Here is a 72089-nt window from a genome sequence, read left to right as displayed (position 1 = left end):
CCCTATGGCAACAGTGCGGGGTCGCATATAAGTTCACCACCCCGTATCATCCCCAGGGAAATGGACTAGTGGAACGCTTTAACAGGACACTGAAGGGAATGATCAAGGGCCTAGAAGAGCCCCTCCGGCGCAAATGGGATGTCCTGCTGCCCTGCCTCCTGTTCGCCTACCGAGAGGTACCCCAGAAATCCCTGGGGTTCAGCCCGTTCGAACTCTTGTACGGACACCCGGTTCGAGGTCCCCTTAGCCTGGTCAAGGAAGGCTGGGAGACAGCAGTTCGAGATGCCCCACCGGATGTCTACCGGTACCTCCTGACACTCCGCAACCAGACTCGGAAGTTCAGGGAACTTGCCGAGGCCAACCTGGAGGCCAGTCAGGAGGAAATGAAACGCTGGTATGACCAGAACGCCTCGTCCATCGAGTTCGAGCCGGGCCAGCAAGTCTGGGTCATGTCCCCGGTTGAACCGTGTGCCCTCCAGGACAAATGGACGGGGCCCTTCAAGGTGGTGGAGCGCAAGAGCCCCGTCACCTACCTGGTAGACATGGAGTCCCCCAGGAACCCCCTCCGGGTTCTACACGCTAACCGGCTCAAGCCGCACTTTGCACGCACTGAACTGAGTCTGCTGCTGGCGACCGATGACGGAGCTGAAGACGACTCCGAGCCACTACCAGATCTCCTCAGCACCACCGAGAAAGACGGCTCCTTCGAAGGGGTCCGGCTCTCCTCTACCCTGACCCCAGAGCAGCAACAAGACTGCCGGAAGCTGCTGGGGCAGTTTGCGGATCTGTTTTCCCTCACGCCGGGGGTCACCCGGTGGTGTGTCCACGATGTGGACACCGGAGACAGCCCCCCTGTGAAACAACGAGCTTTTCGAGTGCCCGACCGGGTTCGGGCCTGCATCCAATCCGAGGTGGCCAAGATGTTGGCCCTGGGGGTAGTCGAACCCTCCAACAGTCCCTGGGCCAGTCCCGTTGTTCTGGTCCCGAAAGCCGCTTCCCCCGGAACAGCGCCCGAGCTCCGGTTCTGTGTTGACTACCGAGGACTGAATGCAGTCACCAGGACCGACGCACATCCCATCCCCAGGGCGGATGAACTGATCGATCGCCTAGGGGCCGCCAGATACCTCAGCACCTTCGATCTCACGGCGGGGTATTGGCAGATCGGCCTTACCCCTGGCGCACAAGAGCGATCGGCCTTCTCGACGCCAGATGGCCACTATCACTTCAAAGTGATGCCCTTCGGCATGAAAAATGCGCCGGCCACCTTCCAGAGACTAGTGAACCAGGTGCTGGCCGGACTAGAGGAATACAGCGCCGCCTACCTAGATGACATTGCGGTGTATAGCCTTCACTGGGATGAGCACCTGTCCCACCTCTGGGAAGTCCTGACGGCCCTCCGGCGGGCCGGACTGACAATCAAAGCCAGCAAATGCCAGATAGGCCAAGGGTCCGTGACCTATCTAGGACACCAAGTGGGGAGCGGTCAAGTAGCTCCCCTCCAACCAAAGGTAGACGCCATCCGGGCCTGGGAGCCCCCGGTCACCCAGACCGCCGTCCGAGCCTTCCTGGGGCTCACCGGATACTATCGGCGATTTATAAAAGACTACGGGAGCATTGTGGGGCCCCTCACCGAACTGACCTCAAAGAGATTACCCCAGAAGGTGCACTGGACCCCTGCGTGCCAGACAGCATTTGAGACTTTAAAGACTGCCATGTGCACCGCCCCTGTGCTCCAGGCCCCCGACTACAGCAGAGAGTTCGTAGTCCAAACCGACGCCTCGGAGCACGGCATCGGGGCGGTCCTGTCACAAGTTAACCCCGAAGGAATCGACCGGCCTGTGGCCTTCATCAGCCGACGCCTCCTGGCAAGAGAACAGCGGTGGAGCACCATCGAGAGGGAAGCCTTTGCCGTGGTGTGGGCACTCAAGAAGCTCCGGCCTTACCTCTTCGGCACCCACTTCCGAGTCCAGACCGACCACCAGCCCCTGCGTTGGTTGATGCAGATGCGGGGAGAAAACCCGAAACTGCTGCGCTGGTCCATGTCTCTGCAGGGGATGGATTTCACTGTGGAGCATCGCCCCGGCAACGACCACGCCAATGCCGACGGCCTGTCCAGATTCTTCCACCTCGGCGAGGAGAATCCCCAAGAAAATGGGTGACTCTCCCCTGCCTTCAGCTGGGGGGGACGCGTGTTGGACCCGGCCTCATGGCGTGGTCCTACCCCTCCCGCATGGCGGGCCCAGGACAACATCAGCCCTCCTCCGGACCTCGGGCGGCCCCTTCGGCCCGACCCTGCACGCCCCAACACCACAGATCCGGCTACCATCCCGGATCCCCATCATCGGCCTGACCCCAGCGTAGGCCCATCACGACCGAAGCACGAGGCCGTGCCCGACTCCATCTTGGGCCCACCACGTCACGACCACGTGGCCTCGGCCCAAGCCTCGGCCCCAGCGAAGCCCAGACATCGAGGCACCAAGATCCACCCAGGTGGTCGAGTGGCCACTCGACAGATCCCGGAGGGAGAGGAGTTTCGATGGCCCTCCAGCCGTCCCCGGACGTCTGGTATCGATCGCCCTCCGGCCTCCCTGGGCGCTGGCTCCACCCCCCTGCTGGGTGTCTGGACACCATCATCCCGGCCCCTCTGGCCCCCAGGCGCGAGGGTCCGGACATCAAAGGACCTCCGTCCTATATCTGGGCCAACCCCGGAGTAGGACGCCAGTTGTATCCTGGACTGGAAGCCCTGCTGACGCTGTCACGGCCGACACCAGACGAACTCATCCTTCCTGTAACCTGAACCATCTGAGAGCCTGCTGGCGCTGCCGCGGCCTACCTTGCTGAACCACCTGAGAGCCTGCTGGCGCTGCCGCGGCCTACCTTGCTGAACCATCTGAGAGCCTGCTGGCGCTGCCGCGGCCTACCTTGCTGAACCACCTGAGAGCCTGCTGGCGCTGCCGCGGCCCATCTTGCTGAACCATCTGAGAGCCTGCTGGCGCTGCCGCGGCCTACCTTGCTGAACCATCCTGTTAGCCTGCTGGCGCCGCCGCGGCTCGAACCTCTCGGAACCCCCCAGCTCGAGGATTGAAAGCTGTGCGTAGGGTATCCCTTCCTCCGCCCAGAGTAAGACTGTCCCGCTACCTTACCCTCCTTGTCCGAGACTTTACGGATCCCTCGATCCAGCTGTATATACTGCCAAGAACCCTCAACCGTTATTACTTATAAAAGCTTGAGAACTTGACCTCCTGTGTGGTGTCCGTTTGTAGTGTTGTGATTACTCTGCTGTACGATCCTAGGAGGGGCCCTCATTCAGGAGGCCTCTCGGCAACGCTCGGCTACTTCTCGACAGAGAGGTTGACCTAGGGGTGGTCAGTCAGACATCTTCTGCTTCCCCCGGGTCGCCTTTCTAACATTGCTGCCGCCACTGGGGATGGGGGAGGGAGGGGGAGGGGGTAGGGGGGTGATTAAGGAAGTTTTCTCTGTTAGTTATGGCATCCCACCTAGTGCTCCATCACAGTATGATTTCTCAAGCCAAATGCTCTCAGCAGGGTCTACTAGCGCTCTTGCGAGCGATTCGTGACAGTTTGGTGAGGGATTGACTGAGATACCGCATTCGTGTGTTCCAGTGCACCCGTGACTTTTCAGCGTCCTCAACCTTAGTGGCCTACTGGCTACTGACCCGTAAACTGGCAAAGTGGCACCACCCTGGGCGCTGGGCGAGTACAGAGACTTGAGCATGACGGCCTGCCCCGACTCTATTGTGTCGCCCTTGGGCGCTTGTTCTAGATAACCCTTGCGTGGGCTGAAGTGCGGGATTGTCGCCTGTTTATTTCTTCTGACTTTTCTTTTCTCTTCTACTGAATGATCAATAAAAATACTTTTGACAAAAGATGTTTTGCCGTTGCAAAGGATAAGTCTCGATTTTTCACTGCTCTGATGTGTTCTAAGACACGTTTTTTATCATGCAGGTAGTGCTTCCTGAGATCTCTGTACTTTCCTCATCAGATAGCTCATTTGCAAAATCATAAAGATTTTTTAGATGTGGGATTTCCTGGATTGTTAATGATCTGGCTTCCACAGATGTTGAGTTTGATACATTTTGTTCAGTATTTGATATTTCAAATACTGAACAAAATGTATCAAACTCAACATCTGATGAAGAAAGTACAGAGATCTCAGTACTTCAAAACCTGGAGATTCAAACTAAGCAACATACAAAGAGTGGACTAAAGAAAAAATCGAAATACTGCCCACAACTATCACCAGGTAACAAAATTGACTCATTCTCAGAAGCAATCATGAATGAAATTGAAAAAATAGAGAAATTAAGAAATACCAAAACAAGAGAGAATTTGTCATCGAGCGAACATAAGGCAATCGAGTCACTAGCAAACAACGCGAAAATAGTGATAAAACCCGCAGACAAGGGCGGCAACATCGTTATTCAAAACGTAAATGACTATAAAAAAGAGGCATATCGTCAACTTCTTGATTGCAATAAATACATGAAACTAACATCAAATCCAATTCACAAAATGATCAATGAGATTCAGAAAAACTTGGATGAGTGGTATGATCACAAACTCCTAACAATAGAGGAACGTCAATTTTTATTCAAGGAACATCCAACCATTCCAACTATTTATTTCTTGGCTAAAGTGCACAAAACAATGATAAACCCTCCTGGACGTCCAATTGTGTCCTCTTGTGACTCAGCCTATGAGAATATCTCATCTTACATGGATCACTATTTAGCACCAATGGTAAGAAATTTAAGTTCATTTATTCAAGACACAGGGGACTTCCTTCGCGTGCTATCAAATACTTCATGAAATCCATCCTATCTACTAGTCACAATAGACGTCATTTCCCTATATACGTCCATCGAACATTCAATGGGCCTCAATGCGTGTGCCTACTTTTTGAAGCAAAGAAACATCACAGAACTAGAACACTCTGCCATGCTTCTCACTATGATTCAGATGTGGCTTAGCAACAACATCTTCTTTTTCAATCATGAAATCTTTCACCAACTCTGTGGCTGTGCAATGGGCATGTCATTCTCTCCCAACTATGCCAACTTAACCATGGGTTGGTGGGAGAAGGAGGTGGCATGGAGTCCGGAATATGGCGATGTTTTGGATAAAATCATACTATGGACTAGATACATAGATGATTTGTTTTTAATCTGGGATGGAAGTAAGGAGGAATTCATCCAATACTTTGACTCACTGAACCAGAATGAAATCGGATTATCCTTTACATATAACATCAACCGCCACAAAATTGACTTCCTAGACATTTGTATTTATATCGATCAAGGACAAATACAAACTACACTTTTTAGGAAAAAAACAGCCACGAACAGCATCCTTCATGCTGACAGCTTTCATCCGCACACACTAATTAGAAGCATCCCCTATGGGGAGTTCATTAGGATAAAGCGCAATTGCTCACAAGAAGAGAATGCCAGGAAAGAAATCGAAAAGTGCACCAACAGGCTAAGGAATAGAGGATATCGGGAAAGAGACCTACAAATCTGTAGAAGCAAAGTAGAGAAGAAAACTCGAACTGAAATTTTGATTCAAAAACCGAAATCACCAGCCATATCTGAAGAGGACAATAGCCAACAAAAACCAAGACTGATCATTTCATATAGCAAAGAAAGTCACAAAATACGTCAAAGTGTCCAAAAGTACTGGCAATTACTAATCCAAGATCAAGATATGAAAAAACTAGTAGGTGCATCTCCACTCATTACTTTCAGAAAAGCACCTTCAATTAGAGACATACTTGTTCAAAGTCACTTTGACCAGAAAACAACAACATCAAACTGGTTGGAGAAACAACAAAAAGGTTTTGTAAAATGTTACACCTGTAAAGCTTGCAAAATTGGCATGAACAAAAAAAGTCTTAGCGATCTAGAAGGACGTCTCATAGAAATCAACAAATGAATCACGTGCTCTGCCAAATTTGCCGTATATGCCATTCAATGTAATTGTGGGATATTATACATAGGAAGCACTACCTGCATGATAAAAAAACGTGTCTTAGAACACATTAGAGCAGTGAAAAATCGAGACTTATCCTATGCAACGGCAAAACATCTTTTAACATGCCAAGGTGGTGACTGGCGCAACATGAGCTACTTTGCAATAGACACGGTGGAATCACATGAAAGAATGGGTGACCAAAAAAAGAGACTGCGACAGTTGGTATCTAAGTACATCATACGGTTATGAACAAAAAGCCCTAGAGGCATGAACTCCGACGAAGAACTATATGCTCACTTAGGATAACACGTCACTCCCAATTTTTGAAAACTGTAAAACGAGAAACTGCATACGGTGAACCTATACAAATACATCCAAATGGATAAAGACTGTTTGGGTTGGGTACTATCCCAGAACTGCCCCATATGATCAGATAATTGAGAAATAACAATTTGTGTACTATACTCAAAATGTATGAAATTGTTCAGTTGCATTAGAAAAATAAGTTTGGTCTTTTTATTTATCCATTGCCAAAAAGCAACAATTGCTTTGATAAACTGTGAAACTGTTTTTGAAAATTACATCATCTTAAAACCTTGAAAAATGTATATTTGTCTGACAAAGGTCTACTGTTATAATGAACTACATGTCCCAGAATTCATGGGCATGTTAGAAACAGGAAACTGTATATAATTGTGCAGGAAAGTAGCGCCACCTACCGTGAGCAAGGCCGTAAGGCTGAAACGCGTTGGTGTGACAGACTGGGCACTAATTAAACTTTGAAAATTCAAGTTGCTGAGTGCGGCGTCTTTTGTGCAAAAATTAATTTTGGCCTCTGGTCTGGCCCAACGCCTGCACCCGCTGTTGTGCAATCCTGCCTGTTGACCTCATTGCAGTAAAAAAAAAAAATATATATATATATATATATACATATACACACACACACACTGAAAAAAACAAAGGTGAAAATGTAAGCCCCGCCATACACAGTGTTGTCATTAATGATGACATTTCAAATATTGCAGTGATGTTATCAATGTAATCGAACATGTCATGAGTGGTGTAATATGTGAGGTAAGTAGAAGTGCATGGTGTGGTAATGAGTTATAGTTACCTGAGTTAACTATAACTAATACATTTCAGTGGATTTTATACTTTAAATAGGAATGTTTTAAATGACATCTTCACCTACCTGTAACGACCATTTAACCTTTGTTTTATCCGTGAAATTCGATTTTTTTTTTTAATGTAAAGTAAGATCTATTACAATGCCCAACTATAACATTACGTTAGCCTTTGTTTTTCCCAGTGAATTTAGATGTTTTTGAACATAAAGGAAGATGTCTATCACCATGCATGGCATAGGTTAGCGTGCCTACCACGCAGCCTTTGCCCATGAACGGCATGTGGTTGGGTACAGGGCCTGTCCTGTGACCAAGCGTTGTATCCAACCACGCCACTTTCACCCAACTCGCTGCCACACATGGCCTTTGGCAATAGGTAGTGTGGGGTTGGGCTCATGGCCTGGCCTGTGGACAGCTAACCACTGCCGCACAGCCGGGCACCTAACCCCCGTTGCACATGGCTTTCAGCCGCGCTTGACATGGGGTTGGGCACAGCACCTGGCAGCACAGCCAACTGCCATGTAACAATAGAAACGGTGTAATTTTCAATAACACAAACCTACATGCTTTGTCTAAGAGCCATAACCCTCAAATATAAAAAGCGGGTCTATTGGCTTTATCAAATGGTCAGTATGTCAACATTGTAAAGCAGACCTATTGGTTTTTATCAAAAAGTCACCAATAATAATGATGAAACATATGTTTCATATATTTGCACATTGACATTTTAATGGTGATTACCCTTACATGTAGCCACAGAATCAATCATAAGAAATCCCTGCAATCCAGCTGAAGAGCATACATCTACACTTAGGAGTAGTTTAAAAAACATATGGTAAACTCTCCTGGGGTCTTGGATTCAATGACCCAGGAGACTTACTGGCTTTCCAAACAAAAAATTGTTAAGGGAGCTGCTTTGCTCCCTGAAGACCCCCACAACAATAACAAAAGCTTGGTGGTGTCTCTACCTCCTCTAGGTGCACTGTCAGCATCAGAAAATATTTAAATAAATAACCCTTGTATAGCATTATGGGGCACTCGGCAGCAGGAAGAGTGATTGTGAAATGAGGGGCTACTCCGCTCATTTCACATTTACTCTCTAGTTTTTTTCCCATTTAGGCATCAGGAGCATGCACCCCACCCTCCCCAAACCATTTTATTGCCCCATGGACCTCATCCCCTGGGGCAATACTTTTTTTTCACTGCGGAAGGGACGTACGGCTCACCTACCCAATCCTCCTGAACCCCATTAGAAGGGCCCCAGGGACTCCATACCCTGGGGCTTATTAATGTTTTCATTAGGAAGAGGGAGTGCCACCTCCCCTACCCCAAGCCTCTAAAGGGCCCAGAGAGCACTTCCCTGCCTCCTCCATCCCCCAGCCTCTAAAGGCCCCCAGAGACCCCTTCCCGGGGCTGATTTGTATTTTGGGGAGGGTGCATGGGCCCAACTTCTGTGAGCCTCTGAAGGCAGGATTCGTTTTTGGTGGGAAGAGGGTTTGTACCCACCTTTCCTGAGCCACCCAGGGGCCCTGGGAATCCCATCCCTGTTCTCAACTATGCCCATGCTCTTCCAGACAGGGAACACGGGTTTGCTATCAGCTGGAGCAAGGAAAAGTGGCTCTCGCTGGGCAGGAGTTACCACTTTAGGTGGCTCCACGACTCCGCAATAGGTGCAGGCAGAGGAGATGGAAGGGGTTGTGGAGTGTCCAGGGGCTCCCCCCTCGGCCCCATGGGCAGTAATTAGCTGTGGGTGCCCTGCGTAGGCCCCAGAGCACCCACAGCATTTCTAAATGTATTGTGGCTCTGGGGATGAGATCCCTGGAGCCTCGTACACTCCTAGAAGGGGAGCCTCACAACCGTTCTCCTTTTATAAGAATATCAGCCCCATGGGATGGGTCCTTCTGAAAGCTTGGGGGGGTGTACGTCCTCCTCTCAATATACAATCACACCAGCCCCAGGGGATGGTGTCCCCAGGGGTTGGGGTTCCCAGGGCCTAAAAATGACTTGTGGATGTGCGGCTGTGCGCCTCATCCACAAAAATCCAGTGGCACTGAACCCCGGGGCACTTGCCAACTCTGAAAGTCTTACTTTAAACAAGCATTGGAAATGCAATAGGTCTCGCACCATTAGAGTTAGTGCTTTTAGAATTGTTTATGGTTTTTTTTTGTAAATGTTTAGCATTTTTGTTTCCTGTAGCCAATGCTAAAGAATTACAAATAAAAAAAGCCATAAACATTTCTTAAAGCTCTAACTGAAATGGTCTGAGACCTATTGCACTGTGTGAGGGTGAGGGGTTGAGGATGAGTGAGGGTGAGGGTGAGAGTGGGTGAGGGTGGGTGAGGGGTTGAGGGTGAGTGAGGGTGAGGGGTTGAGGGTGAGTGAGAGTGAGGGTGAGTGAGGGTGAGTGAGGGTGAGTGAGGGTGAGGGGTTGAGGGTGAGTGAGAGTGAGGGTGAGTGAGGGTGAGGGGTTGAGGTTGAGGGTGAGGTGTTGAGGGTGAGTGAGGGTGAGGGTGAGTGAGGGTGAGGGTGAGTGAGGTGTTGAGGGTGAGTGAGGGTGAGGGTGAGTTAGGGTGAGGGGTTGAGGGTGAGTGAGAGTAGTTGAGGCTGAGTGAGGGTGAGTGAGAGTGAGGGTGAGTGAGGGGTTGAGGGTGAAGGTTTGAGGGTGAGGGTGAGTCATAGACGCCACTGCTACCAGTCAGTTCCCCTCCACAGGTCCCGCTTCATGAGGCCGGTGTACTGTTGTGGTATAACTTGGCTGTGGAAGTAGGCTTTTCTGGAAGGGCGGATTGATGCGTTAGGGTTTTAAGCACTACATTGCAGAGTGAATGACAATGTTGTGGTGGTGGTGGTGGTGGGGGTGGGGGTGGTGGGGGGTGGAATAGTCTAAGGTAAAGAAAGTGCGCTTGCACTAAATGTCCTCGCCAGTGTTACTGAGATGGGTGTTCTGGTGGTACACGTCATATACTCCATTCCTCGTATTTTATTTATCCCAAATAGTTGTAGGGAGCAATCTTTTATTGACCTACTTTAATTCATACATCAGCTGGCCTTGCACACATCTTTTTAAATGGTGGCAGGATGCAAGTGCAGCGATCTGTAGGCCCTCAGTTTGAATCCGGCAAGACTGATTCGGAGGTGGCTAAACTCGGTAGCATTAAAGTTCGTATTAGTAGCGCCCGTCACTTAATGTGCCGAAAACTGCAGAAGGGCGGTATTAGGCGCTGTATAAAAAATACATAAATCTCCAATAATTGTGTAAATGCTGGCCGCGTTTTTTCTTCTAGAAAGGAGTTAAATCCTACGTTTGAAATAATCTAAACAATTAAACCTGTAGTGAAGTTGGTGGTTTAAACAAAGATCCGTTTGACCTCTCTCCCTCTTACCAACAGAGCTACAAACGCTACGACAGGCAATCATGAATTTCACGTGTCGTCTGGTCTGAATTGCATAGCAGGAGCGCGCCTTTGCATCCCCTGTAGTGGAAAGTTAGATATTCAAGGGGTCTCTTCAACGTGATGGCATAGTAATAATAATAATGCACGACTGAAAGGGAATCTGCGGTAATGCCTTAAGAGCATAGCCGATCTGGACTGGCAGTGCGCAGCATATAATTCAGCCTGTTATGCAGTGGCATTAAATATACATATTGTCGTGGAAGCGGATGCTTTCAGACATGTAAAATGGGGGTTTCTCGGTGGGGTGCTGCTCTCGCTGAGGCCCATCATACGCACTGAATAGGTGATATCTACAATGAAGTAGCTTCATGCAGACGCACTCGGGGCTGGGAGGGCAGCGAGAAACCTTGAACTGCAGGGGCAGCGCTTGTTTAGCAGCGGAGTGCTGGATGCTGCCAAGGTGAAACTGCAAGACTCAAACACACGATTAGAAGCAATTTAATCTTATTAGCAGAGAGAGAGAGTGGGGAGGAGAGTAGGAGGAGGAGGGGGAGGAGAGGAGGAGGGGGGAGGAGAGTAGGGTAGGCACGGCGAAGGCAGAGAAGGGGAAGGGGAGGGGGAGGAGAAATGCGACACGGTGGGCAGGGGGGGGGGGGAGCGGGGGTGTGGGAGGAGTGCGCCTTGAGGGAAAATACGGCTGGGGGCAAAGCGGATGCTTTCAGACATGTAAAATGGGGGTTTCTCGGTGGGGTGCTGCTCTCGCTGAGGCCCATCATACGCACTGAATAGGTGATATCTACAATGAAGTAGCTTCATGCAGACGCACTCGGGGCTGGGAGGGCAGCGAGAAACCTTGAACTGCAGGGGCAGCGCTTGTTTAGCAGCGGAGTGCTGGATGCTGCCAAGGTGAAACTGCAAGACTCAAACGCACGATTAGAAGCAATTTAATCTTATTAGCAGAGAGAGAGAGTGGGGAGGAGAGTAGGAGGAGGAGGGGGGAGGAGAGGAGGAGGGGGGAGGAGAGTAGGGTAGGCACGGCGAAGGCAGAGAAGGGGAAGGGGAGGGGGAGGAGAAATGCGACACGGCGGGCAGGGGGGGGGGGCGGAGCGGGGGTGTGAGAGGAGTGCGCCTTGAGGGAAAATACGGCTGGGGGCAAAGCGGATGCTTTCAGACATGTAAAATGGGGGTTTCTCGGTGGGGTGCTGCTCTCGCTGAGGCCCATCATACGCACTGAATAGGTGATATCTACAATGAAGTAGCTTCATGCAGACGCACTCGGGGCTGGGAGGGCAGCGAGAAACCTTGAACTGCAGGGGCAGCGCTTGTTTAGCAGCGGAGTGCTGGATGCTGCCAAGGTGAAACTGCAAGACTCAAACGCACGATTAGAAGCAATTTAATCTTATTAGCAGAGAGAGAGAGTGGGGAGGAGAGTAGGAGGAGGAGGGGGGAGGAGAGGAGGGGGGAGGAGAGTAGGGTAGGCACGGCGAAGGCAGAGAAGGGGAAGGGGAGGGGGAGGAGAAATGCGACACGGCGGGCAGGGGGGGGGGGCGGAGCGGGGGTGTGGGAGGAGTGCGCCTTGAGGGAAAATACGGCTGGGGGCATGTGCACGCGCTTTTAAGCTCAATGCGCAGGCGCATTGAGCTTAAAAGTCACGGGCACTGCAAGGAATCACCACGATTCCTTGCAAGTTGGACAAAGAGTGGATAAGCCCCCATAGTCTCGCTTGCTCGATGCGCATGCGCATCGACAGGCGAGACCTAAAAAGGGCTGGATCTAGGGTTCTTTTTTAAACATCCCCGTGGATCCTCTGCAGATTTATGATCCTGATAAATATATGTTTTTTACCCTCACTGCTGGAGGCCCAGGGGGCAAGGTATTCCTACCATTCTTCCCTGTATGTTTTTTAGCCCATTTGCATGACAGGGGACTGAGTCCTTGAGTCATAACATTGGCTGCCGCCACATCTTTGTTGATTCGGTGGCAGCCACTCAGATCATATCTTTTGATCTGCTGGATCCACTGATGTTCCGTGGCATGATCTATACACACATTGAGAACTTCCATTTCGCAAAACCTATTGAATGGATTTACACCAAGTTACAAAAAGCACGCTTTCTAGACCATGATCTTGCTTTCTGCCAAATTTGTCACCATTCAACCATTTTGGTTGCACCTGTGTTTAATTGTCCAATTGAAAATTGTATGCTGAAAACTCAGTTTGGGACCCCCGCCCCCCTTTTTCTGGGCCCTCACTTGACGGATCACCCCAAAACTTTACAGGAAAGAGCTGAGGTTGATGAGACTTTTTTTGTAAAGTTTTGTGAAGATTTGTCAAAGAGCCCGACGTTGTAAGCAAACAAAAAAAACTATTTCCTATGGAAATGTGGTTCTAACTATAACTACCCAGTAGTCACTGCCATTACACACACACACACCCGCACACAACCAAACACACACAACCACACTCACAACCACACACACAACCACACACACACAACCACACACACACAAAACCATACTCAACCACACACAAATAAACACACACAACCACACACACACACAACCACACACATAACCAAACACACACAACCACACACACAGCCACACACACAACCACACACACACAACCACACACACAACCACACACACACACACAGCCACAACCACCCACCCACACAACCACACACACAACCACACAACCACACACACACATAACCACATACACATAAACACACACAACCACATACACATAAACACACACAATCACACACACAAGCACACACACACCACACACAACCATACACTCACACAACCACACACACAACCACATAACCACAACCACACACACAACCACACACACACAACCACATACACACAACAACACAACCACACACACAACCACACAACCACACACAACCACACACAACCACACACACAACCACATAAACACACATAACCACATACGCATAAAAACACACAACCACATACACAACCAGACACACAACCACACGTAACCCTACACACACAACCACACCCAACCACACACACAACCACACACACACAACCACAACCACACACACAACTACACACACACAACCACACACACACAACCACACACACAACCACACAGAACCACAACCACACACACAACCACACACACAGCCACACACACAACCACAACCACACAAACAACCACATACACAACTGCACACAACCACAACCACACACACAACCACTGTTAGACCTTGCCCCCTTGGCGTCTTTCCCTTTACATTACTCTCCTGGGTCCTCCCAATCCTCCACAGAAGCCTCGTACGCAGCACCCTTTATGTAAACAAGACCTCTGCCCTCACCAATCCCGGGGAAGGAAGAAACACCCCAGTATAGCACCCCGATCCCCCTGGACTCCTGAAGCCTAGCCATAGAACGAGACAGTACCAAGCCTAATTAGACTTCACCCGTCCTACGACCCCAGACTCCGAAAACCCCCACGCAGGGCCCCCGAACCAAGAAGAACAGGGGCACCAGACGCCCATGCCAGGCCGAGAGAGGCAAGCCTTTCCCAAATGAGGGGGGTGGAGGAGTTTGATCCCACCTCCTACCTCCCCCAGAGATGGCCCCGCTCCCCGCTGGTCGTCTGGGCATCGGGCAGCAAAACCTCAAAGAAGCCAGACACCAGCTGACAGGAAGCCCTCGATCAACACCGGAGCACCAGAGACCTGCCTACGACAGCTCCGGACTTCAAAGGAGAAATGGACTATAACTGGCCCCCGGGCGGCTACCAACAGTTGTTCTGATGCTGTTGTCTGAGAGAGCTGCTGACCTGGTCGCAGCTCTCCCAGTGCTGGAAACTACAAGTAGAACCCGAGAACCTGGAGCAAGCCCTGCTAACCTGGTCGCTCTGCTCCCAGTGCATGAAACTGCAAGAAGAACCCGAGAACCTAGAGCAAGCCCTGCTGACTTGGTTGTGGCGCTCCCCGTGCTTGAAACTGCAAGAAGAACCCGAACCCTTGGATCAAGCCCTGCTGACCTGGTCGCGGCGCTACCCGGGATTGGAATCGAAGGAAGAACCCTCTGTGCCCCCCACTCAAGCCCTGCTGATGTGATCGTGGCTCGAGCCTGGCCCTGGTCCACCTTGGTGCGCAGAAAGAATCCCACCACTCTCCGGGTGCGACTCGCACCTGTGGTACATGGCGTACTGACTCCTAGTGCCCCGCGGCTCGAAGGACCCGAGTCAAGCCCACGGTGCGACACGGACTGAGAGCCGGAATAAGAGGTGGCAGAGCTCCGGGTGTGACTAGCACCTGTGGTACGCGGCGTACGGACTCCGGGTGAACCGCGGCTCAAAGGACCTGAGCCGAGCCCGCGGTGCAACACGGACTGAGAGCCGGAATACGAGGCGGCAGAGCTTCGGGTGTGACTCGCACCTGTGGTACGTGGCGTACGGACTCGGTGTGCCCCGCGGCTTGAAGGACCCGAGCTGAGCCCACGGTGCGACACTGACTAGGAGCCGGAGTAAGAGCGGAGCCGACCCCCGAGTGTGCATCAGACAGTCGGTACGTGGTGCATTATCACCCTCTACCGTACCCCGCGGCTCGAGGAGTACGAGTGGGAGCGAGAAAAGACCACGGCAGACCACAGAGGGCAAACCAGACATTGAGATATTACACCCGGGAGATATCCACGCACGCGCAGCTCGAGGATTGAGAGCCCTACGCATTGAATCTCCCGCTTCTGCGAACCAACCATCTTCCCCGTGGCTTGAGGATTGAGAGCCGGCAGTGCCCCGACTACTGCCCACAGATCCGCAAGACCAAGTCCCACGGGGAGTACTTTGAACCCAGATACTAGTGACTCCCCTCTCCTGTCGGACTGTGAGTACGGCCAAAGTCTCCCCCCAAAGAATCCCCACTGAACTGCCCCAAAGTCCTCCACATACTAGGGAAAGCCCCTAACCCCCACCTATTTGCGTAGTATAGCCTTGGATTGTGTGAACCTGATTCCTCTGTGATATAAAGAACGTGTCATTTGTACCCTCCACTGGTGTGGTGTCCCTTTGTGGGGGGGTGAGATCGTATTGTATCTAACTGTAAATCCCTAACCCTCCTCTATGAGGGTCAGACTCTAAGTGCTTGGCAACGTTCCTGGAGGAGGAGGGTCCCTAGGTGGCCGGAGGTAGCGACCCCTGCCATCCCGAGACCTCCCCCTCCAACACTGGTGGCAGTGAAAGGATCACCTGAAAATGATGGGACTGCCCGAGTGGGTGTGCGCCACTACTCGTCCATGGCTGCCAGGATGGGCGCTCAAGAGGATTTGGAGCCAGAAGGGATGGCCCAGAGCCCCGCCTTGGAGGGGGCAAGAGGGAGTACGGGCAACCAGACCTCTCCAGTCCCACCATCCTAGAGGAGGAAAACCCTGAAGGGGATGCCCTGGGCCCTACCGGCGAGCAGATTGTGGAACTGAGGGACCTTCCTGGATTGGCCCAGTGGCGACAAGAGGGTGGACCTTCCAGGGAAGAATTCTGCCAGGAACAGAACACCTACCCCACCCTCATAGGTGAACGGCAGCAGGCCACCACCCAGGCGGCCGGCGACCAGTCCGGGTCCCACTGGATCTACTGGGAAAATGGCCTCCTCTATAGCGAGCCTAAGTCTGCTGAGCTAGGATCAGCCCGGGTGCTGGTGGTACCCCTCCGCTTCAGAGACTTTCTACTGAGCCTGACTCATGACGTGCCTCTCGCAGGACACTTAGGGCAAGATAAGACCTTCCACCAGCTGGTCACCCATTTCTATTGGCCCGGATGCGCTAAAACGTGGAAACCCACTGCAAGTCCTGCCCGACCTGCCAGGCAAGTGGGAAGAGTGGGGGAAGGCGCAAGGCTCCCTTCCAGCCCTTCCTGGTGGTCATTACCCCCTTTGAGCGGGTGGGAATCGACATTGTGGGCCCTCTGGATCCCCGGACCACCATGGGCCACAGATTCATCCCAGTCCTGGTGGACCACACCACCAGGTACCCCGAAGCCATCCCCCTCTGAACGGTGATGGCCCCGGTGGTGGGGCAGGCCCTGATGGGAATATTCTCCCGGGTGGGATTCCCCCGTGAGGTAGTGAGCGACAGGGGGACCAACTTCATTTCCAAATTCATGAAGTCCCTGTGGCAGGAAAGTGGGGTTACTTACAAATTCACCACCCCGTACCACCCCCAAAGGCAATGGCCTGGCTGAGAGGTTCAACCAGACCCTCAAGGGAATGATCATGGGCCTCGAGGAGCCCCTGAGGTGTAAGTGGGACATCCTCCTGCCCTGCCTCTTGTTCGCCTACCGAGAAGTTCCCCAGAAGTCTTTGGGGTTCAGCCCTTTTGAACTGCTTTATGGTGACCCCGTTCGAGGACCTCTAAGTCTAGTCAAACAGGGCTGGGAGACGGCCCCCTGGAACCCTCCCCAGAATGTGTTTCGATACATCCTGGCCCTGAGGAATCAGACTCGGAAGTTCAGGGAACTCGCGGAAGCCAACCTAGAGGTTAGCCAAGAAGAAATGAAATGCTGGTATGACCAGAATGCCACTCTGGTCGAGTTTCAGCCTAGTCAGCAGGTGTGGGTGATGGCCCCAGTGTAACCGTGCGCCCTCCAGGACAAATGGACCGGTCCCTTCAAGGTAGTGGAGCGCAAGAGCCAAGTCACCTACCTAGTAGATGTGCAGTCCCAAGGAACCCTTTAAGGGTCCTTCATGTGAACCGTCTCAAGCCCCACTTCGAGCGATCTGAGGTGAGCATGCTCCTAGCCACTGATGATGGAGTGGAAGAGGAGACAGAGCCCCTACCCGATCTCCTGTGTGCTAAGGAAAAGGATGGCTCCGTGGAGGGGGTGGTCCTCTCCCCCTCCCTGACCCCTGAACAGCACGAAGACTGTCGCCAGTTATTACGACAGTTCTCTGACCTATTTTCCCTGGTCCCCAGTGTCACCGATTGTTGTGTCCACAATGTAGACACTGGGGACAGCCACCCTGTGCGGCACAAAGCCTACTGAGTCCCAGACAGAGTCCGGTCCTGCATTAAGGAGGAAGTCTCCAAAATGTTTGCCCTAAGAGTAGTGGAGTCCTCCGACAGTCCGTGGGCCAGCCCAGTGGTCCTGGTCCCAAAAGCGACCGCGCCAGGTACCACCCCCGAACTGAGGTTCTGCGTGGTTTACCGTGGACTCAATGCTGTCACTCGAACGGATGCACAACCCATCACCCGTGCAGATGAACTCATTGACCGCCTGGGATCTGCTCACTACCTCAGCACCTTCAACCTGACTTCCGGGTACTGGCAAATTGGCCTCACCGAAGGGGCAAAGGAGAGGTCCGCCTTCTCCACCCCCGATGGCCACTACCAATTCCGGATGATGCCCTTCAAGATGAAGAACGCCCCGGCCACCTTCCAGAGACTGGTCAACCGGGTACTGGTGGGGCTGGAAGAATTCAGCGCTGCATACCTGTATGACATTGCAGTGCTCAGCACCAACTGGGGGGAACACTTGCGACACCTCTGGGAGGTGTTGTTGGCCCTGCGCTGGGCCGGGCTCACCATCAAGGCCAGTAAGTGTCAGATTGGACAAGGGTCAGTGGTCTACCTAGGGCACCAGGTAGGGAGCGGCCAGGTGGCACCCCTCCAACCCAAGATCGACGCAATCCTGGCTTGGGAACCACCCACGACCCATACCGGAGTGAGGGCCTTCCTCGGCCTCACCGGTTACTACCGGAGATTCATCAAGGGATATGGCAGCCCGGTGGGTCCCCTAACAGAGTTGACCTCTAAAAGACAGCCGAAGAAGGTGCACTGGACCCCCACCTGTCAGAAAGCTTTTGACCCTTTGAAGACAGCCATGTGCACCGCTCCAGTACTCCAGGCCCCTGACTTCTCCCGGGAATTTGTTGTCCAGACAGATGCCTCAGAGCATGGCATAGGGGCAGTTCTCTCCCAGTTGCACGAGGAGGGCCTAGATCAGCCAGTGGCATTCATTAGTAGGAGGTTACTACCCAGGGAACAAAGGTAGAGCACCATCGAGCGAGAGGCCTTCGCGGTGGTCTGGGCCCTGAAGAAACTGAGACCCTACATGTTCGGAACCCACTTCCGGGTCCAGACCGACCATCGGCCCCTCTGATGGTTGATGGAGATGTGAGGAGAAAATCCCAAGCTGTTGCGATGGTCCATTTCCCTCCAGGGGATGGACTTCACCACAGAACACCGCCCTGGGACAACCACATCAACGCTGATGGTCTATCCCGGTTTTTACGCCTCAGTGAAGAGAACTCCCAAGGGGGTGGGTAGTTCTTTCTGCCTTTCAGCTGGGGGGGGACACATGTTAGACCTGGCCCCCTTGGCGTCAGTCCCTTTACATTACTCTCCTGGTCCCCCCAATCCTCCACAGTAGCCCCGTACGCAGCCCCCTTTATGTAACCCGGACCTCTGCCCTCACCAACCCCGGGGAAGGAAGAAACACCCCAGTATAGCACCTCGATCCCCCTTGGATTCCTGAAGCCTAGCCACAGACCGAGACAGTACCAAGCCTAATTAGACTTCACCCGTCCTACGTCCCCTGACTCTGAAAACCCCCACGCAGGGACCCAAACCAAGAAGAACAGGGGCGCCAGACACCCATGCCAGGCTGAGAGCAGCGAGCCTTTCCCAAATGAGGGGGGGTGGAGGAGTTTCGATCCCACCTCCTACCTCCCCAGAGATGGCCCCGCTCCCCGCTGGTCATCTGGGCATCGGGCGGCAAAACTTCAAAGAAGCCAGACACCAGCTGGCAGGAAGCCCTCGATCAACACCGGAGCACCAGAGACCCGCCTACGACAGCTCCGGACTTCAAAGGAGAAATGGACTATAACTGGCCCCCGGGCGGCTGCCAACGGTTGTTCTGATGCTGTTGTCTGAGAGAGCCTGCTGACCTGGTCACGGCTCTCCCAGTGCTGGATACTACAAGAAGAACCCGAGAACCTGGAGCAAGCCCTGATGATCTGGTCGCGGCGCTTCCAGTGCGTGAAACTGCAAAAAGAACCCGAGAACATGGAGCAAGCCCTGCTGACCTGGTTGCGGCGCTCCCCGTGCTTGAAACTGCAAGAAGAACCCGTGAATCTGGAGCAAGCCCTCCTGACCTGGTCGCGGCGCTCCCCGTGCTTGAAACTGCAAGAAGAACCCGAGCCCCTGGAGCAAGCCTGCTGACCTGGTCGCGGTGCTCCCCGGGATTGGAATCGAAGGAAGAACCCTCTGTCCCCCCACTCGAGCCCTGCTGATGTAATCACGGCTCGAGCCTGGCCCTGGTCCGCCTTGGTGCATAGAAAGAATCCCACCACTCTCCGGGTGTGACTCGCACCTGTGGTACGTGGCGTACTGACTCCGTGTGCCCCGTGACTCGAAGGACCCGAGCCGAGCCCGCGGTGCGACACGGACTAGGAGCCGGAGTAAGAGCAGAGCTGACCCCCGAGTGTGCATCAGACAGTTGGTACGTGGCGCATTATCATCCTCTACCGTACCCCACGGCTCGAGGAGTACGAGTCGAGCCAGCGGAGCAACTGGGAGTGGGAGCAAGAAAGGACCGCGGCGAACCACAGAGGGCGAACCAGACATTGGGACATTACGCCCGGGAGATATCCACGCACGCGCAGCTCGAGGATTGAGAGCCCTACACATGGAATCTCCCACTTCTGCGAACCAACCATCCTCCCCCGTGGCTCAGGGATTGAGAGCGGCAGTGCCCCGACTACTGCCCACAGATCCGCAAGACCAAGTCCTGCGGGGAGTACTTTGAACCCGGATACTAGTGACTCACCTCTCCTGTCGGACTGTGAGTACGGCCAAAGTCTCCCCCAAAGAATCCCCACCGAACTGCCCGAAGTCCTCCACATACTAGGGAAAGCCCCTAACACCCGCCTATTTGCGTAGTATAGCCTTGGATTGTGTGAACCTGATTCCTCTGTGATATAAAGAACGTGTCATTTGTACCCTCCACTGGTGTGGTGTCCCTTTGTGAGGGGGTGAGATATTATTGTACCTAACTGTAAATGCCTAACCCTCCTCTATGAGGGTCAGACTCTAAGTGCTTGGCAACGTTCCTGGAGGAGGAGAGTCCCTGGGTGGCCGGAGGTAGAGACCCCTGCCATCCCAAGACCTCCCCCCTCCAACAACCACACACACACAACCACACACACAAGCACACACAACCACACACACATAAACACACACAACCACACACACACACACACACAACCACACACAACCACACACACAACCACACACAACCACACACACACAACCACATGCACACAACCACCAGCACACACACAATCAGACACACAACCACACACACAAGCACTAACAACCACATACACAACCACAAACACAACACATACAACCACAACCTTTCACACAACCACATCCACACACACAACCACACACACATAACTACACACAACCACACACAACCACACACACACAACCACCCGCACACAACCACATGCACACACACAACCACACACAACCACACACACACAACCACACACACAACCACACACACACAAACACACACAACCACACACACAACCACACACAATCACACACACACACAACCACACACACAACCACACCCAACCCCCCACACGCACACAACCACAAGCATGCACACAACCACACACACACAACCACACAACCAAAACCACACACACACAACTACACTCACAACCACACACACAACCACAATCACACGCACAACCACACGCACAAGCACACACAACCACACACACACAACTACACAACCATCCACACACACAACCACACACAACCACACACAACCACACACACACAACCACAAGCATACACATAACCACACACACAACCTCACACAACCACAACCACACACACAACCACACACACAACTACACACCCAACCACACACACACAACCACACACACATAAACACACACAGCCACACACACACACAACCACACACAACCAAACACATACTACCAAACACACAACCACACACACAACCACACACACAACCACACACACACAAATACACACACAACCACACACACACAACCCCACAACCACACACATAACCACAACCACACACACAACCACACACACACAACCAGACAACGACACACACAACCACACAACCACACACAACCACACACACAATGACATACACATAAACACACACAATCACACACACAACCACACACACAATCACACAAGCACACACACCACACACAACTGCACACTCACACAACCACACACACACAACCAGACACACAACCACACAATAACAAGCACACGCACACAACCACAAGCACACACACAACCACACACAACATCACACAACCACACACACAACCATACACACACAACCACACACACAACCATACACACACAACCACGCTCAACCACACACACAACCACACACACATAAACACACACAACCACACACACAACCACACACACAACCACACACACACAACCACACACAACCAGACACACACAACCACACGCACACAACCACAAACACACACACAATCACACACACAACCGCACACACACAACCACAACCACATGCACAACCACACGCACAAACACACACAGCCACACACACACAACTACACAACCACCCACACACAACTACACCCAATCACACACACCACCACCCACAACCACACACTCAACCACACATACAACCACACACAACCACATACACATAAACACATACAACTACACACACAACCACACACACAACCACACACACAACCACAAACACAACCACACACACAACCACGCATACAACCACACACACAACCACAAACACATAAACACGCACAACCACACACACAACCAAACACACACAACCACAGTCACACAACCACACACAACCACACACACATAAACACACACAACTACACACACAACCACACATGCAACCACACACACAACCGCACACAAACACACCCACACACACACAACCACACACACAACCACACATACAACCACACACAACCACACATACAACCACACACACAACCACACAGCCACACACACACACAACCACACACACCCAAACACACACAACCGCATCCACAACCACACACACAACCACAACCACACATACAACCACACACACACAACCACACACACAACCACACTGTGGGTGTACACTTTCACAAGGCACAGACACCACCAGCTGTCAGCTCACGCTTCTACCAGACACACACCACCAGACGTCAGGGCATGCTTTCACCAGGCACACACACACCCAGCAATCAGTACATGCTTTCACCAGGCACACACACACACCACCAGCCGTCAGTGCACGCTTTCACCAGGCACACACAGACCACCAGCCATCAGTGCACGCTTTCACCAGGCACACACCACCAGCCGTCAGTACAGGCTTTCACCAGGCACACACACCACCAGTCGTAAGTGCACGCATCCGCCAGGCACACACACCACCAGCCGTCAGTGCACGCTTCCACCAGGCACACACACCACCAGCCATCAGTTCACAATTTCTACAGGCACACATACCACAAACCATCGGTGCACACAGCAATTGTTAACACATCCACAAATAACTATTGTAGCAATCGCAGTATGGCACACTTTACTTTTAAACATATTCATCTAAAGCACAGCATGCCACCATTGCTACAAAAATAAATACACTTTTCTTTGGCCTACAATTTATAGACTTTTGATGCAATTAGTGTTGCAATATTTAGCAATGCCAATAGCTCATACTTAATTAATGCGAGACCTATTGCATTGCAAATGCTTGTTATTGAGAGTTGCTGGGCACTTCCACTTTGTCTGTTGGTTACTGTTTGGTGCTTATTCCTTCATCCTTGGCCATGGGGGATGAGGAGTCAGTCCCGGTACCTGCCAAGACTCTTTCCAAACGGAAAATTGTGCAGGACCTGCAGGAGGATGACCTATTGCAGATTTCCAGGTCGAATTTACAGGATTTGATGAATTCTCCTGTTTTTCAGGCTGCGCTGCTTGAGCCTTCTGCGAAGATATCAAGTAAAGTCAATGAAAGCTTTATTCGATTGTTATTGTACCAATTATAAAAGCACAAATACATCAGGAAAATTCATATAAAAAGAAATTACACAAGATAAAATCAAAAAATATACAATAGTATATTTAAGATGCCATAAAACCATACGAATACAAATTTTTTATTAAAAAAACAACAACAAAAAAACAGATGTTTACTGCAAAGGAGGTGCCAAGGGTTTACAGATCATCAAATATCATGTGTTTTTGCTACAGGATGGCATTCTTTAGATACATTGTTACTCTCCACACAATGTGCTCATCTTCCAAGAACTGAAGCCAAATAAATGCTGGACAGCATTGCCTTATACCTTGACGTTTTAAAAGTGGAAGTATCCACACTTTCCTCAACTCTTCATAAAATTTACAAAAGAACATTAAGTGAATTGTGGGCTGCTCTGAGTGTCTGTCACAGGGGCAGTGTGACAGGTTATGTGACCAATCGTTCATAGATGGTATTGTCATTATTCTGTGGACATTACCCAATCTCAATCTTGTTAGAAGCATCCTATCATAGGCTACTGGAACGAATATTAGGTAGGGCTCCATTTGTGTACAAGTGAGCGTTAACTGATGATGCATAACACTAGGTTTCACCATTGCTCCTGCCATTCTCAAGGAGCCCAATAATTGTAAACCCTCCATTCTCAGAGCTTTTCTCGACACGGCTAGCATAGTGGTGGGGTTAGTAAAATATTCTGGGTGACCTAGATCCTTCATGAAATTACATATAAAGTTGATCCACTGGATCTTTAAGGCCCCATCCAGACCCAAACTTTCCTTCATAATGTCCCTATTTAACTTTGTCTGCTCTTTGGTCCAAATCCTATGCCAAGGGAGTACTGGATCCAATCTAATAAGGTCGGAAATAAAAGGATGACCCAGCTCCTCGTGACAAACAAAGGAGGACGTGCTCTGAGGAGCAGATAAAATGTACCGCAAGCAGGAATTTTCCACCTGCTGCAGTGGGAGGGTATTAGCGAAGCCCCACACACCTGCCCCACACATAGCGGCTGTGATGCACTTTACTTTAAAATTGTGCAAAAGCTCCCCTGGCGGCTTCTTCCCCAATTTCTTAGCAAAAGATGCTAGGGCTGTGGATGCTCTTGTAAACGCGAGCTTTTTAGTAGTTATCGCTAGGGACCAGGTCATTCTGATTAAATAAAATGCCCAGATACGAAAAGTTCCTTGTTGTGGCTAACCTATTGCCATCCACAATCATTTCCCTTACTCTCTGAGTCCTCTTACTGCATCTCATGACAAAAGTTTTAGAAACATTAATACTAAGTCCCAGATCTTTCATGAAGTCATTGAAGCTGTCTAGGACCCTCTGCAGACCATTTTGTGTCGCGCCATTAAGACCGCGTTGTCTGCTTATAGAAGGGCTGGAATAGGTCGCCCTCCGGCTTGAGGGAAATCTTGTCCCTGCCTAGTCAGTGCTTCGCCAAGGCCATTTATATACAAATTAAAAAGGAAGGGGGCCAGCACGTAACCCTGCCTGACCCCCCTCCGAATGGGGAAATAATCAGTACGCTCCCCTCCTATGCCATAGCGAACACTGTCTGAGGCTCCATTAAACAGTTGTTGCAATAACACTATTATGTTTTGGTCAACCCCTAATGCTGTCAGGACCTCCCATAGCCTCCCATGCCTTACGGAGTCGAAAGCCGCGGTGAGGTCCACGTACACCAAAAACAAACTGCCCTTTTTTGCTTTGGTGTATTTGCCAATCAAAATAGACAGGTTTAGGCTTTGTTCTGAGGTGCCTAGCCCTTCTCTAAAGCCATGCTGTAGGTCGCACAATACATGTTTGTCTTCTCCCCAGTCTTGCAAGCGCTCCAAGATGATGCGGCCCACCACTTTTACCATTGAATCGAGAAGGGAGATTGGTCTGTAGCACCCCGGGTCATGACGATTACCTTTTTTAAATATTGGGATAATTATTGATTCAGCCCAGGTCTTTGGTATTGATGTTCTAAAGCTGGCATTTATAACTTGAGTTAATATGGGACCCCAGAGGGAGATGTTAGATTTGAATAAATCAACCGGCACTCCATCTGGTCCCGGGGCATTGCCCCCCTAGACTGTTAGAGAGCGCTCTGTTTACCCCATCCAGTGTAACCTGCAGCTCTACACTACCTGGCTGAGAGGTGACGGAAGGGAGCTGTTGTGGATCAGATACTACTTGCCCATTATAAAACTTAGTATAATGGTTAATCCATACCTCCTCCGAAATTGCGATTGCAATTGTTGGTCCGTTACCGTCTGATAAAAAGGGAGACCTTACTGCCCTCCAAAATGCCGCACTGTCTTTCAATAAAGCCGCTGTGTGAAGAGTTTCCCAAGCTTCCTGCCTCAAGATACGTTTTCTCTCCATGATGGCCCGCTTGTACTCTAATCTAGCCTGTCTCACCCGATCAGAGGATCTAGGTTGCCTCTGCAACTCCTGTTTCAGGTTAGTGTGTGCTTGTGTGCAGTGTTTATCAAACCACCCTTGTTCTTTATGGTTATTACGATGTTTCGCAGTTAATAAACTCCTGATCTCATTACATATAGTTAAAAAACACTGAACAATGCTGTCACAGGGGGGTGTCTCATTCAAACATATGTCGAAGGATAATTTGCTTTTCTTAAGTAGTTTAGTAATAACAACCACTGCGTCCACTTTGGACCAGCATACAGAAAATCCATCCTGCTCAGTTCAAGGTTGCCTGGTAATGGAAGGTTTTGTTTGACCTTCTTAGCTTTACGAGGAGGAATTTAAACTCCAAACAAAGTGGAAAGTGGTCACTCATTGGGTTATCACCGACCTTAAAAAAGGAAACCCTGGGTGCAGATGAGCATGAAACTAACATAAAATTGATTGTAGACGCTAATCCTCTTCCGTTAAAAGTACATGGCATGGGTACAGGGGGGAGTTAAAAGATAATTCACAAAACCAAATCATTCATATACACAATCTCATTAAACAGATCTCCCAGTGGCGTGTGACAGAAGTGAGTGTTGCGCCCCCCACCATCATTCTCAAGTCCACATGTTCTGGTGTCTACAGAATTACATATTGCACCGTTAATGTCCCCCATCAGAATAATCATACAATCAGAGGTGTCCGCATTGCAGATATCTAACAAAGTCTCCGATAACTTCCCAACCACGGTGCTACTTTCCCCAGGTGGTGCATTGTTATACAAGTTGGCCAATACTATGCGCTGATTAAGGTCCAAGGAAAAACCTAAGGTATGATAATAGGGGTCCCCCGCACCGAAGGCTATATCTCCGGTTACCAAACTATTTGAAATGTAGGTACAGAGTCCGCCCTTAGGTCTGCCCCCTAAAGCCGTTATTGCTGCAGTATTAAACGTCTTAAAACCGTTGATGTGGATTGGGTCCAGTAACCATGTTTCCTGCAGTCCCAATATATCAACTTTAGCTATGACCTCACGCCAGGCAGGATCTTGAGTTTTTGAGCGCATCCCCGCTGTGTTCCATGAAGTAATCCTCCAAGTGGGTTCACCGGAATTGGGCAAAAAACCAGTTGGCAGCACGCCTGAGGGGAGGATCTGACACAAGCCTCCTATCTCCCGTGGGCCAGTGCAATATACACATGGATCTGTTTGCTGGTCCCGAAATACTGGGTCACCATCCCTTAATGTTGGATCAGGTTTCAGCTGCATATGCGGTACTCTTTTCACTTGCTTACAACAATCTAAGTTGACCACTTGCTCTGAGAGACCCTCTTCTTGATCCAAAACTACCTCACCTCCTGGTTCTAACTGCTGATTATTATGAGTTAGTCAATCAATCTCCTTCAGGTTATTGAGGGGATCAAAATAATTAATAATCAGGACAGCATAGCCGAACCGCGATGGCCCTGCTGAAAAACCCTGATCATGTGGAAATCGCTGAGATCTAGGGGGTTGGTAGAAGAAACCTAATGGAACAACACTTATCCCATTACTCCTAACCAACCAATTGCCTGCCCTACTTAGAATTGTTCGAATTAAGGCTGGAGACCTAAAAGATAGCACAAAACAATTGGCAGGCAGGGTTTTATTTGATAATCCGACCTACCCAATTCGTCGTGCCATCTTAAATTCCGCAAAAAGTTTTGAATTCAGCCCTACTTTTCCGCTCCAAAAATGCAAGGCTTTATTTCGCAGGGTGGACCAATGTTCGGCCTCTCCTTCTGGTAATGGGGGAACATTTAGCAATATTACTGAATATGGTGTGGCTTCTGGCCGAAGGTGCAAATTTCCTGCGCCCTGTAAACTACCTTGGGGTGGCAGCCGTGTACCCATCCTAGCTTGATTGTGAGCCCGTTCTCCTAGCAATAAGCCTTCTCTACCTATTGTCACCCATTCAGGATTAGATATACTATTAGCATACCCTTGGGGTCTACCCTGTGCAGGATTGGGAATCTCCTGACCTGTTACCCTCTCTGGTACTGATTTTGAGCCCCGAGGTGCAGATAGTACAGGGTTGCTAGATGTAGCACGGTGGATCAACTCACTATGTAGTGGCGGAACACCAGGTGGAATGTTACCCTTAATGTGTTCCGTCTGATGAACATCACTATTAACAGGAGTGCCTGTTGGACCAGTGCCCCTTACTTCTAGGAGGGAGTTAATATGACTCATCATACCATCCAGTCTACCCTCTATGTTTTCTAGCCGAGTTATAGGCTCTTTAAAAGGAAGGAGAATGTTTCCCCCAGCCTATCCCAGGAAGCCCCCTGGTCACAAGCTAGGGGCCTACGGATTGCATTACTTGCATCGGGGGAGCGAGCATTATTTATTTATTTATTTATTTCGAAGGTTTTATATAGCGCTGCTGGACCCAAGAGTATCAGAGCGCTTTACAGGGAAGGTAAACATAATAATATAGCATTAACAATGTGCAGAAAATTTACAAGGGATATAGCAATGCATTAAGAAGAGCTATGAGAGCAAAGAAACAGAGAGATAATTTAAGGGGAAGATAAAGGTTGAAAGATATGAGAGAGATGGGGGTCTAAAGGAGGGGAGGGAGAATATGAAATGGGGGAGAGGGTGTGGGGAAGGAGTTGACAGGGGAAGAGTAAAGAGTGAGCAAGTTCAGAGTCAGTAGCATTAGATACCCCAAAATTTGTTGTGAAGAAGTACTTTGAGTTCTCTTTTGAAGAGAGGGTAAGAGGGGTTGCAACGAAGATCCTTGGGGAGAGAGTTCCAAATCGTGGGCGCGTTACCAGAGAATGCCCGGGATTGGGTCTTTTTATATTTGAGTCTGGGAGGGATCAGGACAAGGGAGTTAGTGCTCCTCAGGGACCTGGAGCACCCTGCTTTCTGTAGTTTGACTGCAAGGTAAGAGGGAGTGTTTTGGTGAAGAGCTTTGTGAGTGATACAGGCAATCTTGTAGATGGGTCTTCCTTCTATTGGGAGCCAATTGAGATTTTTGAGAACGGGGAGATGTGGTCAAATCTTTTACAGTCAAAGATAAGTCTAGCGGCTAGATTGAGGACAGATTTAATCAGTGCAAGATGGACTTTAGGGGTGCCGGCAAGTGTGGCGTTACCATAGTCAATGCTGGAAAGGACAAGCGATTGGACAACGGTTTTGAAATCATCAGCTGGAATAAAAGGTTTGATTTTTTTTGAGGTGGTGAAGGGTGAAAAGAGCACTTTTGGCTGCATTTTTAATGTGGGGGATGAGATTAAGATTCTGGTCAATGCTGATGCCTAGGGATTTAACAGAATTAGAGGTGGTGAGGGAGCAATTAAGTGCTTTGATATCATTGATCCAGAGTTGAATGGGAAGAGAATTGTTTTTGGGAGTGAAAAGGATGATTTTAGTTTTTTTCGGATTCAGTTTTAGATGGTTCAGATGGAACCAGGCTTGAACTCTAGTTAAGGTGTCATTGAGGTGAAGAATGTAATTGTGTGATTTGATCTTGTAGTATAGTTGGGTGTCGTCGGCATAGAGGTGGTAACTGATTTTGGCTTGTTTGAGAATGAGAGTGAGTGGTTCCATGAAAAGATTAAATAGGTTTGGGGAGACGATGGATCCTTGAGGGACACCGAGTGAGACAGGTTGTGGATTGGAGAGGCAGTGGTTGAGCTTGATTTGCTGTGATCTGTTTTGAAGGAACGAGGAGAACCGATTTAATACAGTGCCTTCAAAGCCAAATTGATTTTTGAGAGTGTTGAGAAGGGTGGGATGGTGGACAGTATCAAAAGCAGCAGAGAGGTCAAGGAGGATGAGTAGTGAAGATTCACCTTTGTCTAGGGAGCGATGAATATCATCTGTGATATTTAACATAGCAGTTTCGGTGCTGCATCCCTTTCTGAAACCTGATTGGAAAACGTCAAGGAGATTAAAGGAGATGATATGGTTCTCTAATTGGGACAGGACACATTTTTCAAGGGCTTTAGAGAGGAAAGGAAGGTTAGAGATAGGGCGTAGGTTGTTAAGCTCATTAGGGTCAGCCGAGGTGTTTTTAAGAACGGGGGAAATTTGGCAAAGCTGAAGGGAGGCAGGGACACAGCCAGAGGAAAAAGAGGAGTTGATAATATTGGTCCAAATAGGGGCAATGATGTATTTGAGTTCTTGAACCAGATGGGCGGGGAGAGGATCTTTGGTATGGGAGGAAGGTTTAAGTTTGGAAATGATGTTGATGATCGTGGTTAAGAAACAGGACTAAATTCACTCCATGAAGCATTGTTTTTAGCAAGGTGGGCCTTAGGAGAAGAGTCTGGTTGGGGGAGAGCAGGAATGGATTGAGGGGGGTCGTGAAGTGTGGGAAAGGAGGAAGAGAGTGAGTTAGGAGTGTTGGGGATTGTGTGTTGGCTGAGGGGAGGTTGGAGTGATAAGAGTGGGAAGAGAATGATAGTTCTATCTTGTTCAATCAATCAATCAATCAATCAATCTTGTTGACTTTGTTCGTGAAGAAGCTGGCAATTTTCTTCGCATCTTTCCATAGAGGCTAATATTTTAGGCGGGCCAGAGGAAGTTTGTTTTTTAACGATGTTAAAGAGTTCTCTGGGGCGGTTTCTAGCCTGGTCAAGTTGTGACCGGAGAAAGGAGGCTTTTTCGTTGAAGATGTGTTTTTTATAATGGGCTCTAGCAGTTCTAAGGAGAGCCAGATTATCAGAGGAGGGATGATTCCTCCAAACACGTTCAGATTGTCTGAGGGCCCGTCTTTCATTATTGAGTTCGGAATTGAACCAAGACTTGGGAGGGTTGTTTTTTATTGTTTGAGTTTAATTGGAGCAATTTGATCGAGGGCTTCAAGAATAGAATTATTATAATGATTGGTTAAGTCGTTGGTGCTGTCAGAGAGAGAGGGGAGAAGTAGGCATATTTTAATTGAGGATTCCAATTCGCCAGGTGGAATACGGTGAAGGTTGCGTGTTAGTTTCAAAGGTAAGGTGTTGATGGGGGCAGGGCTTGTAATGGAGCTATTCAAGGTGAAGAGGATAAGGTGGTGATCAGACCAGTCGACAGGAAGTATATTAGAGAGAGAGGCCAGATCCTTGCTAGTCAAAATAGCATCAAGGGTGGCACCTTTGGTATGAGTAGGGGAATGGCAGAGTTGGGTCATGTTAGTGATGTCCATGGCATCCTTAAATAGAATGACAGCAGGTTCTTCATTTTTGTTCCAGTGGATGTTGAAGTCACCAAGGAAGATATTCTTGGAGTGGGAGAGCGATGATTGAATAATAAGATCATACATCTCTTCAGTAAAAGAGATACTATTCCCAGGGGGGTGGCAGATAGTGTGCAACTGAATGGAGGGGGAGCCAGGAATAATGAGATCGGCGCAGAAGTATTCAAAGGATGAAGGGTCTTGCAGCTGTATAAGCGAGATGTTAAGTTCAACTTTAAACATTAGGGCAAGGCCTCCTCCTGTTTGCTCGACTCTATCTTTCTTAATGATAAAATAACCTGGGGGAAGCAAGTCGAGGATAGGGGTGGAGTGGGCGGTGAGCCAGGTTTCAGTTAGGAATGCGATGTCTATGTTTTCGCTGAGAATGGTTTCCGCAATCTCAGTTGCGTGGCAGGAGGCGGATCGGCAGTTGATCAACATGCAACAGAGGGGAGTGGGGTCAGGTAGTTGGGTGGGGGACAGGGGGGAGAGGTCTAAGTTGTTGGGGTGGTCTAGGTGAAGGTGGATGAAGGGGGAGTCTGCTCGTTCCTAGGAGAACTGGGATCGTAGACTGACGAGTAAGGGGGATAAAGGACGAGGATGGTGAGGGAGGGATAGGTAAATTCGTGAAAAAGTAAACTCCCGAGGTTATCGGGTAAGTATCAGGTTGGGGCAGGGAGGTAGTGTTGGCGTTGTAATGTGGGATGTTTAAGGAAGGTTGAGCGGGTAAGGAACTGGTCGTGTAGTTACTAGGGAGAGGAGGAGTGTTGATGTTGGTGATAGTGCTAGGCGGACAGTTTGTGGGTGAATTGATATGAGTGTTGATGTGTGATCGTAAGGTGTATTGTGGGGGGATCAATGCGTGTGCATGAACTAAGGCGTGGGCTTTTGAAAGAAGTGATATCTCGCTTCTGAGTGAAGAGAATTCTAAAACGAGGGACGAAAGGAGAAGTTCAATATTAAGGAGTGATTGCGTGTGAATTGATGAGTGTGATGGATCCGTAGTTAATAAGAAGTTGGTTGAGTTAGGGTTGCCAAGGGGGTTGAAAATGTGTGTAGGACGGGGGAAAACCTGGAGGGGGTGGAGGGAGGAATTATATTGTGGGGGAGGATTATTTTTGGAAAGCGGGGGTGTACAGGAGGTAGAAGTAGGGTAGGCATCTTTTGTGGGCGGGCAGTTAGGTGAAAGTTGCGTAAACGCAGTAGGAGTTGGCGTATCGGGTGAGTCAGAAGGAGAAGTGGAATGGAGGTTAGAGGGAGGGCGGTGAGTAGAAGAGAGTGTATTATTGGAATGGGGGATAACAAGGTGTAGGTGGGGGGGCTGGAGGCGTCGTTGAGGGGTTGTATAGTGAAGAGGATGAGGGGGGATTGTTGAAGATGGGAACAAAAGGAGAGGAGTGTTCCGCAGAGCATAGAGAAATCGGGGTAAGAGGGGGAGCAAGAGTAGGCGTGAGGGTAACAGGGGAATTAGACAATATAGAGGAATCACGAGGGGGGGTGGGGGAGTCATTGGTGGAGGCGGATGGAAGGGGGACACATATATTAGGAGACTGGGAGACAAGGGAGTCATAATAAGTTATAATGTTGAAAGCGAGGGTGGTAGGTAGTGATTGAGAATGATCAACATGATTGGGGAGGAGGAGGGGGAGGGGGGATATAGAGAGAGGGGATAATGTGGGAGGGGTGTGAGGGGAATCAGAACTAGTACTGGTGATGAAAGCAGGGGAGGTCAATTGTGGTTGGGAGAGGGCAATAGTGTTGCAAGTAGGCGGGGAGGAAGGTAAATAAGGAGGGGGGTGAGGGGAATCAGTACTAGTATTAGTGGTGTAGGCAGGGGAGGTCAATTGTGGTTGAGAAAGGGTAACAGTGTTGGGAGTATGAGAAGATAAAGGTAAATCAGGAGGCGATAGGGGGAAGGAGAAACGAAGGGTGATGCAGGCAATAAAAGTTGGGGTACAAAAGCGATAAGAGACAAGGGAGGCGGGGATAAGATGGGGGTGATGTGTCTAGGGGTTGGGGGAGAGAGGGAAGGGTTCAAGGATTGTGTGAGGGATTGAGATATGAAGCTAAAGTGGTGTTCAAAGATATAGAGGGGTTTCTCAGACGCTTGGATGAGAATGGTTCCAGATTTGAAGATGGAGATATCTATTTCTCCCGGGAAGGAAGGAGATGGGGTGGTGGAGAGTTTCAGACCGTATGGGATATTGCGTGACTTAGATATAGGGAGGTGATAAATAGGCTTTTCCATTTAGATGTGCATTTGGTGAAGAATATGAAGTTGGTGATAAGTGAGGAGTTAAGGCTGTTATGATGATCCGCAAATAAGGTTTCTGGGTGGAGACAGAGAAGTTTGTGTTTGAAGTTTTTATTCCCATGTTTAGTAGGATGCGAGGGGTAGAGGATGGACCAAGAGTTAGGGCCGAGTTTCGTGATTTGTGATGTTGAGATCAAGGGGGGAAGAGTGAGGGGCGGCATGATTCGGAGAATAGGGAGAGAAAGAGGAAGAACAGCAGATTAGACCGCCATTAACCTCAAACAGAAACAGAAGATAGGAAGTGGAAATAGGGGGGGGGAGGCGGGGGACAGGTAAAAAATAGCCAAAGCAGATTTAAACAATGAGAAGTGTGGGTGAAACTAAACAGAAGAACATCCTGTGAAGGGGCAACATAGTCAGATGAAAAATACACAGCACAATATATAAATGAGCAACCAAAAGATTAAAAGACAGAGCTATGTGATGGGGGAGTGAAGTTACATTTAGCCAGCAGCACAGATAACAGTGATAGAAAATGAGGGTGGACTAAACAAAGGAACATCAAGTAGGGTGGAGCAAGAAGCTATAGAATACACAATAAAATGCAAAATACATAAAATAAAATACAAAATAAAAATACACAGCACAATATAAAAATGGACAACCAAAAGATTAAAAGACGGAGCTATGTGGCGAGGGGGTAGAGTTACAATTAGTCAGAACAGATTGTAATGAAAGGATAAGAGGGTGAGCTAAACAGAGGAACATCAAATGGGGTGGAGATAGCAGCTATAGAATACATAAAAAAATGCAAACTACATACCGAAAAAGGGACATATCAAAGTAAACAATCCTGAAATTAAATCAAAAATGAAAAGGATATAAAACAGGTTTAAAAAGCATAGTAATACAATAAACTATCTAAACGACACTTAATAAAGTGAACATAATAACGTGAGCATAATAACGTTATACAATGTAGGGATAGCTCAGTGGACAGCCAAGAAGGGCTATCGATAAAAGGTAGCATACAGTGAAGGTTAATGATAAAGAAGGGGGTATAGTTGAAAGGTAGCATAAAATGGAGCATCAGTAGGAAGAGTAGTAAATTAAGGGAGAAAGGCAAATGTAGGATAAATGAGGTGAGGGATAGATAAAAAAAAGAGGTAGGGGAGTAAGTGAAGGGAAGAGAGTTAATTAATATAAAGAGCAGAGATAGGGTAAGTGGAGAGAAGAAAGTTAATTTATATAAAGTGCAGAGACAGCAGGCTCGGGCTTACACAGGCAAATTGTGATCAGGACTACCTTTAAAGATGGCCACCGAATTAGTGGAGGTGTAGTCAGTCCTATCTCAGTGTCTATAACTCGGCAAGGCAAGGGAACGAAAACATCAAAAAATGATCATCAAAATGGAGGCCAAATGCAAAGTTGTTAGTGGCCAAGAGCAACAAAATGGGTCCTACATGTAAGCGATAGCTGGGTGAATCCGTCCCGCATCAAGGGAGAGCCATGGGGAGAAAACGAACAGTATCATCCTAAAGGATGAAAAATCACATATCACTACAATGCAAGATAAACCTACAGCAAGTCTATTGCTCAGGGTCTGAGCTCAAAAACCTGGTCCCATCGACGGGCGTGCCCCTGCAAATGGGGCGGCCGAAATATAGTCCGAGGCAGGGGTAGATTTGGTCTCAGGTCTCTAGTCTCCGTTCATCCGCAGTGCCAATCGATTCAATAAATTCAGATGGGGGGGCAGTGGGTCGACGAGCCGAAACCACTAGGCGGCCGAGGACATATCCAGAGCCCATTACCTCATCGTCCCTCCCTCGCTTCCATTCCTTACGTAGTCGAGACAACCCTGCCTCACCAGACACCCATACCACGTGATTTTATCATGCGGGGGCTATAAGTAGCCCCCTCAAACCACCGGTTTTTCTTATGTCTCACCTGTTGAGACGCGCGCACCACGCGCTGGTCATTTGCGGTGCTGCGGTCTTCTTTCTTCGATGGTTTTCTTCTGGATGGATTCCTTTGTGGTTGGGCCTCCGGGGGGGCTCTTCTCCCGCGTTTTCTTCGGCCTGCGGGGCCTGGCGGTGCCGGCCTGGGCAGTGCTGTGCCTTCCCTCACCGTGTCTGTGGCTTGCGGTGCTCCCTTGCTGGTGGAGTGGGTGGGTCCGGATGACGGAGTCACCGGCCCTGTGTGGCTGGGGCTGTCTTTCCGGGTTGGAGGCCGGACTGGGAAGCGGCGGCAGGGGGATTTCGTGAGGCTTCCTCGGCTGGCTGTTTCTGCTCTTCTGGACAAAGTAAGGGCCTCGTATGAGGCCGGTTTTTTATCATTTTTCATGGGATTTTTGATTGGTTTTCTGTGTTTTAGGGGTGGGGTCTGCTTTTCTCTCCTTTTTTATTGGATTTTGAGCGTTTTTCCTTCTTATAGTGGTACCTGTTGATTGGTTCCTGCTACTGGCCTCCTCCCTATTTATGCTGCTTGGGCTGTACCTTCTGTTTTTGCTGGATTCATTATGTCGAAGCGTGCTTCCAAGCGCAAGTATGTTTTGTCCTCCTCCTCCTCTGACGATGATGAGCCGATTCCTGCTCGTCGGACGAGATCCCAGGGTCCGGTGGACTCTGCGGCCCTGCTTTCTGCTTATGAGGTCCAGGCCATGATTGAGGCAGCGGTGGCGCGCGCTCTGGAGTCCAGGGTTCCTGCCAAGCGCAAGTCTTCTCGTCCTGCGGTGGAAATGTGTGTAGGACGGGGGAAAACCTGGAGGGGGTGGAGGGAGGAATTATATTGTGGGGGAGGATTATTTTTGGAAAGCGGGGGTGTACAGGAGGTAGAAGTAGGATAGGCATCTTTTGTGGGCGGGCAGTTAGGTGAAAGTTGCGTAAACGCAGTAGGAGTTGGCGTATCGGGTGAGTCAGAAGGAGAAGTGGAATGGAGGTTAGAGGGAGGGCGGTGAGTAGAAGAGAGTGTATTATTGGAATGGGGGATAACAAGGTATAGGTGGGGGAGGCTGGAGGCGTCGTTGAGGGGTTGTATAGTGAAGAGGATGAGGGGGGATTGTTGATGATGGGAACAAAAGGAGAGGAGTGTTCCGCAGAGCATAGAGAAATCGGGGTAAGAGGGGGAGCAAGAGTAGGCGTGAGGGTAACAGGGGAATTAGACAATATAGAGGAATCACGAGGGGGGGTGGGGGAGTCATTGGTGGAGGCGGATGGAAGGGGGACACATATATTAGGAGACTGGGAGACAAGGGAGTCATAATAAGTTATAATGTTGAAAGCGAGGGTGGTAGGTAGTGATTGAGAATGATCAACATGATTGGGGAGGAGGAGGGGGAGGGGGGATATAGAGAGAGGGGATATTGTGGGAGGGGTGTGAGGGGAATCAGAACTAGTACTGGTGATGAAAGCAGGGGAGGTCAATTGTGGTTGGGAGAGGGCAATAGTGTTGCAAGTAGGCGGGGAGGAAGGTAAATAAGGAGGGGGGTGAGGGGAATCAGTACTAGTATTAGTGGTGTAGGCAGGGGAGGTCAATTGTGGTTGAGAAAGGGTAACAGTGTTGGGAGTATGAGAAGATAAAGGTAAATCAGGAGGCGATAGGGGGAAGGAGAAACGAAGGGTGATGCAGGCAATAAAAGTTGGGGTACAAAAGCGATAAGAGACAAGGGAGGCGGGGATAAGATGGGGGTGATGTGTCTAGGAGTTGGGGGAGAGAGGGAAGGGTTCAAGGATTGTGTGAGGGATTGAGATATGAAGCTAAAGTGGTGTTCAAAGATATAGAGGTGTTTCTCAGACGCTTGGATGAGAATGGTTCCAGATTTGAAGATGGAGATATCTATTTCTCCCGGAAAGGAAGGAGATGGGGTGGTGGAGAGTTTCAGACCGTATGGGATATTGCGTGACTTAGATATAGGGAGGTGATAAATAGGCTTTTCCATTTAGATGTGCATTTGGTGAAGAATATGAAGTTGGTGATAAGTGAGGAGTTAAGGCTGTTATGATGATCCGCAAATAAGGTTTCTGGGTGGAGACAGAGAAGTTTGTGTTTGAAGTTTTTATTCCCATGTTTAGTAGGATGCGAGGGGTAGAGGATGGACCAAGAATTAGGGCCGAGTTTCGTGATTTGTGATGTTGAGATCGAGGGGGGAAGAGTGAGGGGCGGCATGATTCGGAGAATAGGGAGAGAAAGAGGAAGAACAGCAGATTAGACCGCCATTAACCTCAAACAGAAACAGAAGATAGGAAGTGGAAATAGGGGGGGGGAGGCGGGGGACAGGTAAAAAATAGCCAAAGCAGATTTAAACAATGAGAAGTGTGGGTGAAACTAAACAGAAGAACATCCTGTGAAGGGGCAACATAGTCAGATGAAAAATACACAGCACAATATATAAATGAGCAACCAAAAGATTAAAAGACAGAGCTATGTGATGGGGGAGTGAAGTTACATTTAGCCAGCAGCACAGATAACAGTGATAGAAAATGAGGGTGGACTAAACAAAGGAACATCAAGTAGGGTGGAGCAAGAAGCTATAGAATACACAATAAAATGCAAAATACATAAAATAAAATACAAAATAAAAATACACAGCACAATATAAAAATGGACAACCAAAAGATTAAAAGACGGAGCTATGTGGCGAGGGGGTAGAGTTACAATTAGTCAGAACAGATTGTAATGAAAGGAGAAGAGGGTGAGCTAAACAGAGGAACATCAAATGGGGTGGAGATAGCAGCTATAGAATACATAAAAAAATGCAAACTACATACCGAAAAAGGGACATATCAAAGTAAACAATCCTGAAATTAAATCAAAAATGAAAAGGATATAAAACAGGTTTAAAAAGCATAGTAATACAATAAACTATCTAAACGACACTTAATAAAGTGAACATAATAACGTGAGCATAATAACGTTATACAATGTAGGGATAGCTCAGTGGACAGCCAAGAAGGGCTATCGATAAAGGTAGCATACAGTGAAGGTTAATGATAAAGAAGGGGGTATAGTTGAAAGGTAGCATAAAATGGAGCATCAGTAAGAAGAGTAGTAAATTAAGGGAGAAAGGCAAATGTAGGATAAATGAGGTGAGGGATAGATAAAAAAAAGAGGTAGGGGAGTAAGTGAAGGGAAGAGAGTTAATTATTATAAAGAGCAGAGATAGGGTAAGCGGAGAGAAGAAAGTTAATTTATATAAAGTGCAGAGACAGCAGGCTGGGGCTTACACAGGCAAATTGTGATCAGGACTACCTTTAAAGATGGCCACCGAATTAGTGGAGGTGTAGTCAGTCCTATCTCAGTGTCTATAACTCGGCAAGGCAAGGGAACGAAAACATCAAAAAATGATCATCAAAATGGAGGCCAAATGCAAAGTTGTTAGTAGCCAAGAGCAACAAAATGGGTCCTACATGTAAGCGATAGCTGGGTGAATCCGTCCCGCATCAAGGGAGAGCCATGGGGAGAAAACGAACAGTATCATCCTAAAGGATGAAAAATCACATGTCACTACAATGCAAGATAAACCTATAGCAAGTCTATTGCTCAGGGTCTGAGCTCAAAAACCTGGTCCCATCGACGGGCGTGCCCCTGCAAATGGGGCGGCCGAAATATAGTCCGAGGCAGGGGTAGATTTGGTCTCAGGTCTCTAGTCTCCGTTCATCCGCAGTGCCAATCTATTCAATAAATTCAGATGGGGGGGCAGTGGGTCGACGGGCCGAAACCACTAGGCGGCCGAGGACATATCCAGAGCCCATTACCTCATCGTCCCTCCCTCGCTTCCATTCCTTACGTAGTCGAGACAACCCTGCCTCACCAGACACCCATACCACGTGATTTTATCATGCGGGGGCTATAAGTAGCCCCCTCAAACCACCGGTTTTTCTTATGTCTCACCTGTTGAGACGCGCGCACCACGCGCTGGTCATTTGCGGTGCTGCGGTCTTCTTTCTTCGATGGTTTTCTTCTGGATGGATTCCTTCGTGGTTGGGGCTCCGGGGGGGCTCTTCTCCCGCGTTTTCTTCGGCCTGCGGGGCCTGGCGGTGCCGGCCTGGGCAGTGCTGTGCCTTCCCTCACCGTGTCTGTGGCTTGCGGTGCTCCCTTGCTGGTGGAGTGGGTGGGTCCGGATGACGGAGTCACCGGCCCTGTGTGGCTGGGGCTGTCTTTCCGGGTTGGAGGCCGGACTGGGAAGCGGCTGCAGGGGGATTTCGTGAGGCTTCCTCGGCTGGCTGTTTCTGCTCTTCTGGACAAAGTAAGGGCCTCGTATGAGGCCGTTTTTTAATCATTTTTCATGGGATTTTTGATTGGTTTTCTGTGTTTTAGGGGTGGGGTCTGCTTTTCTCTCCTTTTTTATTGGATTTTGAGCGTTTTTCCTTCTTATATTGGTACCTGTTGATTGGTTCCTGCTACTGGCCTCCTCCCTATTTATGCTGCTTGGGCTGTACCTTCTGTTTTTACTGGATTCATTATGTCGAAGCGTGCTTCCAAGCGCAAGTATGTTTTGTCCTCCTCCTCCTCTGACGATGATGAGCCGATTCCTGCTCGTCGGACGAGATCCCAGGGTCCGGTGGACTCTGCGGCCCTGCTTTCTGCTTATGAGGTCCAGGCCATGATTGAGGCAGCGGTGGCGCGCGCTCTGGAGTCCAGGGTTCCTGCCAAGCGCAAGTCTTCTCGTCCTGCGGTGGAAATGTGTGTAGGACGGGGGAAAACCTGGAGGGGGTGGAGGGAGGAATTATATTGTGGGGGAGGATTATTTTTGGAAAGCGGGGGTGTACAGGAGGTAGAAGTAGGATAGGCATCTTTTGTGGGCGGGCAGTTAGGTGAAAGTTGCGTAAACGCAGTAGGAGTTGGCGTATCGGGTGAGTCAGAAGGAGAAGTGGAATGGAGGTTAGAGGGAGGGCGGTGAGTAGAAGAGAGTGTATTATTGGAATGGGGGATAACAAGGTGTAGGTGGGGGAGGCTGGAGGCGTCGTTGAGGGGTTGTATAGTGAAGAGGATGAGGGGGGATTGTTGAAGATGGGAACAAAAGGAGAGGAGTGTTCCGCAGAGCATAGAGAAATCGGGGTAAGAGGGGGAGCAAGAGTAGGCGTGAGGGTAACAGGGGAATTAGACAATATAGAGGAATCACGAGGGGGGGTGGGGGAGTCATTGGTGGAGGCGGATGGAAGGGGGACACATATATTAGGAGACTGGGAGACAAGGGAGTCATAATAAGTTATAATGTTGAAAGCGAGGGTGGTAGGTAGTGATTGAGAATGATCAACATGATTGGGGAGGAGGAGGGGGAGGGGGGATATAGAGAGAGGGGATAATGTGGGAGGGGTGTGAGGGGAATCAGAACTAGTACTGGTGATGAAAGCAGGGGAGGTCAATTGTGGTTGGGAGAGGGCAATAGTGTTGCAAGTAGGCGGGGAGGAAGGTAAATAAGGAGGGGGGTGAGGGGAATCAGTACTAGTATTAGTGGTGTAGGCAGGGGAGGTCAATTGTGGTTGAGAAAGGGTAACAGTGTTGGGAGTATGAGAAGATAAAGGTAAATCAGGAGGCGATAGGGGGAAGGAGAAACGAAGGGTGATGCAGGCAATAAAAGTTGGGGTACAAAAGCGATAAGAGACAAGGGATGCGGGGATAAGATGGGGGTGATGTGTCTAGGGGTTGGGGGAGAGAGGGAAGGGTTCAAGGATTGTGTGAGGGATTGAGATATGAAGCTAAAGTGGTGTTCAAAGATATAGAGGTGTTTCTCAGACGCTTGGATGAGAATGGTTCCAGATTTGAAGATGGAGATATCTATTTCTCCCGGAAAGGAAGGAGATGGGGTGGTGGAGAGTTTCAGACCGTATGGGATATTGCGTGACTTAGATATAGGGAGGTGATAAATAGGCTTTTCCATTTAGATGTGCATTTGGTGAAGAATATGAAGTTGGTGATAAGTGAGGAGTTAAGGCTGTTATGACGATCCGCAAATAAGGTTTCTGGGTGGAGACAGAGAAGTTTGTGTTTGAAGTTTTTATTCCCATGTTTAGTAGGATGCGAGGGGTAGAGGATGGACCAAGAGTTAGGGCCGAGTTTCGTGATTTGTGATGTTGAGATCGAGGGGGGAAGAGTGAGGGGCGGCATGATTCGGAGAATAGGGAGAGAAAGAGGAAGAACAGCAGATTAGACCGCCATTAACCTCAAACAGAAACAGAAGATAGGAAGTGGAAATAGGGGGGGGGGAGGCGGGGGACAGGTAAAAAATAGCCAAAGCAGATTTAAACAATGAGAAGTGTGGGTGAAACTAAACAGAAGAACATCCTGTGAAGGGGCAACATAGTCAGATGAAAAATACACAGCACAATATATAAATGAGCAACCAAAAGATTAAAAGACAGAGCTATGTGATGGGGGAGTGAAGTTACATTTAGCCAGCAGCACAGATAACAGTGATAGAAAATGAGGGTGGACTAAACAAAGGAACATCAAGTAGGGTGGAGCAAGAAGCTATAGAATACACAATAAAATGCAAAATACATAAAATAAAATACAAAATAAAAATACACAGCACAATATAAAAATGGACAACCAAAAGATTAAAAGACGGAGCTATGTGGCGAGGGGGTAGAGTTACAATTAGTCAGAACAGATTGTAATGAAAGGAGAAGAGGGTGAGCTAAACAGAGGAACATCAAATGGGGTGGAGATAGCAGCTATAGAATACATAAAAAAATGCAAACTACATACCGAAAAAGGGACATATCAAAGTAAACAATCCTGAAATTAAATCAAAAATGAAAAGGATATAAAACAGGTTTAAAAAGCATAGTAATACAATAAACTATCTAAACGACACTTAATAAAGTGAACATAATAACGTGAGCATAATAACGTTATACAATGTAGGGATAGCTCAGTGGACAGCCAAGAAGGGCTATCGATAAAAGGTAGCATACAGTGAAGGTTAATGATAAAGAAGGGGGTATAGTTGAAAGGTAGCATAAAATGGAGCATCAGTAAGAAGAGTAGTAAATTAAGGGAGAAAGGCAAATGTAGGATAAATGAGGTGAGGGATGGATAAAAAAAGAGGTAGGGGAGTAAGTGAAGGGAAGAGAGTTAATTAATATAAAGAGCAGAGATAGGGTAAGTGGAGAGAAGAAAGTTCATTTATATAAAGTGCAGAGACAGCAGGCTGGGGCTTACACAGGCAAATTGTGATCAGGACTACCTTTAAAGATGGCCACCGAATTAGTGGATGTGTAGTCAGTCCTATCTCAGTGTCTATAACTCGGCAAGGCAAGGGAACGAAAACATCAAAAAATGATCATCAAAATGGAGGCCAAATGCAAAGTTGTTAGTGGCCAAGAGCAACAAAATGGGTCCTACATGTAAGCGATAGCTGGGTGAATCCGTCCCGCATCAAGGGAGAGCCATGGGGAGAAAACGAACAGTATCATCCTAAAGGATGAAAAATCACATATCACTACAATGCAAGATAAACCTATAGCAAGTCTATTGCTCAGGGTCTGAGCTCAAAAACCTGGTCCCATCGACGGGCGTGCCCCTGCAAATGGGGCGGCCGAAATATAGTCCGAGGCAGGGGTAGATTTGGTCTCAGGTCTCTAGTCTCCGTTCATCCGCAGTGCCAATCGATTCAATAAATTCAGATGGGGGGGCAGTGGGTCGACGGGCCGAAACCACTAGGCGGCCGAGGACATATCCAGAGCCCATTACCTCATCGTCCCTCCCTCGCTTCCATTCCTTACGTAGTCGAGACAACCCTGCCTCACCAGACACCCATACCACGTGATTTTATCATGCGGGGGCTATAAGTAGCCCCCTCAAACCACTGGTTTTTCTTATGTCTCACCTGTTGAGACGCGCGCACCACGCGCTGGTCATTTGCGGTGCTGCGGTCTTCTTTCTTCGATGGTTTTCTTCTGGATGGATTCCTTCGTGGTTGGGGCTCCGGGGGGGCTCTTCTCCCGCATTTTCTTCGGCCTGCGGGGCCTGGCGGTGCCGGCCTGGGCAGTGCTGTGCCTTCCCTCACCGTGTCTGTGGCTTGCGGTGCTCCCTTGCTGGTGGAGTGGGTGGGTCCGGATGACGGAGTCACCGGCCCTGTGTGGCTGGGGCTGTCTTTCCGGGTTGGAGGCCGGACTGGGAAGCGGCGGCAGGGGGATTTCGTGAGGCTTCCTCAGCTGGCTGTTTCTGCTCTTCTGGACAAAGTAAGGGCCTCGTATGAGGCCGGTTTTTTATCATTTTTCATGGGATTTTTGATTGGTTTTCTGTGTTTTAGGGGTGGGGTCTGCTTTTCTCTCCTTTTTTATTGGATTTTGAGCGTTTTTCCTTCTTATATTGGTACCTGTTGATTGGTTCATGCTACTGGCCTCCTCCCTATTTATGCTGCTTGGGCTGTACCTTCTGTTTTTACTGGATTCATTATGTCGAAGCGTGCTTCCAAGCGCAAGTATGTTTTGTCCTCCTCCTCCTCTGACGATGATGAGCCGATTCCTGCTCGTCGGACGAGATCCCAGGGTCCGGTGGACTCTGCGGCCCTGCTTCCTGCTTATGAGGTCCAGGCCATGATTGAGGCAGCGGTGGCGCGCGCTCTGGAGTCCAGGGTTCCTGCCAAGCGCAAGTCTTCTCGTCCTGCGGTGGAAATGTGTGTAGGACGGGGGAAAACCTGGAGGGGGTGGAGGGAGGAATTATATTGTGGGGGAGGATTATTTTTGGAAAGCGGGGGTGTACAGGAGGTAGAAGTAGGATAGGCATCTTTTGTGGGCGGGCAGTTAGGTGAAAGTTGCGTAAACGCAGTAGGAGTTGGCGTATCGGGTGAGTCAGAAGGAGAAGTGGAATGGAGGTTAGAGGGAGGGCGGTGAGTAGAAGAGAGTGTATTATTGGAATGGGGGATAACAAGGTGTAGGTGGGGGAGGCTGGAGGCGTCGTTGAGGGGTTGTATAGTGAAGAGGATGAGGGGGGATTGTTGATGATGGGAACAAAAGGAGAGGAGTGTTCCGCAGAGCATAGAGAAATCGGGGTAAGAGGGGGAGCAAGAGTAGGCGTGAGGGTAACAGGGGAATTAGACAATATAGAGGAATCACGAGGGGGGGTGGGGGAGTCATTGGTGGAGGCGGATGGAAGGGGGACACATATATTAGGAGACTGGGAGACAAGGGAGTCATAATAAGTTATAATGTTGAAAGCGAGGGTGGTAGGTAGTGATTGAGAATGATCAACATGATTGGGGAGGAGGAGGGGGAGGGGGGATATAGAGAGAGGGGATAATGTGGGAGGGGTGTGAGGGGAATCAGAACTAGTACTGGTGATGAAAGCAGGGGAGGTCAATTGTGGTTGGGAGAGGGCAATAGTGTTGCAAGTAGGCGGGGAGGAAGGTAAATAAGGAGGGGGGTGAGGGGAATCAGTACTAGTATTAGTGGTGTAGGCAGGGGAGGTCAATTGTGGTTGAGAAAGGGTAACAGTGTTGGGAGTATGAGAAGATAAAGGTAAATCAGGAGGCGATAGGGGGAAGGAGAAACGAAGGGTGATGCAGGCAATAAAAGTTGGGGTACAAAAGCGATAAGAGACAAGGGAGGCGGGGATAAGATGGGGGTGATGTGTCTAGGGGTTGGGGGAGAGAGGGAAGGGTTCAAGGATTGTGTGAGGGATTGAGATATGAAGCTAAAGTGGTGTTCAAAGATATAGAGGTGTTTCTCAGACGCTTGGATGAGAATGGTTCCAGATTTGAAGATGGAGATATCTATTTCTCCCGGAAAGGAAGGAGATGGGGTGGTGGAGAGTTTCAGACCGTATGGGATATTGCGTGACTTAGATATAGGGAGGTGATAAATAGGCTTTTCCATTTAGATGTGCATTTGGAGAAGAATATGAAGTTGGTGATAAGTGAGGAGTTAAGGCTGTTATGATGATCCGCAAATAAGGTTTCTGGGTGGAGACAGAGAAGTTTGTGTTTGAAGTTTTTATTCCCATGTTTAGTAGGATGCGAGGGGTAGAGGATGGACCAAGAGTTAGGGCCGAGTTTCGTGATTTGTGATGTTGAGATCGAGGGGGGAAGAGTGAGGGGCGGCATGATTCAGAGAATAGGGAGAGAAAGAGGAAGAACAGCAGATTAGACCGCCATTAACCTCAAACAGAAACAGAAGATAGGAAGTGGAAATAGGGGGGGGGAGGCGGGGGACAGGTAAAAAATAGCCAAAGCAGATTTAAACAATGAGAAGTGTGGGTGAAACTAAACAGAAGAACATCCTGTGAAGGGGCAACATAGTCAGATGAAAAATACACAGCACAATATATAAATGAGCAACCAAAAGATTAAAAGACAGAGCTATGTGATGGGGGAGTGAAGTTACATTTAGCCAGCAGCACAGATAACAGTGATAGAAAATGAGGGTGGACTAAACAAAGGAACATCAAGTAGGGTGGAGCAAGAAGCTATAGAATACACAATAAAATGCAAAATACATAAAATAAAATACAAAATAAAAATACACAGCACAATATAAAAATGGACAACCAAAAGATTAAAAGACGGAGCTATGTGGCGAGGGGGTAGAGTTACAATTAGTCAGAACAGATTGTAATGAAAGGAGAAGAGGGTGAGCTAAACAGAGGAACATCAAATGGGGTGGAGATAGCAGCTATAGAATACATAAAAAAATGCAAACTACATACCGAAAAAGGGACATATCAAAGTAAACAATCCTGAAATTAAATCAAAAATGAAAAGGATATAAAACAGGTTTAAAAAGCATAGTAATACAATAAACTATCTAAACGACACTTAATAAAGTGAACATAATAACGTGAGCATAATAACGTTATACAATGTAGGGATAGCTCAGTGGACAGCCAAGAAGGGCTATCGATAAAAGGTAGCATACAGTGAAGGTTAATGATAAAGAAGGGGGTATAGTTGAAAGGTAGCATAAAATGGAGCATCAGTAGGAAGAGTAGTAAATTAAGGGGGAAAGGCAAATGTAGGATAAATGAGGTGAGGGATAGATAAAAAAAAGAGGTAGGGGAGTAAGTGAAGGGAAGAGAGTTAATTAATATAAAGAGCAGAGATAGGGTAAGTGGAGAGAAGAAAGTTCATTTATATAAAGTGCAGAGACAGCAGGCTGGGGCTTACACAGGCAAATTGTGATCAGGACTACCTTTAAAGATGGCCACCGAATTAGTGGAGGTGTAGTCAGTCCTATCTCAGTGTCTATAACTCGGCAAGGCAAGGGAACGAAAACATCAAAAAATGATCATCAAAATGGAGGCCAAATGCAAAGTTGTTAGTGGCCAAGAGCAACAAAATGGGTCCTACATGTAAGCGATAGCTGGGTGAATCCGTCCCGCATCAAGGGAGAGCCATGGGGAGAAAACGAACAGTATCATCCTAAAGGATGAAAAATCACATATCACTACAATGCAAGATAAACCTATAGCAAGTCTATTGCTCAGGGTCTGAGCTCAAAAACCTGGTCCCATCGACGGGCGTGCCCCTGCAAATGGGGCGGCCGAAATATAGTCCGAGGCAGGGGTAGATTTGGTCTCAGGTCTCTAGTCTCCGTTCATCCGTAGTGCCAATCGATTCAATAAATTCAGATGGGGGGGCAGTGGGTCGACGGGCCGAAACCACTAGGCGGCCGAGGACATATCCAGAGCCCATTACCTCATCGTCCCTCCCTCGCTTCCATTCCTTACGTAGTCGAGACAACCCTGCCTCACCAGACACCCATACCACGTGATTTTATCATGCGGGGGCTATAAGTAGCCCCCTCAAACCACCGGTTTTTCTTATGTCTCACCTGTTGAGACGCGCGCACCACGCGCTGGTCATTTGCGGTGCTGCGGTCTTCTTTCTTCGATGGTTTTCTTCTGGATGGATTCCTTCGTGGTTGGGGCTCCGGGGGGGCTCTTCTCCCGCGTTTTCTTCGGCCTGCGGGGCCTGGCGATGCCGGCCTGGGCAGTGCTGTGCCTTCCCTCACCGTGTCTGTGGCTTGCGGTGCTCCCTTGCTGGTGGAGTGGGTGGGTCCGGATGACGGAGTCACCGGCCCTGTGTGGCTGGGGCTGTCTTTCCGGGTTGGAGGCCGGACTGGGAAGCGGCGGCAGGGGGATTTCGTGAGGCTTCCTCGGCTGGCTGTTTCTGCTCTTCTGGACAAAGTAAGGGCCTCGTATGAGGCCGGTTTTTTATCATTTTTCATGGGATTTTTGATTGGTTTTCTGTGTTTTAGGGGTGGGGTCTGCTTTTCTCTCCTTTTTTATTGGATTTTGAGCGTTTTTCCTTCTTATATTGGTACCTGTTGATTGGTTCCTGCTACTGGCCTCCCTATTTATGCTGCTTGGGCTGTACCTTCTGTTTTTACTGGATTCATTATGTCGAAGCGTGCTTCCAAGCGCAAGTATGTTTTGTCCTCCTCCTCCTCTGACGATGATGAGCCGATTCCTGCTCGTCGGACGAGATCCCAGGGTCCGGTGGACTCTGCGGCCCTGCTTTCTGCTTATGAGGTCCAGGCCATGATTGAGGCAGCGGTGGCGCGCGCTCTGGAGTCCAGGGTTCCTGCCAAGCGCAAGTCTTCTCGTCCTGCGGTGGGTCCGGTGGACTCTCCCTCTGAGGACTCTTCTTCTTCTGGCGCTGCCCTTCCCTCTACCTCTTCCGGGAAGTTTGTGCGTAGGGAGGAGGTCCCTGCGATTCTCCAGCACATTAGGGAGAACTTGGGGTTTTCCCCATTTTCTGCGCCTGAGGGGTCGGATTACATTTTTCCTCAGTATGTTAAACCCCCTGTTCTCGCAATGCCTTGTCATGGGCGCATCAAGGACTTGATTTCTGGGGAATGGCCCGATCTGGAGCGCTCCTCGGTTCCTCGTTCTTTGCAGAAGCTGTACTCCTTGGAAGAGGGGGAGATTTCTCTTCCTCACTCTGTCAAAGTGGATGCCATGTTGGCCACCCTGATTGGTCGTACGGCGATTAATCCTGAGGATTGTTCTCCGGCTGATGCTACGGATGAGAAGGTGGATGGGGGGCTGAAGAAGGCCTTCTCTGCTGGTAACTTGTCCATGGGTGCTGGCATTTATTCTGCTTATGCGGCTCAGTCGTTGGTATCTGACTTTGGGAAACTGGCCACGGCTATCCAGGATGAGTCGGACTGCTCTGAATTGCTTGTCCACATGGAACAACAGGCCAAGCTCTTGGCTGACGTATCTTCGGATGTGCTTAGTTCTTCTGTTATGGCTTCTGGTTCCTTAGTCCTGGCTCGGAGGAACCTGTGGATGCGGGACTGGAAGGTGGATTCTTCGGAGAAGTCCTCACTCCTTAAGATCCCCTTTGACGGCAAGATGCTTTTTGGTGAGCAGCTGCACAGTATGATCACTAAGGCTTTTAAGGACCGTAAACATGCTCTGCCTTACAAGGGCAAGCCGTCTGCATCTCGATCTCGCCGCTTCTGAAATCCGGCGCCTTCCTCTGCCTCTTCTTTCCAGTCTTCCAGACAATCCTCTAGGGCCTTTTCGGACCGTCGGCGTAAGTTCCAGCCCAAGAAGGCAGCTTCCGTGCCTGGTTCCAGGGGTCCGTCGGATGCCTTCAAGCGGAAGTCCTGACAATGATGGAGTGGCCGCCTTGAGACCTGTGGGCGGCAGGCTGTTGTTTTTCCTGGAGGCTTGGAATCTGGATGTGACGGATTGCTGGGCATTGAGTATTGTCAGGAGAGGTTATGCTATCGACTTTGTCGCGATTCCTCCCGGCTGGGGCACCATCCGTACTCCTGTCCCCAAGTCCCTGCTGAAACGAATGGCACTTCTGGATGGTGTTCGGGATCTTCTGGAGAAGAGGGTGATTGTCCCTGTCCCACTGGCTCAGCGAGGGCAGGGTTGTTATTCCATTTTGTTTCTGGTCCAGAAGGTCTCAGGGGGATTCCGGCCTGTTCTGGACCTCAAGAGGGTGAATGGTTGGGTTCGGACCGTTCCCTTCAAAATGGTGACCTTGCAGTCCATCATTCCTTTGGTGGAGGTCCGGGACTTCATGACTTCTATCGATTTACAGGATGCCTATCTTCATGTTCCGGTGACTCGCAGTCATCAGAAGTTTTTGCGTTTTGCGATAGGCGACTCTCACTTCCAGTTTGCGGTTTTGCCATTCGGGCTGAAGTCCGCTCCGGGAGTCTTCACCAAGCTTCTGGCTCCCTTGGTCGCTTTGGTCCACACCCAGGGGATATTTCTCTATCCTTACCTGAACGATTGGTTGGTCCATGCTCCCTCATTCCGGTTGGCTCTCACTCACACGGAGATGGTCCTGGCCGTTTTGCGGGGGCACGGCTTACTTATCAATATGGAGAAATCCTTCCTTGTTCCGTCCCAGGATCGTCTCTTCATTGGGGCTCGATTTCGAACGGATTTGGGTGTTGTTACTCTGCCCGAGGCTCGGGAGGTCAAGATTCAATCCCACATTCTGTCTCTTCTGTCCGGTCCGGTTCAGTTGGCAGGTCGTTGGCTCCCGGTGCAGGGGGACATGGCGGCCACGGTCTTTCTGGTTCCATGGGCCCAGTTTTATTTGCACACTCTGATGGCTCATGTTCTGGCGCATTTGTCTCCCCATTGCCTTCCCCTCTCTTCCCCGATTCCGATGTCCCCACTGATCCGGTCAGCTCTGGGTTGGTGGTTGGTTCGGGATCATCTTCTGAAAGGGGTCTCTCTCTCTCCTCCTGCTCCCGTGGTGGTCAGCACGGATGCCAGCCTCTCGGGGTGGGGGCCTGGCTGGGGGTTCATCGGACCAGGGGCTTCTGGTCCCCCTCTCAGGGCAGGAGGTCATCGAATTGGAGTGAGTTGGAGGCTGTCCGTCTGGCCCTGTTGGCCTTCTCCTGGTTTCTGCTGAGTTCAGTTGTTCTGGTTCAGATAGACAATGTCACTGCCATGGCCTACATGAACAGGCAGGGGGGGGGACGAGGTCCTCGTCTCTGGCTCTGGTGGCGTCTCAGTTGTTCGGTTGGGCAGAGTCTCATCTTGTGGCTCTCTCGGCTATTCACATTCGGGGGGTGTCCAATTCCCTGGCGGATGGTCTCAGCAGGGCCATCCCGTCCGCTGTGGATTTCTGCCTCCGTCAGGAGTTGTTTGTGGCTCTGACGAGGCGTTGGGGTGTTCCGGTGGTGGACCTCTTTGCTTGTCGGGGCGATGCCTTGGTGGCCCGGTTTGTGTCCCGCAGCCGGGAGGGTTCGGCCTGGGCGGTGGATGCTCTCTCTTGCCCTTGGCCTCGCGGGCTTCTGTATGCCTTTCCTCCCTTCCCTCTTCTTCTCCACTTCCTGCTTCGGGTCCGTTCCTTGGGGGCTCCGGTGATTCTGGTGGCTCCGGCTTGGCCTCGTGCCTCCTGGTTTCCTCTCCTAGTGGAGATGAGGTCGGAGGTGGAATGGTTCTTGCCTCTGTCTCCGTTGGTTTTGCCGGTGTTGCAGAGGGATGTTCTGGTCAGGGTGCGCTTAGCGGCTTGGAGGTTGAATGCTTGGGTTTGCTGAGTAAGGGTGTTCCGGCTGGCTTGGCCTCTACTCTGCAGGCGGCTAGGCGCCCGTCTACCAACAAGTCTTAACTGAGACACTGGCGTTCTTTCAGTCGGTGGTGTCGTGACCGGGGTTTGGACCCTACTTCCTCTTCTTTGTTTGAGGTGATGCTTTTTCTCCAGGAGGGTGCTGCTTTGGGCTTGAATGTTTCTTCCCTTCGTTTGCAGTGGGCCGCGATTATGGCGTTCTGGAGCTCTTGGGGCAATCTCTCCGATCCTGATAATTTGGTTGGTCGCCTTTGTAAGGGTTTGGGTAATGTCCTCCCTGTCCCTCTGCGGCATTTTCCCACCTGGGATCTGTCTCTGGTCTTGGACGCTCTGATGTCCCCTCCTTTTGAGCCCTTGCTTTCTGTGGATCTGCACCATTTGTCCTTCAAGACCTTCTTTTTGGTGGCCATTTCCTCTGCTCGCCGGTTGGGTGAGCTGGGTGCTCTCTCTTCCAAGCATCCTTTTTGTCGGATTTTTGAGGACAGGATTATTTTGAGGCCTCTCCTTTCCTGTTGTCCATAAGTGGATTCTCAGTTCCACCGGTATCAGGAGTTGGTTCTTCCTTCCTTTTTTGATTTTCCTGTGTCTGAGTCTGAGGTGCGGCTGCACTCTTTGGATGTTCGGAGGGCTCTTCTGATCTATTTGGAGCGGGTTGCTCCTTTCCGTTTGTCTGATTCACTTTTTGTTAATTTTGGGCCTGTGAATCTGGGTTTGCGTCCTTCTACTCCTTCCTTGAGCTGTTGGGTTCGGTCTCTGATTTCTTTGGCGTACAGGGCGTCTGGGCACCTTTCTCCTTTCGGGGTTCAGGGTCGTTCCACTCGGTCCATGGCGGCATCCTGTGCGGAAGTCCAAGGGGCTTCCATTTTGGAGATTTGTCGGGTTGCCACCTGGGCTTCACCGTTGACCTTTGCCTCCCATTACCGGATTGGCCAGGAGGTTGACCGTGCTGACGTTTTTGGGTTCAGGGTTCTTTCCACTATGGTTCCTGTTTAGGGGTTTTTCCCTGTTTTCTGTGTTTTTTAATAAACCTGTTTTTGTGCATACCTTATTGGTTGTCCTGTTTGGCTTTGTACTTCTCGACTACGTAAGGAATGGAAGCGAGGGAGGGACGATGAGGTAATGTCTCAATTACTTACCAGTAATTACATTACTCTGAGTCCTACTCCCTCACTTCCATTACTTACATCCCCCCTCCCTCCCTGGTAGTACGGGCCAACCAATTGATATGGTTTTGGTCTCTGTGGTAATACAGGAGGTTTGAGGGGAATGGGGGCTACTTATAACCCCCGCATGATAAAATCACGTGGTATGGGTGTCTGGTGAGGCAGGCTTGCCTCGACTACGTAAAGAATGGAAGCGAGGGAGTAGGACTCAGAGTAATGCAATTACCGGTAAGTAATTGAGACAAATCCAAGCTTCAAAAAATTATGCGGCAACTCCATGACAAAGGTTTCACGAATGTAAAAAGGTGAGCTGTGGCCCCAGAGCCATGCGGGCGTGAGGCAGACGGCAGAGCCCCAGAAAGCCCCACCAAACAATGCGGTGAATTACCGGTCAACGGCCTCGCGGGAGGGAGAGGTTAGCCGCAATCTCAGCTGTGTGGGTGGGCGGCAGACGGCAAATAGCAGACGTCGGACGGCGAAGGGGTCTTAGACCCAGCGAGTGAGCAACATCAATGGGGGACGGACAAACCGGGCTCCGTGCCAACAGCGCGCGCATTCCGAGACGAGGCCCCAGGGAACTGGGTCGCGGAGGCACAGGACGGTCCGGGTGGGACATCTGGAGCCGAGATCCAGGTTCAGGGACCAGTATAAGGATCGGGCGGCACCTCACCAAGAGGAGCAGCGGGGGTGGAGGACGGTCCGGGCGGGACAGCTGGAGCCAAGATCCAGGTTCAGAGTCCAGTACAGGGATCGTGCGGCACCTCACCGAGAGGAGCAGCGGGGGTGGAGGACGGTCTGGGCGGGACAGCTGGAGCCGAGATCCAGGTTCAGGGTCCAGTACAGGGATCGGGCGGCACCTCACCGAGAGGAGCAGCGGGGGTGGAGAACAGTCCGGGCGGGACAGCTGGGGCCAAGAACCAGGCTCAGGGCATGGCACAAGGATCGGGCGGCAACCCACCGAGATGAGCAGCGGGGGCGGAGGGCGGTCCGGTCGAGACAGCTGGAGCCGAGAACTTGGTCCAGGGTATAGTGCAGGAATCGGGCGGCACCCCAACGAGAGAAGCAGCGGGAGTGAGATGACCAAGTCTCCACAGATCGGGGGAGAGTGCAATCACGTCCAAAGCGAGCCGACTCCAAAGATGTCCCCAGGACCAAACACAACGGCAATTGACCACAGGAACGGAGGCAGCGGCAACCTTAAGAGGCTCCAGGAAGGGCACTCAGCCGATCAGTCTGGGGGTCGGGCAGAGATCAGCTCCACAGAAAGCGCCCAGGACCGGACACAACGGAAGACGACCACAGGAATGGAAGCAGCGGCAACCTCGAGGGGCTCCAAGTAGGGCACTCAGCTGAACAGTTTGGGGGTCGAGTAGAGACCGACTTCGACGTCTGGACACTGAAAACTCGGTGAGTAGATGTCACAAATCCATTTCTTTAGGATATGGGGTAGAAGTTGCCTTACAATATCGGAGGGTGAGAGAAGCAGTATGAATTTGGTGGTTTATCCGGGGATTTTCACCAGAAGGTGATCCCTAAACCAGGAGCTTTTCAATCAGCTCTTGTGCTCATGACGAGCTCAGCTCCCCGCTGCCCACCAGCCAGGATCTTGGGTGCCGGCTAAGTCCACCACAATGTCGCGGCCCAGGCCCCAGGATATCTAAAGGGGAGGAGGATGAGGACTTGGACACTTCCCCTAAAAGGGAAATATATCCAGGGTAAAGTTTTTTGGGACATGCTGGCCCATATTCACTGAGGTCCTGGGATTTGATCCTAAATGTTTGGTGGATGATGGCTTTGTCTTCCAGTATAGTACCTCGGTAGTACCTCGGTACCCTTGCATGATATCATTAAGGATATTCTTGCTATGGAATGGCTTGAGGTCGACAAGCAAGGGATTCCTAATTTTTTGGGCAAGAAGTATCGCTTGGCAGAGTTTGATGTCCAGTTTCCTCAGGTTCCTAAAGTCCATTCTATTCTCTCCTTGATGGCTTCTTCCTCTTCCTTGTCTTCTGAGGAGGCTTCCCTCTCTGATCTGGTTAAACGGAAGGTGAAGACTGCCTTGAAATGTTCCTATGCTGCGTCTCATTTTGGGATTTGGGCTAGCACTTATGCCTATGCCTCCCAGGTCCTTATCAAGGATTTTGAGAAGTTGTTTGACTGTCTTCAAGATCAGGGTGATCCCACTCCTATAACGGCACAGATGGAGATCTTGGTGCAGTTTCTGTCCGATTTTTCTTTTGATATGCTGTGGGCCTTCTCCTCGGCTGCCGAGGCAGCGGTGGCTGGTAGATGGTTTCTGTGGACAAAGACTTGGTGCCTTGAGGCTGCTCAGAAGGCTTTGATTCATAAACTGCCTTTTGGAGGTCCTGGCTTTTTGGGAATAAATTGAACACAATGGTGCCACGGTCTGTGGAAGAGAAGAAGTTGTTGAAGCATTTTCAGTGTGTCCAGAAGAAGAAATCCTTTTTCCATAAGCAAAGCTTTCAGTGTGTTCTTTCCTCTTCTTAGCCCTTTGGTGAATAGGCCCGTGGTTGGCGGCTGTGTTCCATAACAAGTCGTGTCCTCATCAGCAGCAGCAGCCTCTTGGTTGGCAGAAGTGACTATGCCAAGGTGTGCCTTTATTCCTGGATCAGTGGTCGAATCTATTTTCTGATCAGTGGGTCCTGTCAGTCGTCGGTCAGGGGAACCAGATTCCGTTCCGGGGACCTTACCATCAGACCTACTACCGGGTTATCCCATTGTCCAAAGTCCCATTCAGGATAAGTGCTTTGTTGTCAGGAGTGGGCATGTTGCTGGTGAAGGACGCTGTTCTCCTGGTGCAGGAGGAGGAACAGGCCTGGGTTTCTATTCCACACTCTTCTTGGTCCCAAAACCAGGTGGTTCGTACTGCCCGATTCTGAATCTCAAGGCTCTGAACAAGTTGGTGTGGCTGGATCACTTTCGGATGACCACCTTGCAGTCCATCATTCCCCTCATCCAAGAGGGCAATTTATTGTCTTCCCTGGACTTGGAATCTGACTATTTTCACGCCCCTGTCCATCCTGGAAGCCAGTGGTTCCTGAGGTTTGTGGTGGACAGGTGTTGCCTTTCGACCTCTCTACTGCTTCCCGGACTTTTGCCAAGGTTTTGGCTCCTGCTGTGGGTGGTTTGCAGCTTTGGGGTTCCTCTGGGTTATCTTTATTGATGATTGTTTGATCTCTGCTTCCTCCCTTCCTAAGGCTTTTCTGGCATTAGAGGAGACCATAGACTTTTTCCAGGGTCTAGGGTTCAAGCTGAATCTGGCGAAGTCTCATCTGGTCCCTGTTCAGAGACTGCAGTGTATCAGGGAACTTTTCGACACCTTGTTGGGGGCAGTGTTTCTTCCTCCTGCTCGCATCTCTTCCCTGCAGCTCCTCCTGTGGGACCTGTTGAGTCTACTCCGGCTCGGACTTGGTTGCGGATCCAGGGGTTGATGGCTGCAATCACGGCTGTGTTTATCTGGGATCACCTGCCCTTCAAGCCTTTGGTGAAACATCTGTTGTCTCTGTGGTACCCCTCCCATGTAGGTTACGACTCTCTGGTTCCTCTCTCAACCTGTTCTTCCGTGATTTGTGCCTGGGCGTAGTCTCACCTACATAAACACACACATAAACACACACAATCACACACACACACACACACACACACAAAAGCACACACACAACCACACACACTGTGGTAAATAAATAATTAATTACCGGATCTATTTTTCAGAATAATCAATAAACAGGTAGCTCAATAAATAAGAGTCAAGATTCGAGGTAGCTGAAGTTTACAGGCTTTAATCAGGCATAAAGGACAGGAACAGGACAGCCTGTACGGGAATAGGATGGCAGCTGCCGGGGGCAGGATCTGGGAGCATAAGGGATAACTTTTAATAACAGTGCACAATATTTATAGTTAAACAAATACATTACATTCAATACAGTAGGCGTAGCAGTAGGCGTGGTTTCGTAGCAGTCGCGAAAGATAAGGGCAAAATGATGTAACAAGAAGGCGTGTACAGGGCGTATACATAGACATGTGATGTAAACGTAACAGAATATGTCATAAAAAGGGGCGGAAACATGGAGGGGGCTACCTTAGCAGCTGGGACCTCTAACCTAGTGGTGCGCGCAAAATGACAATGACGTATTACCAGGGAGAACCGGGGGCTATGACTTCTGTGCTAGAAGAGGAGACTAAAGTCTGGAGTGTCAGAGCGACATGTACCCAGGCATATCTAGTATCTGATGTTTAGAGAACATGTTGATAGGATCCAAAAGTTATCAGGGTAAAGGCTAACAGACTTTAAGACTGGTGCATGCATAATTCTATATGTAGTGTGTGTTAGGAATATTCTATGAATATTAATACAGTATTTCTCTTTCATGGAGACATAAAGGCTAGACCATGACGGAAACTATTGATGCGATTCAGTAGCTTAGGAATGCAGAGAAGGAGGGTTGGACTGATAACTAGAAACATAACATACTCTTGGCAGACTGGGAGGCAGAGCCAGGCCGAGCCGGGCACTGCGTGGCAAGAAGTAAGCTAAGGGTCAGGGATACAGGTGGGGGCTGTATCGCTCCTCGGAGAGGGTTCAGGAACCAGGAGCTGAATCTGAGTCCGGGCCCTTTTGAGGCCTAGAAACGGGGACAATTCAATGAATTAACGTGCACACTGTAAAATGTGGCAACGTAACTTTACATAGGCCCAATATTCGTTGTATTCACGAGGACTGGAAACTGGCATACTAGAGATGGACACAACTGTAATTGCGTCTTTAATCGATCAGAAGGGGATACATGCATATCGATCATGCACATATAACATAACATGGGGAACACGTAGGCACATACAACATGGCAAAATTTACTTTTCCACATACCCTCCTTGTGCCCTACGTTTCCATCAGGAAACATCAATATTCATGATACCATCTATCATTTCATATAGCATCATTTGCTCGTCTCGAATTGTCTTGGAACGGGACTTAGGACTAGGAATACAAGAGGTAGCACAAATGCCGCAAATCGCAGGGCCACATTGTATACAGAGGCAGCAACTGAATATGATCATTACTGCAATACCTAGAAATGACAATACTTTCCATCCCCAGGCAGATATAATACTCCAGAGCCAACCGGACCATGTCCAGGTGCCTGGATTCTGGTGTAACTGATGGGCAATTTTATGAAGTCTGGTTATAGCTGAATAAACAGACGGCGCGTTATTAGGAATGAAAATGCAGCAACTAGATCCGATGACTCTACATGCTCCTCCTCTATCGGCGTCAAGAACGAGACGATTTTGGAGCACGACAAATCTCATAGCAGATTGCTCTTCGGTTAAGTTACCTAGAGCAGAAGTAGTCTCATTCACTACTGCTTCAAGGGTTCTGGTTAATCTACGTATTAACTTACTATTCTGGACAGGGCCTATAAAGAAGAAAAAACCTTTATTGAAGTCTTGATACTGTTCTAGAGTAGTTTCAGTTTGATCGACAATTGGGGACTCGATCTCCCTCCTATGTCTGACGTGTACTAGATGTGTGTTTCTGTGATAATCAGATGGGGCTAGAAAAACTGGTGGCAGTAGGAAAGCAATGTAACATGTTCCATCCCAATCGAGGGGCAGACGAACATATGCGGTCTGATCACAAACAAAATAAGAATGACGTGAGGCTTTGAAAATAGATTTCCCACTGTCACTATACTTGACAATAGTAGTACAATCACTATGTCCTACATGTGCGGAACCATTCTTTCTGACACATAATTCGCCCTTGACTGGTAGTACTGAAATAGCAGGCAAATCTGGAGTAGTATCAGACTGAACATTCAGGACCATAAAATTCGAAGAATAATTACCCAAATCATATACTTCATTTTCTAGATCTAACCCTGTTCTATGGGAGAGACCTTGCTTGTCTGGGAAACATGTCCTATTCAGAAGGGACATATCATTGGAAGATGACGTTAAAATGGACCATGCTCCACACGAACCATTATGTGAAAACGGATAAGGAAAGAGTGGCAGAACTCCCTTCGGTGTCTGGAAAGGGGGGAGCCGACCACACACCCAACAATTAGTAGCATTGCTGGTCTGGTGTGAATAGTGTAACATTCTGATAAATGTGTTATTGCGCATAGCAAGACGATAGGATAGCTCGTGAGGAGGCAGATCACTAAATGTGTGCTCTACTGTAGCATTAGAAAACTTGTTTACATGTGAACTTGGAAAACATAAATGTAATGCATAACTTGTGCAGGTAACCATTAGACTTAGAAACAATAAGAAACTTAGAAAAACGATACATCTCATAGAGTTTTGACTAACTCTCTCACTATGGGGGTCTATCTCATACATGTCAGAAACCTGTCTAACCGTTTCACCCGAGAGGGACTTAGACAATTAAACTGGCTGACTTATTTTACTAGACCGGAGTTTCAATTTATACTCCTGCTGCGGAGTTTTCTCTAAAAAAGGAACTTTCAGTTCAGAGTCTGGTTTCAGGCAGTCTTTAGAAATGTTCTTTGCAAATGTTTTTTCACGAAGTCCATGGAATTTCTTGATGTGGGACAGATGGACCCACCCCTTGCGGCCCTCCAACTTCACGGCCGTGCGGGTGGTCAGGAGAACAAGTCGCGACTCCTTCCAACGAGGCTCCAGTGGACTTGAACGATCAAAGTTCCTGACGAGGACAAGGTCGCCTGGAATGACCTCATGCGGTTTCACTTCGGTATTGTCTGGAAATGCAGCGGCAACCTGTGAACGACAAGAGTGTAGGGCATACATCAAGGAAGCTAGGTAATCTGTCAGCATATTACTGGAAACATCTGTAATACTGCGGGGTCTAGGTGTACCCCACATATTTGGGGGGCGGCCGAATACGACCTCGTACGGGGACAGACCTGATCTGGAATGTGCAACCATCCGTATATAAAATAGGGCTACTGGCAAGGCAACTAGCCAGTCTACACCTTTCTCTTTACATATCTTGGCAATACGGATTTTCAGGGTCTGATTATGTCTCTCTACGAGACCGGCTGCTTCAGGATGGCGCACACAATGGAACTTCCACTGGTATCCCAACAAGAGGGAAACATGTTTCATTAACTCAGATGAGAATGGCTGGCCGTTATCAGAATACACGACCCTAGGGAGTCCATAGCGGGGAAAGAATTCACGAACCAACTGCTTGGCAGTGGTCGCGGCTGTGTAATCTGGAACTGGATATGCTTCTGTCCACCTGGACAAAGCGCATACAACTACGAGGACATACTTGAAACCTCGACATCGCTCCATCTGAATATAATCCATCTGGAGGACTTCAAAAGGGTGGTCAGGAGGTTGGAATCCACCTTGTTCCACCGGGACACTTTTACCTGGATTGAACTGACAACATATCATACAGGTACGGACTTTCTGCTTGGCTGCAGCTCGTAAATGCTTGTTGAACCAAAGGTTCTGTATACTGTCTAACATAGCCTTTTCTCCTAGATGTGCTGGACTATGTGCGGTATTGATAATGACTTGAACCATAGAGTCGGGGAGAAACCATGTGGCTTTTCCCTTCGTCACCCATCCCTGATCTGTCTGGGCCCCTCCTTGTTCGGACCATTTCTTGATTTCTTCGGGAGTGGCGTGTAACTGTATGTCTATGACATCTTGTGTAGGGTCCTTAACTGTCATACAAGTAGTCTGTTCTGGAATGGATGTCTGTGTCTTGTTAACTGGAATGTCTGGTGTCTGAGCTGTAAGCTTGGCTGTTCGATCTGCTAGATCGTTACCTTGGGAAATGATATCAGTAACTTTCGTATGTGCCTTGCACTTCATGATAGCGATAGCTGTCGGTAAATGTATTGCATCTAATAGAGCTTGAATGAGGAGACCATGCTGAATCTTGGTTCCATGAGAAGTCATGAAACCTCTCTCCTGCCAGAGCACTCCAAAGTCGTGTACGACTCCGAATGCGTAACGTGAATCTGTATATATGTTTACTTTCAGGTTCTTGGCACGTATGCAGGCTTGGATCAGAGCGACTAGCTCTGCTGCTTGAGCAGACAGGGTGTCAATACGGTGCGTTTCTATAACTTCGGTGTCAGTAGTCACTGCATACGCGGCTACTAGTTCTCCTGTACTAGTTCTCATACATGAACCGTCCACATAAAGTGTCAGGTCGGGATTAGGTAATGCAATGTCTGTCAGGTCTTGTCTTGGCTTAGTCATAGTGTTAACAACTTCCACACAGTCATGTGTGGCAGGATTTGAAGTAACTGACGGTAACAATGTAGCAGGATTCAGAATGTTGCAGCGTCTGATTTCTATGTGTGGCTGGAACAGTGTCAGTTCATAACCTGTTAAACGTGCAATTGTCAAGTGCTGAGTCTGTGTTCGGTTTAAAAGAACTTCCACGGAGTGTGGAACTTGTACTGTCAGGGAGTGTCCTAATACTATGGAATCACTTTGTCTGATAGCTAGAGCTGTGGCTGCAACTGACTTGAGGCACGCAGGCAGAGCCTGGGCTACTGGATCTAATGTGCTCGAAAAAATAAGCACAGGGCTTGTATTGTCCTGCTTGATCTTGTGTGAGAACAGATAATGCAGTACCATCACGTTCGGTGACAAAAAGTGTAAAAGGCTTACTGTAGTTCGGTGTAGCTAGAACAGGTGCTTGGCATAAGGCTTTCTTTAATTCATTAAAAACAAGTGTATGTTCAGATGTCCAAGGGAGGACAGTCGATACGGCTGCCTCCTGTGTCGTTAACTGTATCAGTGGCTTGGCTAGAAATGCATACTGAGGAATCCATTGTCTGCAATAAGAAGTGAGGCCAATAAAAGCTCGTACCTCCTTCTGTGTCTTGGGCTGTGGAAGACTCGCTATTAACTGGATACGGTCTGGTGTCAACTGCCTACCCCACTTGGACAGTAAGTGGCCTAAGTAGATCACTTGCTGGACACAGAATTGTAATTTGGAAGGGGACACCTTGTGCCCCTGCTCGGCCAGAAAATACAGGACTGTAAGTGACGCTCGCTCGCAGTCACGCTCAGAACGGGCTGTGATCAGTAGATCATCGACATACTGGAGCAGGGCAGTGTAAGTTGGCATGTGAATATTGTCTAGTTGTCTCTTAAGTGCTTGACTGTAAATACTAGGGCTTTCTGTGAAACCTTGAGGAGCTCGTGTGAATTTATAGCTCCTTCCATTTAAACAAAAACCAAAAAGGTACTGGCTGTCTGGATGAATGGGAACACTGAAAAATGCATTCTTGAAGTCGATGACAGTAAAAAATGTAGCTTCAGAATCAATGGCTGTCAGTAGGGAAGAAATATCTGGGACTACTGGATACTGGGGTATGATACATTTATTAAGCTCTCGAAGGTCAATCACTAATCGATATACTGGAGGTGCATTTGGATCAGTACGTTTCATGACTGGAATGATAGGAGAATTACATACATTGGAGTCAGTTTCTACAACCACTCCTTGAGCAATAAGCTCGTCAATAATTTTGGATAAGGCTGCTACAGCCTCAGGTGGCAATCTGTACTGTCTGATTCGTGGCAAAACTATACCTTGTTTGAGAGTCACACGATAGGGTGTGATGTGCATAAAAACCTACATCAGTTGGACCTTGCGCCCATAAATGCTGCGGAACATTCAGTAATCTTGGATCAAAATCACGTAATACATAGTGACCTTTAAAGTCTCTGAGAAACAAACAAACTCCTTCTGGGGAGCAGCAAATTACTGCACCTAATTCTTTCAGTGTTTTGATGCCTAACAAATTTTCTGGACATGATTTCGTAAGTAACAAATCAGTAGTTCGGGACAATGGACCAACTTCTAGAGTAACTGGTTTTGAAATCTCATTAACAATCGGTTTGCCTGAAAATCCAAGGGAAACATTTTTAGAGCCTGAGAGCGGAGCCCCTGGAACCTCGTCATGACTGATAGTAGTCCTACTTGCCCCTGTATCAATCAGAAACTTTCTGTCTTTCCCTAATACTTGACTGTGCACATAGGGACCCTCTTGATCTACAGGTATCTCGATGAGAGGCAAGCCTACCTCCCTCACTAGGCTGTTTCATGAATACTGTTGATACTCTGGATACTCTGACTGAGCATACTGATACATCTGCTGTGTAACATGCTGTGTTGCAGCGATAGGCTGCGGCGCTGGAACTGTCTGTTGTGCGTTCTGTGGTGACTGAGAAGTCTGTGAAACTTGTTCTTGCCTAGGCGGACGTGGTCTTTCTTTAGTTTTACCAGTTGCTATGTTGTGTTTCAGAACTGCACACTCGTTTATAAAATGACCTGGCTGTTTACAGTAATTGCAAGTCCCTTTAACGGGGGCTGCAGGATGACTGGCTTGATTCGGACCCCTCTTCTGACTGTCTTGTGGAACAGATTGTGCAACTAATACTTTCATTTTCGTGTCTTTCATACGTCTCCTTTCATGTTCTTGCTCTTCCCTGATTCTATTCTGGTGATACTGGAGCATCTGGAGCATTTGTGACGGAGTATTAGCTTGCCAACTACTTTCGACTTTCAAAACTCGATTTTTAACTTGTGGACTTGAATTCTCGACTAGTTTGGTAACAAAAAGGTGAGGGTATGACTCGCTACTTGTCTTCAAACCACTGTTGATAATAAAACATTTTTCAAATCTAGAATAAAAATCACTAGTGTCTTCGTCTAGTTTCTGTTTACATGCTGAGATTGCATCCCAATCTTCCTTTTTCGTGGCTAGTAATCTTGGCAAAACTTGTATCAATAACTCGGGCAATTCTTTACATTTGTCCCCAAGACCGGTACCTGGTACTCGTATATTATCTTCAGCTTCTAGAGCTGTCCAATCAATCTTTTTCTCTCCCACCTCCCATTCTTTTTCCTTGAGTTTTTCATATACCCCGGCGGGCAACAGGACCTTTAGCATTTTAATTATATCTGGATACGTGTATTCTCCCATACGGAGCATGTCTTTTAATTCTCGATGGAACCCTGCTGGATCTTTGTCGTGACAGGGAATTAATTTCTTCATCTCTAAGAGTTCCATTTTGGTGATAGGGGTGTAAACAAATACTCGTTGCATTTCACCACCCGCTGTCCTAACTGGATGTACTTCTCGTAACGGATGCTGTCTATCTATGTAAAATGATTTACTTTCTGGAGGTGAGACATGGACAAAATGCGGATTCAGAAACGTTCTATATTTGTGGCGCTGTTCTAGAATGACGCTAATTAAATCGGTACCTAGACCTCTCCATCTATATTGGAGTAACTCGTTCAGAACATCGTGTAACGGACCTGGGTCAGAATGTTGTCCCTCATACAGTGTAATGAGGTGCTGGATCATATACATACCCACCAGTCGCTGCTCGGCTGGGGGCAGTTTCAGAAACATTTGTGCCACTATTTCGTCTGGAAAAGTGGTAGAATCAGTAGTCCATCGGACTGCTGATCGGGCTAGTTCTTGTTCATGCATGGTACTAAGTTCACTATAACCGATTCGTGATTTCAGAATGTGATCGGTAGCTTGAAATACTTGCTCAAGAGAACCTTGTTCTGGTACTGGAGGAGGAAAAACTTTCTTGTGCTCTAGACGTAAATGTCGGTCGGGAAGTCTAGTTCTACCTACATACGCTATTCTGGTGGGATTCTCGCTGTCTACCTCTTCGGTAGGAGAGTCGTCTTCTTTCTCGGACACTTGTGCTGCTTTGCATTTCTCGTGTAACCTTATTATTTCCTTACGAATTTTCTTATACATACTCTCTATACTACTGAGTGTCTTGTGTCTTCCCTCGGCTATATGGTCACTCCACTTTGTCAGAACTCTCATTTCGATCGGATCTTTAGTCGGATAATCTTGTTCCCTTATTAAACAATTAATTAGAAACTTTAATAGCATGAGCTGGGTCTCAGCTTTCCTTTGAGACATGGCTTCGCCAATACTTTCTGGATCATCTCCTGTACGGATGAAACAATATATTCTGTCTAGATCTTCTTTCATATTCGGTAGGGTGTCCAAATACTCGGTCACCCGTCTTACACGCAATGAATATATGACCATATTATCATAGCCTGGGACTGAATCATAACGGCATTCGGTAAGAGCTCGTTTGATATCTGCAACGGACTGCTGTTTGGGCGTACGCTGTAACGCACGTTCATGTAACTCAAGTAGTGACACACGTTTGTGTTGCGGCGGGGTTCCCGGAGGACTTCCCCCCGTGGCTCCTAAACTGGAATCATCGACAGGTACTGTACGGGCGGCCAGAGTGACTGATGTAGCGGGTACTTGTACTATAGGCTGGACCGGGGGTACCGTAACAGGTGCTGTAACAGGTGCCCCGGTGGCTGGAGGAACAGGAATTACATTATTTACAGGAGCTGGCGGAACAGGATTTGCATATTCTGGGACTGTGTCGTCCAAATAGGACGAGAGAAAAATATCAGCTGCGGTCGGTTTGTGACGTAGCTTAGTCGGAACTAATGGCGGCGGAAAATTACATGGTGCTTCCGGGGTTTCTTTTGGCAAGCCCTCGGCAAGAAGAGGATACATACCCTTAATAAGGGCATTTCTCTGTCTGTCTGACTGTTCGGCTTTAACTCGTTCACCTATTTCGATTAATTCCCTTTCTTGGGCTCTTTCTAAGGATTCTCTACTTAATTCTGACTTTCTGATTTCTTTTTCGGTTCTTTTATGAGATTCTTTGCGCCATAACTCGATGGCATCTTTCTGGGACTGTCTGGCTTTCTTTTTCCATAATGCTTCTTCTACTCGCATGATGCACTCGGCATCCCACGTACCTGATACGGGCCATCTATATTTCTCTTCTAATTCCTTGGTGTACTCCACCCATAAGTCTAGATATAATATGGCACTTATGCCATGTTTATGATACATAAAATGACCTGGACTGTCCCTAGGCGGGACAGGAACTGCTTCCTCGAGCAGACCTTTTCTAGTTCTTAACTGACGTAATTTCGAGAACAGAGGCATAACTTAGACTGGAGTCTGGACACAATACAATACACGATAAACACAATAATAACTAAGAGAACAAATCACTCATACCACGACATTGAAAACACATGAAATAACATTTATAATAACAGTTCGAACAGAATACTACCGGGAATACTGAAAACAGAACACATGAATTTCTCGAGAACAGAACGTACTGGAACAGAAACTTACTAGAATGACTAGATGCACTGCTAAAACAGTACGAAACTTACCGGTCCCATAAAGAGACACGTCAGGACCCGCATCCACCTAGGTGAACACTTCGTGTTGGATCTGCGTACCCAAACCCACGGACCAGAGACAAATTAATTGACCCTGTCTAGATACTACCCCAGCAACGGTACTCACCGGGCAGCAAGAACGGAAGGCCTCGGACTGGACTTGACTGCTACGACGACGGACGGACGAACTTCGGACTTCAGTTACAGGTGGGCCTCCGGATACCTCGGACCTTGGACTCTCGGCTTGGGCTCTGGTCGGGACTCGCCGCGTTCCTCCACCGCCTCGTCTGGACGCTGGACCGCAACCTCCGTCTCCTCCGTGGGCCTGAGGGATACTTGAAGCAGAAATATCTGCTGGTGCGCAGTAGAGTTCCGTCACGGCTGCAGAGGATCAGGGGGCCTGCGTGGCTTCTCCGGCGCGTGGGGAAAGGGCAGGTCCCTGTTCGGGCGCCATTATGTGGTAAATAAATAATTAATTACCGGATCTATTTTTCAGAATAATCAATAAACAGGTAGCTCAATAAATAAGAGTCAAGATTCGAGGTAGCTGAAGTTTACAGGCTTTAATCAGGCATAAAGGACAGGAACAGGACAGCCTGTACGGGAATAGGATGGCAGCTGCCGGGGGCAGGATCTGGGAGCATAAGGGATAACTTTTAATAACAGTGCACAATATTTATAGTTAAACAAATACATTACATTCAATACAGTAGGCGTAGCAGTAGGCGTGGTTTCGTAGCAGTCGCGAAAGATAAGGGCAAAATGATGTAACAAGAAGGCGTGTACAGGGCGTATACATAGACATGTGATGTAAACGTAACAGAATATGTCATAAAAAGGGGCGGAAACATGGAGGGGGCTACCTTAGCAGCTGGGACCTCTAACCTAGTGGTGCGCGCAAAATGACAATGACGTATTACCAGGGAGAACCGGGGGCTATGACTTCTGTGCTAGAAGAGGAGACTAAAGTCTGGAGTGTCAGAGCGACATGTACCCAGGCATATCTAGTATCTGATGTTTAGAAAACATGTTGATAGGATCCAAAAGTTATCAGGGTAAAGGCTAACAGACTTAGACTGGTGCATGCATAATTCTATATGTTGTGTGTGTTAGGAATATTCTATGAATATTAATACAGTATTTCTCTTTCATGGAGACATAAAGGCTAGACCATGACGGAAACTATTGATGCGATTCAGTAGCTTAGGAATGCAGAGAAGGAGGGTTGGACTGATAACTAGAAACATAACATACTCTTGGCAGACTGGGAGGCAGAGCCAGGCCGAGCCGGGCACTGCGTGGCAAGAAGTAAGGTAAGGGTCAGGGATACAGGTGGGGGCTGTATCGCTCCTCGGAGAGGGTTCAGGAAACAGGAGCTGAATCTGAGTCCGGGCCCTTTTGAGGCCTAGAAACGGGGACAATTCAATGAATTAACATGCACACTGTAAAATGTGGCAACGTAACTTTACATAGGCCCAATATTCGTTGTATTCACGAGGACTGGAAACTGGCATACTAGAGATGGACACAACTGTAATTGCGTCTTTAATCGATCAGAAGGGGATACATGCATATCGATCATGCACATATAACATAACATGGGGAACACGTAGGCACATACAACATGGCAAAATTTACTTTTCCACAACACAACCACACACAACCACACCCCACCACACACACAACCCCATGCACAAAACCACAAGCACACACACAATCAGACATACAACCACACACACAATCACACACAACCACACACAACCACACACACAACACACACAACCACAACCTTACACACAACCACACACACACACAACCACAGCCACACACACAACCACACACACAACCACACACAACCACACACAGCCACACACACACAACCACACGCACACAACCACAACCACACACACAACCACACACAACCACACATACAACCACAACCTCACACACAACCACACACACACACACACAACCACAGCCACAGCCACACACACAACCACACACACACAACCACACACGACACACAGCCACGCACACACAACCACACGCACACAACCACAACCACACACAACCACACACACAACCACACACACATAAACACACACAACCACACACACAACCACACACACACAACCACACACACACACAACCACACCCCACCACACACACAACCCCACGCACAAAACCACAAGCACACACACAATCAGACACACAACCACACACACAATCACACACAACCACACACAACCACAAACACAACACACACAACCACAACCTTACACACAACCACACACACACACAACCACAGCCACACACACAACCACACACACAACCACACACAGCCACACACACACAACCACACGCACACAACCACAACCACACACACAACCACACACAACCACACATACAACCACAACCTCACACACAACCACACACACACACACACAGCCACAGCCACACACACAACCACACACACACAACCACACACAACGACACACAGCCACGCACACACAACCACACGCACACAACCACAACCACACACAACCACACACACAACCACACACACATAAACACACACAACCACACACACAACCACACACACACAACCACACACACACACAACCACACACACAACCACACCTAACCACACACATCCACATGCATACACCCACATGCACACACTCAACCAAAACACACAACCACAAACACAACACACACAACCTTACACACAACCACACACACATAAACACAGCCACACACACACAACCAGACACACAACCACACACAACCACACCCAACCACACACATACAACCAAACGCACACAACCACAACCACACACAACCACACACACACACAACCACACACACAACCACATACACAACCACACTGTCATGTTTAAGCCAGGAGGAAGGTGAATACAGGCAGGGAACTACATGTCCCATAAAACCCGTAGGATACTCTGTCTTCACTGTTTACTATCCTTTCCTCTCACTTCCTATATATGCCTCTCTTTCCTGTGGACCGGTGCTTGTCACCTGTGTTCCAAGGTGAAGCCTGTATCGTATGGAAACGCTTCCTCTGTTGTGATTCACAAACGTTGTTTGCCGATTTTCCCATGTATGCTGCAACGTTCATTCCACCCGCCTTGCTGCTAGGATTGAAGGCGTCTTTATTCACTCGCCGGCAGAGTTTTGGATGCCGTGGGAGTTTCTTGGTTTCTTTCCGATTCAAACGTGGTCGCGCTGGAGCGCAACCGTGACCCTTGACCCTCCAGCAGCGTCTGGCATCGTTAGTGTGCTTAATGCTCGTATTCGCGCTGGAACGCTAAAACGATTAACGAGCATTGTAGTTGCCAACTGGATCAGCGCTTGCCTGCTCCTGGGATAAGTGCTGAGCGCTCGTTAATTAACGGGCGTTTTTCTTGGATTTGTCTTCATTTGTTTACCCGCAGGAAAGGGTGCCTCACTCACATCTTTTGGGTTGTTCTATTTTTGTTTATTTTGCCTAGTGGAGCCGTTGAGAGGCTCGGATGAGTGACATCATATCTTAGAGGACAACAGGGTATTTTCTAACCTTGGGAAACTGGATGTAAACGTCAAACACTACTTTCAGGAGAAGTGAGAAAGGTGCAAGACTACTATTGCAGATAAGTACACTTCTTCAGTGACTTCCTGCATTGTCAACCCTGAGCAAACCGGAACAAAGAACTGTTTCTTTCTTTTTCTTTATTTTTTATGTCTTTGTGCCTGGTTTTACCTCATGACTATTGTGGCAGATGATAAGTGAGTTTAGTTACACCTTAAACGGTAAGTAGACATAATATAGAAACTTTTATATCGATGTGACAAAAAATCGATGTTTTAATATCGATGGTAATATATATCGAATTATTTACTAATGAATACAAAAATATCATTTTTTATATGTGTACTTTTATATCAAAGTTAAAAATGTCGAATGTGAAATATCGTTGTCTTAAAATATCGATAAATTGTAGTATTTAGTAATATCTGTATTTTTATGTGATTATGTTATTTGTATTGTAATTTTGTATATTTAATGTGTTTATAAAATGTAATTTTTCATGTTGTTTTAAAATTCATATATAAGTTTAGGAGCGGGATGTTGGGTTTATAGGGGATAAGGGTGGGGAGTGTTTTAAAAATGTATAATTTAAAAGTAATTGTTTTAAATTTTGATTTGTTTTAAAAATATTGTTTAATATTTAATATATTTTTAGAAAATATTTTAGGAGCAGGATGTTGGTTTTATAGGGGATAAGGGTGATATTGTAGGTAACATTTTTCAATTTAAATTTTGTGTTTTTTAATTTTGTAAAAATGAATAATTAATTTAGGATTGAGTTGTAGTGTTTATAGGGTATAAGGGTGGGGAGTGTCTTGAAAAAGTAGATATTATAGGTACATTTTTAAATTTTTATATATTTTTTTTAAAATTCAGAAAATATTTTCAATTTTTAAAATTAGAAAATTTATTTTTACATATTTTGGATTGTGTTGTAGTGTTTATATGGTATAAGGGTGGGGGGGTGTCTTAAAAAGTAGATATTATAGGTAATTTTTAAATTTTTTATATGTTTAAAAAAAAAATCAGAACATTTTTTACATTTGTAACATTTTAAAATGTATTTTTAAATATTTAGGATTGAGTTGTAGTGTTTATAGGGTATAAGGGTGGGGAGTGTCTTGAAAAAGTAGATATTATAGGTACATTTTTAAATTTTTATATATTTTTTTTAAATTCAGAAAATATTTTCAATTTTTAAAATTAGAAAATTTATTTTTACATATTTTGGATTGCGTTGTAGTGTTTATAGGGTATAAGGGTGGGGGGTGTCTTAAAAAGTAGATATTATAGGTAATTTTTACAATTTTTATATGTTTAAAAAAAAAATCAGAACATTTTTTACATTTTTAAAATTTTAAAATGTATTTTTAAATATTTTGGATTGAGTTGTAGTGTTTATAGGGGATAAGGGTGGTGAGTGTTTTAAAAATGTAAATTTTTTAGTCAATTAAAAAAAATATACAGAATGTTTTTTTTTAAATTATTAATAAATTGGTTAGAAATATTAATTAAAAAAATTATATATATATATATATATAGGAGTGAGTTGTGGTAGATATAGGGAATAAGGGTGGTAAGTGTTTTGGAAAAATTTAATATTTAATTTAATATTAAACATTTGAGAAAATGTAAAAGGTGTTTTTTTTATTTGTTCAAAAATTTTAATAGTTTAAAAATTTAATTAAAAAATGTTTTTATGTATTATTTAAGTATTTTACTACATTTTCATGTACAGATTGGATTGGGAATTATTATTTATTTTTAATTAGTGTACAGCACCTACCCCAAAGTAATGTAGACTGGAGTGGGGATAGTAAATTATTTTCAATTAGTGTCCAGCACCTACACCAAATAATCTAGACTGGAGTGGGAATAGTAAATTATATTTAATTAGTGTCCAGCACCTATTCAAAATCAATGTAGGCTGGAGTTTGAATAGTAAATTATATTTAATTAGTGTCCAGCACCTACCCCAAATTAATGTAGACTGGAGTGGGAATAGTAAATTATTTTTTAATAGTGTCCAGCACCTACCCTAATTTAATGTAGACTGGAGTGGGAATAGTAAATTATATTTAATTAGTGTCCATCACCTACTCCAAATTAATGTAGGCTGGAGTTGGAATAGTAAATTATTTTTAATTAGTGTCCAGCACCTACCCCAGATAAAAGTAGATTGGAGTGGGAATAGTAAATTATTTTTAATTAGTGTCCAACACCTACCCAAATAAATGTAGACTGGAGTGGGAATGGTAAATTAATTTTCATTTGTGTCCACCACATACTCCAAATTAATGTAGGCTGGAGTTGGAATAGTAAATTATATTTAATTAGTGTCCAGCACCTACCCCAAATTAATGTAGACTGGAGTGGGAATAGTATATTAATTTTAATTAGTGTCCAGCACCTACCCTAATTTTATGTAGACTGGAGTGGGAATAGTAAATTATATTTAATTAGTGTCCAATACCTACTCCAAATTAATGTAGGCTGGAGTTGGAATAGTAAATTATATTTAATTAGTGTCCAGCAGCTACCTTAAATTAATGTAGATTGGAGTGGGATAGTAAATTATTTTTAATTAATGTCCAGCACCTACCCCAAATAAATGTAGACTGGAGTGGGAATAGTAAATCATTTTTAATTAGTGTCCAGCACCTACTCCAAATTAATGTAGACTGGAGTTGGAATAGTAAATTAATTTTAATTATTGTCCAGCACCTACCCCAAATTAATGTAGAATGGAGTGGGAATAGTAAATTAATTTTAATTAGTGTCCAGCACCTACCCTAATTTTATGTAGACTGGAGTGGGAATAGTAAATTATATTTAATTAGTGTCCAGCACATACCCTAATTTTATGTAGACTGGAGTGGGAATAGTAAACTATATTTAATTAGTGTCCAGCACCTACTCCAAATTAATGTAGACTGGAGTGGGAATAGTAAATTGTATTTAATTAGTGTCCAGCACCTACCCAAATAATGTAGACTGGAGTGGGAATAGTAAATTAATTTTAATTAGTGTCCAGCACCTACCCTAATTTAATGTAGACTGGAGTGGGAATAGTACATTATATTTAATTAGTGTCCAATACCTAATCCAAATTAATG

This window comes from Lissotriton helveticus, chromosome 6, assembly GCF_964261635.1.
Source record: "Lissotriton helveticus chromosome 6, aLisHel1.1, whole genome shotgun sequence".
NCBI classification, from domain to species: domain Eukaryota; kingdom Metazoa; phylum Chordata; class Amphibia; order Caudata; family Salamandridae; genus Lissotriton; species Lissotriton helveticus.
The sequence above is the reverse complement of the archived record's forward strand: the minus strand, read 5'-3'. Positions refer to the sequence as shown.